Genomic DNA, 72089 nt, shown 5'->3' on the forward strand with positions numbered 1-72089 from the left:
ATGTGTGCTTGAGACGAACGTGTATCCTTCAGCTGTTGTGTAGAAGGTTCTGTGCATGTCTGTTGGGTCCTTTTGTTCTGTTGTGTTGTTCAAATTAGTTGTTTATTGATTTTCCGTCTAGATATTCTCTTTAGAATTGTAAGTGGGGTATGGATGTCAATTTCTGCCTTCAGATATGTCAATATTTCCTTTATATTTTTAGGTGCTCTGTCAGGTGTGGTCTGCATTGATAAAGACTGTGGGAGATCTTGGTGTTGAAAGTGGTGGGTTTTTACCAGTGGTATAGGCTGCTGGGGTCCTCCTGGTCCCCCACCACATACACAGGGGGATGTCACAGAGGAGGGACTACCTCTTGCCGCCGAGCTATGCTGAACTAGGGCATAGAGTGACACAGATAAAATTTTTCCTACTCCTTTCTATTTGGTTTTTGTGCACCAACGAGTGCTACAGCTCTTACTTTGTACTCCAGAGCTCTCCCAGAGCTATTTTCATCGGTAGGTAGTTGCTTATGCATTGTTTTTGTTGGGGTACAAGCATTGGGAACTGCTAGTATATCATCTTGATGATGTCACTCTGCTTAATTTTTTTGATTCAGAAATATAACTAATATATTTTAAAGAGCCATATAGTTTTTATTTAGCTTTGGTTATTAGCAAATATATATTATTGTATAATAAGTGGATAAGGTATAGATGGATGAATGAAGAATAAGTGATGAATAAGGAATTGCATCATGATAAGCTAATGTTTGCCAGCTTAAATATGTATCTGGGCCTTGAGAAGGTTTGTGAGCCAAGGTGTAATCATGAGAATAATTACCAAACCCAAAGGGTGATGCTGGAAAAATTTACCTGTAAGACTACTTACAATAGTTTCTACATTCATGAGTGTTAGTCCTCTGGGGCCACTGCCTCCTTGACTCTTTAAGGATTATGATTCAATTAGTACTTTGCCTGAAATATCTTTGGTCCTCAATATGAACCTCAATATAATCATTCTCGGGTCTATATTATGGTTAAGTGAGATTGTACAGGTTATTAGATTTCAACATTTACATCATCTAGTTTTTCATGGAGTTTGCCATGAATGACTATCACAGTAATGGAGGTGGCAGACTTCCCTGGTGGTGCAGTGGTTAAGAGTCTGCCTGCCAGTGCAGGAGACATGGGTTCAAGCCCTGGTCTGGGAGGATCCCACATGCCGCGGAGCAACTAAGCCCGTGCACCACAACTACTGAGCCTGTGCTCTAGAGTCTGGGAGCCACAACTACTGATCCTGCGTGTCACAACTACCGAAGCCCACGTGCCTAGAGCCCATGCTCCATAAGAGAGGCCACCGCAATGAGAAGCCCGTGCACCGCTACAAAGAGTAGCCCCTGCTTGCTGCAACTAGAGAGAGCCTGCTCGCAGCAACGAAGATCCAACGCGGCCTAAATAAATAAATAAATTTATTTTTAAACATTTAAAAATAAATAAATAAATAAATAATGGAAGTGGCCATACGCTTAAGACAAAAAAAAAAAAAAAAAACAGTGGTAAGAGGTAGATTTCAGAGCTCACAATTTTACTTATTACTGAACCTGTTTGATATTTGAGAAGATTTTTAGTAGTAATAGAAAAATACTGTACAAATTTGGCAAATTAAATAGAAAAAAACTCAATATTTACTGATCTTTTCAAAAATTATTACCTAACTCATTTGTCTTGATTTCAATAGACCATCTTGTAAAAACTGTTGATTCTCTAGGATTTCCCAACTATTATCTATGAGAATATATTTTATACAGCTGTAATGATAGTATAGGCACAATTTTTATATATTGAAAATATTCAACTGGATTGCTACATAAACTTCATAATGATAATATTAAGAAAGTATATTATGACACAGATTTTACTATCCATAATTTTATATTCAGTGTCATAATATTTAATCTTAGATACTGCTATATAGGTACTAGAGGCATTATTCAAAACACGTTATTAAAAGAATATTTAATAATTATTGAAACTGATAGTATATTCCAAGTTTCTAACCATAATTATTTTTATGACATCTGAAGTTAACTTTTCTTCACTCAAGCACAATCAGTCTTAATATTTTATTCACAGATGATTTTCAATGACTGTTTATATTGATCTTCATTATCAAGTGTCATTCTTGCGTTACTCTCATATATATAAAAATAACTTACTTATAGAGTTTCAATCATGTTGAACCAAAAACTTTGATTTTCTCTACACTTCTAGTCATGTGAAACATTAATATCAATAAAATTTAAATAAGTGTGGGTTCTATTTTCAGTGATGCAAAACTTAAAAGAAAGCCAGTTGTATTTTGTATCCTCCCAATAAATTTATAAAGGGAGAAGTGCCCTTGATTTAAAAAGTCAGTTTTAACAAAACTAGAATTTTGACAGGAAACACAAGTATACCCATATAGCATACACAAACGCATGTATCCCTTGTCTCACTGCACCCTCAGCAATGGAACATATGACCTAAGCACAAGTTTTTTGACATGCAATGAGGAAGAATAGCCGTAGGTAGATATCCACTTATGGATGGTTGGCAATTCAAAATTTCACTTTTCAAATTCATATTCCCCAACTAAAGTTTTCAGTTTTTAACTTTTAAAATTCAATAGATGTTTATATGATTTTTAAAACATACAATCTCCTAATAAAAAGAGAACAAAAGCCTTAAAAAGGTTTCATTTGAATTATAAAGAAGGCAGTCTCAGAACATTTAGATTTTTTCTCTGTGTTGAGTCAGATTCTTTCTGTACACCACAGAGAATCATCTTTTATATCCCTGGGATGATATGCCAAGGTAGGCTCATGTCTTCTCTAAACCATGTACAAGCTGGTGGGCTGCTTAAATATTATATTGGTTCTTAACACTAGGATGAGAGGGATGAGCCCAAGTTGAATTATTAAAGTTCAAAATCATTTATAAAATGCTATCACCCAGAGCATTTTCTTATCTATAATACCAAAAATCCATTCACATTCACAGCTCAAACATCAAAGGATAACCTATCTTTACTCCCACTAGAAAAGAGAGCTGTTAGAGATCCACATTCCTCCAGAGACATTTCATGGATTTGTGACTATCAGAGTATAAAAACTCTAAAAAATGTAATAACTAGATTAGCTAGTTATTAAAATGACAACAACAGCAAGGCATTTGTTAGATCCCAAAGCTTATATTTAAAAAATTAAACCCGTATAGTGAAGCTAGAGCAGTGTAGCAGTATTAAATTTCTGAATATATTGCTTAATCAAAATTTTCAGTTAATTTTTCTTCTATGAATCACTATTTCTTTGAGTACAATTTGTTTTATCGAAGCATGACTGTATAGGCCTGATACCAAAGCAAGTTATAATTTTATCAGCATCCATGCCTAAGAATTAAAATTAAGAAAAATTATAAATTTGTACACAAATGACATAAAAATAATGGTAATGTTATCTATGAGTTTAATCAACAAGCATTACCAACCAATGTATGTTTTCCTCACTAACTGCAAAAATATCTTAATAAGAAGGAAAGAAAATGAAAATTATTGCAGAATACAGTTGTATAAAGGGAACTTTAGACAGCAACCTGAAGTTGCACTAGATGTAGCATGCTGCAAAATTAGTTCTAGGGTTTTGAAATATGATATAAATCTGTCTCACACAGAGACTGTGGGGACTCAGTATTGCTGGCTGCGTGCTACTGTAAGAAGCTTTTAGGGCTATTTCGGCTTTCTGAAAGTTTTTCTTACCTTCCTACCAAGTTTGAGAGAAATAGCTGGAGTGATCCTGATTGAAGGCAACATGCCCCACATTTGCCAGGTTCATTCTGAAGTTTTAAAGTTTTCTGTGATAAAGTGAGATGCTTCCTGGTATTTGTCAATTCCACTTTGAAAAGCTTTTACTTCTGACCTGTAGGTTGTAAATTTACTATTGATGGGCCAGAAGAGGAACGTTTTAAAACTTGGAGGTGTTTAAAGATTTAGTAGGGGTTGAAAGGAGCCTTAAAACTCTCATATTGGGGCTTCTCTGGTGGCGCAGTGGTTGAGAACCCGCCTGCCAACACAGGGGACATGGTTCGATCCCTGGTCCGGGAAGATCCCACATGCCATTGAGCAACTAAGCCCGTGAGCCACAACTACTGAAGCCCGCGTGCCTAGAACCCATGCTCCGCAACAAGAGAAGCCACCACAATTAGAAGCCTGGGCACCAACCCGCTCGCCACAACTACAGAAAGCCCACGTGCAGCAACAAAGACCCAACGCAGCCAAAAATAAATAAATAAATTTATTAAAAAAAAAAAAAAAAAGAACTCTCATATTGTCAGCAAAAGGGGTCCAAGAAACTACAGCAGCAGGTACACAGACTGAAATGATAATTTCTTCAGTAGAGTAGTAACTGAATTCTGTTGCCACCTATTTCATGAAGCATTTCCCAGCTCCCCAGGTCAGAATGAATTGCTTCCTCTGCTCTGCTTCAGTAGCACTCTGGGCATTCTCCTATCTCTCTCTCATTTGTTTTATACTTACTTGCATGCACTTCTGTTTCCTTCAATAGAATGTGGATAACGTGTTATTCATCTCTGTTACTCTTTCATCTAGATCAATGCCTAATACTTAATAGGTACTCAGTGAACATTATCTGACTTAAAATGAATTTCAGAAGGCACTCTGAGAAGGATAAAGAAAACAGAAGCAGAAGATGTTAAAAACTAACATAGGAAAATCACACATCATGAAAAAGAGTTAAATAATATCAAATATGAGAGAATCAGTATCCCCATAGAAGTAGAGATAGTAGAAGTTTCCGAAAATTATAAAATATGCATGCTTCCAATTTTTAAAATGATTACTGATGTAATGGAAACCACAATGGAGATGCTGTTCAAAAAGAGCCAAGAAAACAACATTTAGAAACAAAACAACAGAGTTAGCTGAATTAAGCACTAATGGATAAGATAGGCATCAAGTTAAACACATTAGAAAAGAAGAAAATCAGCATCTCACCTTCAGGTAATGATGGACTAGAAAATTAACGTAAAATCTGCTACTGAGATTACCTAGAAAAAAACTACACATATATATTTTTAAAATATTTTTGCGTATTGCATAGGCAAGGTCAGGGAGATGACTGAATAGAAGAAGCTTCACCTTGTGTTTTGGGGGTGCTTTCTCCCTTGGGCTGTATGATGACTCTAGCTGAGAGTCAGCTGAGAGTATAAAGAAATTAGCCAAGTTTTAACAGACCTTTGCTTTAGTGGATTAACAAGTGGAGTTAAAGTATGCCAAGAAGCAGAGAAGGAGGCAGATTTGTTCTCGTAAAAAAACATTGGTCTTTAGGTTGGCAGTTCAAGATGAAGGAAAATGTGAATTGGAAATAGATTCTTGCCATTTCAGGAACTCAAGTCCATCTTTAAGTTATTGCAAACACTGAAACTGGATGTGCAGACGATCTGGAAATACTAACACTTCCAATCTTGCTCTTGCCCTGCAAAGAGCAAAAGTATATTGCCCCTGGAGAAAGTAGACATTATTTTAGTCATAAATGTGTAAAAGGATTCATAAAAAATCTCTAGAACACAATAAAAATAATCAAGACTCAAGGTTACAAGAAAGTTAGCTACAAACTCCAGATAATCCGTAACTATTGTAGATATTGATTTTCCAGATGCTCCATTGACAAGAGCAAAGACTGTCAGACCGGATTAAATTTCAACAATATACAGCTTATAAGAACCTTATCTTAAAAATAAGGATGCAATAAACTTAAAAGGACAGGAAGAAAAGATTTACTGTGCAAATAATCAAGAAATTTAGTGTAGCTTTATTAATGTCAATTAAAGTAAGCATTAAACGTGTACTGGGTCCCTTCAGAGAGACATGCACTGCCTATACCAATGCCTCACAGCTCTCTCAACTGCCTTTATGGGCCACAAAGGGCCTCTAAAATTCACTTTGATGACAATATCACCATGTGCCACTCACCCTTCTGGTTTAGTGCTTAGTTTGCTTTCTAAGGAGGCACTTCGACTCCCTAAAAGTCTCAGTCATCACCAAGGTTTGAATTTATGTCAAGGTACCGGTCAACTGTGGTATAAAGCATAAACTAAAAGGTCAGTAAAATGTGGTACCTTACGGGATAAAGGGCCTCAAATGGCCAAACCTAAATTTATCCTCCCTAGTCTGTTCCCATGGATAAGCTCCCTTAGCCCAACAATCTGCCTTATAAAGAGTACTAGACACAAGTTCCTGCTTGTTCCAGAGTAATAGGTTTCAGAATTAAACCACCGAATTACTCAAATAAGCCAATCAAACCCTGTCGTGGAAACCAGGGGATATCTCATCCTCTTGATATTGCAAAATCATGCCACCCACAGCCCCTGATCTTTCACTCTGTTCCTCAAGCACAACCCTGTGTGGCCTTGCATGGAGCAATGTCCTTCTCCCCCTGGCTATCACTATGTGACTAATAAACTCTATCTCATCTGTCCAGTGTCAGGTGTCCTATGTTCGTCTATCCCCTTAACTTTAGGGTGTGAATCCCTCCCTCACCAGTGGGGAGAAGAGGACATGATTAAAACAGGAAAGTAAGGGAGGGAGGTAAGGAGGAAATAAATTAGGATAATAAGCATAGGATTTAGAACATAAAATAATTGTGGCTTTTTTGTTCCCCAATGAATTAAGAACGTGTATTACCTATATTTGGTCTCAGATTATTGATCCTAGAGCAAAATTATTTTTTGTTACTCAGAAAATAAGTATTGTTTCCTAAATACTTGTTTGATTGATGTATTGATTTTCGAGATCTATTACTGTATCATTGCTACAATATATTTCTATTCTTTTGAGGATGTGGGGAAACTGTACAATGATTTCTTTTAAATGGTGTTTAAAATATAGTAAATACATTCCAGAAGAAAGTTTAGTCGGTACCACTAGCTGTAAAATAAAAGCCAAAGCTCTTTTATGAACATTAATAGCATCTTTACGGTTCCTGTCATCAGTATTTTACTGAGGATGTCAACACAGTCCTATTATTAATGTTAGAAGAAATCTAGTTTAGAATTTTTGGTTCCATAATGGAAGACCTGAAATGCTTAGATATTAAAAGTCTACTTTCTAACCTAAGAAATTATATTTAGAATTTATATATAAATAAAAATAGAAATATATATATAAGTTCTAATAGGACTCAGATAAATCTTTTCTAAAGGTAACTAGAAGTAAATCAATCATACTTGAGGCAAAACCCTGGTCACAGGTGTTCTTTAATATATCATCCCCTGCCTTGTCAAAAATATAAAGAAACCAGATATCTCTTTTTTTCTTTGGCTCTTCTAAGCACCCTAAATTTCTTCAAGTCGATCACCTTCTGAAGTGAAATGGTAGTTATAATTCTCTATATTTCTATTGATGGCAAAGAGACATACTAAATGAATAAATGAATGAACAAACTAATTACTGAAGATAGAAAATAACATTTTGACTTGCTTGTTTGCTTTTTATTGTTGTTGCTCATAAAAATCATTACAACCTCTGAACTTGTAAAGTATGGGAATTTGGTTATAATAAAGATTATAATGAGGCACATATCTGCTTATTTTTGTTCTCTTATCGAAATGTTGTCTTTGAGGTTTGAGTGGAGATCTTATAATAGTAATTATAAGTTCAAAAGCATCAAATGGTAATCATGTTTCAATAAAATAACAGAAGAAAAGCCTTGAGCACTAAGAGATAAATTCTAAATAATATGACATGTCTTTAAAATATATTGCCATCATTCTTGATCAGTAAGAATAAACAATTTTTAAGGAGAAATGATCAAATTAATCTTATACTGTTGTATAGTATAAGAGCTCTATGACAGTATAACATTTGTTTTACTGGATAAGAGGAAAGTATAATGATTGGGCCAATGAATGTATCTAAAATTAATTAAATGCACTTATACTTTAATTTTAGGTAGACTAAACATTTATACTTGATTTTATCCATCCAAACCAGGAGTGGGCAAACTATGGTTCATGGGCCAAATCTGGCCCATCATTTATTTTTATAAGTAAAGATATATTGAAGCACAGCCATGCCCATCCATTGGCATACTGTCTATGACTGCCTTTGCATTATAAGGCACACTTGAGTAGTCATAACAGATACCATATGGTCTGCAGAGCCAAATATTTCCTATCTGGCCCTTTATAGAGAAAGTTTGCTGATACCTAATCTAGATCATTAAGTTAGATGAAAACATCTTATAGTAAGTAGGATTTGAATAACTACTATACTTTTATTTATATACTGTGATCTAATATCTATGAATCATTGTCCCTATTCTCTTTATCCCATTGACATTATAGTCAAAGGATAACCTAGTGGGGTTTGGACTGGATTGGAGACACATGTCTCATTTTGCTAAACCATAATATAAACAATGGTGTTCCAAAATATACTGGTCAATGATCTTCCATAAATTTTAACAGGATGTTGTCAAATAGGGATTAATTGATCCTAATCATTGATCTCATATGGTATAGAATAGCACCTCTTTCCCTCAAGATTTCAGATCAATTCAATATAGTATGTAAGAGTAAATAAGAAGAAAAAAATTATATTGAAAAAGAGAAGTATATTAAATCAAGTTTGGAACGGAAGTTGCAAAAACACTGGGACCTTGAACTTGCATTACTGCAGTGTGGATAAAGAGACTAGGAGGGCAAGGTCAGAGGATCTTGGTTGATCTCTTAGTGTTTTCTTGAGCGAAGTCAAGTTTGAAACTATTTGTGTCCTGAAAAGATTTTGGAGGCATTTGCTGGCATATGTCTGACATGTATGTAAGTGTAGCCTTCAGTTAAGCCAGGTTACAAATAGTAATAAAACATCATTTTGATTTATATCCTTTTTCTTTTATTTAAGCTTTGGTTATAAGGGAAGAAAACATTTTTAATTGTCAGATTGTGTGCAACTAATTGCATACTGTCATTCACTTTAGTGCCCTAGAGATGATAAGCATGATATCTATGATAATCAATTCCTATTATTTTATTATTATAATTAATCTTACAACCTACAAGATAATGGGATGCATTGTTCCAGGAAGAGAATATATTATAGGAGAGAGTATTTAATTAACTAATAAATATTTAAAATGTATTTTTAAAGATAATTTTGTTAACTGTGTGGTTATATAAGTTTTGGAATTTGGGTAAAAAGAATTTAAAACATTTTTTATTAATTGACAGCAAAACACATAGAAATTTAGGAATGAAAATAGGAAGGCACAGTTCTGACATACTTTTAAACACAGTAAAGTGGGAGGAAATAAAATGGAGTCTAGCACCATTGTGCAGAGGATTAAAATCTGAGAATATATAAGGATGTTTTCAAATAGTAAATACATTTTATTTAGTAAGTAGGAGATCCCAAGACCCTCTTAAGCACTGCCTCTGTTATTTTTTCCTGCCATTATCGTGATGAAAAGCAGCAATAAACTACATCTTTCCTATCTATACAAATCACTGCATAGAATCAAACAACAGGACAAAACCTCAGGAGCTGGTGAACTTCATTTACTGGTGGCATCCCTAGGGTGGCATCACTTGAGTGGAGTTAGTTGCTGCACTAGTTGCTCCCCATCCTCTCACTTTTGTGCTGACAAATAGGGTTTAATGACCAGTGAATGTGTAATAGAAATACCTAATTGTTCATGTACCCTACGGATGAGTTCCCACTTCGAAAGCCTTTAGCTACTTGTAAAAGATAAAACTACACTAAAATATTTTAAAACATGCCAAAAACAGCTATTTTAAAGAATATTCAATAAGCTCCAGAGCCAATTCCAAAGGAATATCTCAAAAAGATAAAGTAAGAACAATAGAATGGGTAAATATTGCATAGTTCAACTAAAATGACTATTCTGAAGATAAACACACATTGAGCTGCATAAGGTCTGTTGTGTTTGCTGCAAAATCAGTCTCATTAACAGATACAAATGAATATATTTTCACACCTCATATACTTCTGAATCCAAATCATAAGACTATCTGCTTCAATTAATGAAAGGCAGATTACAAAGGGAAAGAGGAGCACCTAGAGAATTCTATTAGAACAACAAAGCTATTAGTAACACTCAGCGCAGAAGCACTGGAGTGTTTTAAGTAAGAAGCGCTGTTTATTTTTCTAGTCCCTGTTCTAAAGACAAAATGAAACCTTTAAGTACATCTGCATACATTAATACCAGAAGGAATTTTAGGAAAGATTAAAACCAATATCTATTCTAATATTTAATCATCCTCTTCCTTGGTTGTCTCTCCAATGACTTTTAAAAAAAGCAGGTATTAATAGTACCAAGAGAACTATTTATAAAGAAAATAAATACCCTTTGGCCAATGAGCTATTCACTGAAATGAGGTCATCTGACACTACCTATCTCAGATAATTATATCATTTGACATTCCAACTCATAAAGTTCCCCCATCCTTTTAAAAATAAAGTCATGGGTATGTTTCTATCTGCTGAAGCTTACATCTGGTTCACTTCTTTCTAGACTAGATATTAAGACAATCAACACTTTATTTTTCCCTAGACTCCTATTCACTGATATGAACACTGCTCCAAAAAACATGCTTCATTTACCAGGAGAAAGAACCCTGCAGTGTATCTCAAACCTGAAGGCACTGATATACAGCACTTCATTTGGAGACCCAGTTAAGGGAAATGATTCTGGGGCACACTGGTTTCTTACAGGTATTTGTTGCTGAAGAAAGCAGTTTTGGACTCAATAGTAAATCCAAGAGAAAACCAAAGCCATTTCAAGTGGTAAAATAAGAACTGAGTGATCAAAAATACATTTTAAAATCGTATGTATGCATGTATGTGTGTAGGTGTATGTGTAGTTGGGAAAAAACTAAATTAGCAAAGAATATCTAATTCCTCTTTTTTTAAGGGAATTTAATTTTCATTCCAATAACTTTTCAAAAATAGATATTGTTCAGATGGAGTCCAGAGTTGACTCTGCCTATGCATTTAAGGAGTTACGTTATTGAACAAATGACACAAAGTATAGAAAATAATTAATGCAGCTATTACTAAAGAATTATCTTATTTCTAGTAAGTGACTTTCTTGGGCAAAATTGTCAAAAACATATACATGATATGGTTATAATTTCATGATGAATCTTTTGCCTAGCATCTGATATGTTATATCCACATGTTTTCAACTGATCCTGCAGCTGTGTGTTCAGAGAATGGATGAAGAGGAAAATGGGGAAAGAAATAACACAACTGTTCTTACAAATCCAGTCTTTTCTTCTGAATGAAGCTAAAAGAGGGTACTTCCTATAGCAAATGAGCATGTTTTGGCGAACTAGAACCGCACACCCTAGGGGACCACTTCAGTATGATACTAATGCTCAGTGATTACATTTCTGCCTCTAAAAATGCAGAAAAACAAGTTTCCAACTCCACCCTGATGTACAATAATTGAATAATACCTTATCCATCCCCTAAATAATTGAATTAGCCAAGTAATCAAGGCAATTTATTTAACCTCCTTCCAAGCACAGAACTCTTAGAAATACTCAAAAATGTTTAAAATATAACTTATTTTCCATTACTTAACTGCCAGCTCTTTTTCCTGTGACACTTACTTCTATAAATCACCCCCAGTTTCAAAACTTCAAAGTATTTAACACTCTCCTATAAAAAAAAAAAAACCTGAGGATTCAAAATATTGTTTAATTTAAATTTGTTTATGCATTGAGGAATATACACATCACATAAACATAAAAATATTTAATACATTAAATATTTTAATTTAATACATTAAATATTTTAATGTTTTGGCTAATATATCACTGACTAAATGTGAAGAGAAATATGAAGTCCCAGCACCATGGGGTGATTCCTATTGTAATAAAAATTATTTGTACTAAAAATTATCTTCTACTATATATTTAACTAATGTTTTAATTTTAAAAAGCATCCAACAATGAGCATATGAAGACTGAAATTAGACATCCTTGGTGGCATAGTGGATAAGACTTGTGCTCCCAATGCAGGGGGCCCGGGTTCGACCCCTGGGCAGGGAAATGGATCCCACATGCGTGCCACAACTAAGAGTTTGCATGCTGCAACTAAGAGTTTGCATGCCACAACTAAAGAGCTGGTGAGCTGCAACTAAGGAGCCTGCCTGCCAAACTAAGAGCTGGTGCAGCTAAATAAATAAATAAAAATGCATGTCATTTACAAACTCTACAAAGGAAATTAAATAGTTATGTAAAAACTTTAAAAACATGTGGGGAATCGATATGCTACAGTTAAAAATGCTTATGAAAGAAATGAAAAGAAAATTAAATATATCAAGAGATATATGTTCATGGATTGGAAGACTCAACATAAAAGTTAATTTTCCTCAAACTGAGCTACACATTTAATGCAATTCCTATCGAAATCTTAAAGTTTTTGTAGACACGACATGCTTATTCTAAAATTCATATGGAAAGGCATAGGCCCCAAATAGCTAAAATAATCTTGAAATAAAGGAATAACATGGGAAGAATCACTCTGTCCAAGATGAATTCTTATTATACCTAAAGTATACCTAAAGTAATCAATAAAGTGTGGTATGGGCAAAAAGATAGATACATAAATCAATGGAAAATAATACAGACCCCAGAAACAGACTCACAAAATATGTCCAACTGATTTCTTTACAAAGGTGCAAAAGCAACTTATTGGAGGAAGGATAGTCTTTTCGACAAATGATGCTAAAGCAATTGGATGTCCATTAGCAGGGGGTGGGTGGTGGGAAGAAGCTTGACCTAATTCTCACACCTTGTACAACAATTAATCCAAAGTGGATCATGAGTTTAGACATTAAATGTAAAACCAAAAAAAAAAAAAACACTTGAAAATAAGAAAATATTTGGATACAAGGTGAAGTAAAGAGTTTTTGGACAAACAAAAGGAAAAATTAATCAATCAGATCTCGTCAAAATTAAAAACTTTTTGCTCTGCAGAATACTCTCTTAAGGAGATGAAAAGAAGTACAAACTGGGAAAAAATATTTGCAAACAATATATCTGACAAAGAACTGGTATCTAGAATACAGAACTCTCAAAACTACATCAAATAAATAATTCAATGAAAAAATTGGCACAAGAAATGAACAAGCATTTTATCTAAGAGGATGTAAAGATGGCAAATAGACACATGAAAAAGTATTTAACATCATTAGATAATAGGGAAATGAAAATTAAAACTACATGACATATCAATACATATATAACAAAATTGCTAATGTAAAAACAGTGACATCATCTAATGTTGGTGAGGATGAAGAAAAACAAAAAATATATTACTAGCGGGAATGTAAAATGGTTCAACTACTTGGAAAAAGTAGATTGGCAGTTTCTTCTAAAACATACAATTACCATACAACCCAGAAATTGAAATCTTGACCATTTATCCTAGAGAAATGAAAATTTATGTTCACTCAAAACCTGAACATGAATGCCCATAATAGCTTTATTTATAATAATCAAAATTGGAAAAAGCCCAGATGTCCTTCCAGAGATGAATGGTTAAACAACTAATGGTATACACATGCCATGGAATACTAGTAAAACAACAAAAAAGAATAAACTCTTGGTATACACAGTAACTTAGATGAATCACAAGGGAATTATGATGAGTGAAAAATCCCAATTCCAAAAGTTGACATACTTTAAGATGCCATGTAACTACTTACTGCATAATAATATTTTTGAAATGACAAAAATTATAGAAATGGAGAACAGACTAGCAGTTACCATGTTTTGGGGGAGAGGTGGGTGGGGTCATAAAATGGCAACAGAAAGGATCTGTGTGGTAAAAGCACTATTCCATATCTTGACTGTAGGGGTGGATATATATACACATATGATAAAATTGCATAAGACTAAATGCACTCAAAAATAAATACATAGATAACTGGGAAAATTAAGAAGATTAGTGGTTCATGTTAAAATCAATTTCCTGGTTGCAATATTATAATTTTGAAAGGTGTCATTTGTGGAAACTGGGTAAAGAGTACATGGTATCTCTTTGTATTATTTCTTACAATTGTATGTTAATCTCAATTATTTGAAAATGAAAATTTGAGTTAAAAATTATTAAATCCATTTCATCTTCTAACAGTGAAACTGCAGTAAGGATAAACTTGTGCACTGTATTCAAGTTCTATAAATTTCGAACTCTTAGTAGTCAATCTGCTTTTTCCATACCAGGTAAGAGAATACTTCTTGGGATAAAATGAAAAATCTAAATCCTTATGCTATTAATTTTAAATCTGTGAATTTCTGCTTCTGGTATGGAGGAGTGAGCTTCTGAAACACTGTTTCTCCCACAAATAAGTAATAAATTCTGGAAATATTTTTAGAAATAAAAACTACTCAAGGTCTCTAGATATGAAAAAGGAGGCAGATTTTGGAGTGGAAATGTAATTTGGAACAAGTTCATTTTTGTACTTAGCAGTGGCATAGGCAGCTTAAACACTGCTAGAACATCTTTATTTTTCTGGACAAAGGAAACAGAGAGAGAGGAGACCAGAAAAATCTGGGTGACTGGAGAATGAGGAAAGGAGAAAGGAGTAAGCCAGAGAAGGAGATCCCTTAAATATGTATATATAAAAAACACAAAACTCTGGCAAAACACTGAACCAAGCATGCATGGGGCCAACTGATTATAACTTGTGTAAAAGACAAAGATATGAGTTGAGATCTCAGCATTTACCCATTACAGTGTGCATTTGAGCCTAACCAAGTTAATTGCCTGCTAAAACTCTGCAATAATGTACCAAAATGCAAAATCTCTACAATTTATCACTCAAAATGTCCAGCTTACAATCCCAAACTATTTGCCATATTAAAAGCCAAAAAAAAAAAAAAGGACTGATTTTCAAGGGAAAAAACAATCAATACATGTCAACCACAAGATAACACAGATATTGGAATTATCAGATAATGACTAAAGCAGCTATTAAAATTCTGGTCAATGAAGATGTATGCTTATAATAAATAAGAAAAAGAAATAATAGCAAATTATTGGAAATACAAGAAAATAATGAGATGAAAAATTTTAAGCGAAAATACAATTTGTAACATTAAAAATACACTGAATAATTTTGATTTAATTATAGAGAGGAAAGAAAAAAGTGTCAGTGAAATAAGATGGAATAATTTAAAGTACCAACTATGTTAAAATGAAGAACAGAGTCTCAGGTACTTGTGGGACAGTTTCAAAGGGTCTTACACATGGGAATTGCAATATTATAAGGAGAGGAAAATGTGACAACACTTTTTGAGGTAAAAAAACTCCTCCTAAGTATGGTTGAAGATAAAAGTTTAAAGATTTAAGAGACTCAGCTACTATAGAGAATTTCAGATCCTCAAAAATGAATGCAGTGAATTATATTGTATATGGTATGTATACACACATGGGTAAATAAAGACAAATTTTCTTTTAATATCTTTAAAATCCATATATCTATACAAAGCAAAAACATAGAATTGCCTTTAAATATATGTTAAAAATAAAGTCTCAAAATTAGTGGCCTAAGGGTTTCTTTAAGTAGCTAGGGGAAAATAAAAGAGCAAGTTTAAGACACGCTAAGTAGAAAAAGGAAATAACAAAGGTAAGAGTAGATTAAGAAATTGATAAATTCCTACCTAGAATATTCCAGAAAAAGAGATATAAAACAAATCATCAATATTAGGCGTTAAATTTATAATACCAAATCCTGCAGCCTTGAAAGGCAAATAAGATTATTTTTGAGCAACTTTATGATGATACATCTGATGACAGATGAAATGGACAAACTTGCTAAAAGATAAAAGCTAACAAAGTTTACTCAAGAAGAAATAAACACCATGAATAGTCTTATTGAATTTTTAATTACACTTCTTTGCATACAACCCCCTCCCACAGTTCCATATGCCTTCATTTCCAAATCCACCAAACACATAAGGAAAAAGTAATATCAACTCTACACAAACTATTTTTTAGTATAAAATTTATCCCTTGAAAATACTTTAATTATAAAATAAATGCATATAACTGTATTGTAAATTTGAAAGTTGCTAAGAATACGTCTTGAAAGTTCTCATCACAAGAAGAAAAATTTGTAGCTATGTGTGGTGATGGATGTTAACTTATAGTGGTGATCATTTCATAATATATACTATATCATCATTATGTTATACACCTAAAGCTAATACAAAGTTATACGTCAATTATGTCTCAATTAAAACTTTTTTTAAAAATTGTGGTAAGAACACAACATGAGACCTACCTTCTTAACAATTTTTAAGTGCACAATATAGTAATATCAACTATAGGCACAATGTTGTACAGCAGATCTCTAGAACTTATCTTGCATAACTGAAACTTTATATCTGTAGAACAGTGCTCCCTGTTTCCCCCTCCACACCCAGCCTGTCAACCACCATTCTGTTTCTATGAGTTTGACTATTTTAGAACCTCATGTAAGTCAAATCACACATATCTTGGCTATTGTGAATAATACCACAGTGAACATGGGCAAATGGTCAACAGGAATATGAGAAGATGCTCAACATCACTAATCATCAGAAAAATTAAATCAAAACCAAAATAAGATATCATCTCACACCTGTTAGCATGGATATCGTCAAAAAATCAAAAGATAGAAAGTACTGACGAGGATGCAAAGAAATTGGAACCCTTATACACTGTGGATGGAAATATAAAATGGTGCAGCCACTTATGGAAAACAGTATGGTGGCTCCTCAAAAAATAACAAAAAAAGAATTACCATATGATCCAACAATCCCATTTGTGGGTATATATCTCTACTAACTCTTTAAGAAAGTAGAAGATGTTGGAGTAATTCCAAATCACTTTATGAGTCCACCATTAACTTGATACCCAAATGATACAATGATACTCCAAAAATAAAATATATTCATAGACCAATATTCCTCATGAACACAGACACAAAAATCCTCAACAAAATATTAAGTTAAACCAGCAGCTTATACAAAAGATAATGGATTTTAACCATTTGGGGTTTATACAAGGAATTCAAAGCTAATTGAACATTCAAAAATCCATTAATGTGCTTTATCATATTAAGAGAACAAAGGAGGAAAAACTTATATTTCTATAGACACAGAAAAAACATGTGACAAAGTAAGCAATAATTCAAGTAAATATCTGTAGCAACCTAGAAATAAATATGAACTTCTTCAATCTGAAGAAATATACCTACTAAAATCTTACAACTAACATCATATTTAATGGTTAAATATTGATAACTTTACCCAGTATTAAAATAAAAAGGCAAGAATACACACTGTGAACATTTCATTTAACATTATACTAGAGGTCCTAGACTTTACAGTAAAGTAAGTAGAAGAAAAGTCATAAAAATTAGATAAAAAAGTAAAACTTTCTATTTGCAGATTACCTAATGATTTACATAGAAAATCCCAGGGATTAAAAAAAAAAAAAAAACTTGAATAAGAGAATTTATCAAGTTTGTAGGTACAAGGTTAATATATAGAGATCAATAATATTTCTATATACTAGCCACCAAAAACATTAGAAAATGAATTTAGAAAAATAGTTCTACTATCAGAAACCATCAAATTTTAATGACTAAATTCAGCAAAATATGTGCAATGTCTCTATGCTGAAAACTACAGAACATGAACAAAAGAAATTAAAGGAGACCTGAATAAATTACTTGGTTAGACATAATACTGCATCTTCTAATCAATGTTCATGGTATATAACAGGGACTGTCAAGCTATAGCCCATGGGCCAAATCCGGAACCACAGCTTGTTTTTGTAAATAAATGTTATAGAGCACAGCCACTCTCATTCATTCATACACTATGTCCACTTTCATGCTACAACTTCAGAGCTGAGTATGTGACATAAGGCCTGCTAAGCCTAAAGTATATGCCATATGGTCCTTTGTAGGAAAAGTTTACTGACCCTCTGTGTATTAGATTGTAATTATTTTTTGCATATTAACTGTATCCTGTGACCTTGCTAAATTCACTTATTAATTCTAGTAGCTGTTTTCCAGATTCCCTGGGGAAATATTGGCTCTCCTGAAGAAAGAAAGGTATCAGACAATGAAGTAGCTGCTGGACCTACTGAACACATTTCCACAGTTACCAGGAGAGTAAAGGTGGAATTAGATCCTGGGTGTATTGAATAAAGGGGAGTGGAACATAAAGTCTCGGAGTGGAAAATGTATCGATACAGGGATACTATCCAATTATATGGGAGTTAAGTCCATGATAAAGAGTTCAAGAGACAGCCTTAGGGTGCTAGGCAAGATATAATGCTCTTGGCATCAGTAAGTGTATCAGTTCCCTTTGCCCCCAAGACCCACTGTGATGATGCCTGCAGGCCCAGAAGGATGTTGCACATGGAATGGTTCTGCGTTGCAACTGAGGGACATGAAGTTTGGGGGACCTGCTACTGCACAGCAAAGGATAAACAAGCCTGTTCTTTGTCCCAGAAGAAAAATCATCTCTCAAGTTTGCTTGTTGCAAACAGAACACTGACAAAGGTCCAGAGAAGAGTGGTCAGGGCTGTGCACTGTTGTCAAGAACATGCAGGGGCACTCAAGGCCATGACAAAATGCCATAGACTGAGTAGCTTAAACAATAGAAATTTGTCTTCTCACGATTCTGGAGGCTGAAACTCTGAGATCAGGGCATAAGCATGGTTGGGTTTGGTGAGGCCTCTCTTCCTGAACTGCAGACAGCTGCCTTTCTTGTTGTGTTCTCATATGGGGCTAGGCAGGCAGGCAGGGAGGGTGTGGCGGTGTTGGTGGAGAGAGAGAAGGAAAGAAATGGCAAGGGAGGGAGGGAGGGAGGGAGGGAGAGGGAACAAGTTCTCTAGCGTCTCTTCTTTTAAGGACTTTAATCTCATCACGTGGGCTCCACTTTCATGACTCTTCTGAATCTGATTACCTCCCAAAGGCTTCATATCCAAATACCATCATGTTGGGATTAGGGCATAAGCATATTAATCTCGAGGGGACTGCAAATGAGTCCATAGCAAGGCCTATGACAGACTGTCACTCTCAACATTCAGAGATCAGATAACAGTAGCGAAAATATTCCCTGGAATTAGGAACTCTGCAGTTAGTAAACTTGGAATTTTGGTTCGGTGGTGCTTTGTAGGCAGAAGGCAGATTAGAAGGGAGTAAAATGTGAATAGGGGGCGGAGAAAGTAGAGATGGAATGTGAGTTTAGAAAACTACTCCAAGCCCAATGAGCTCATAGTGTAATTATACAATTAATTCTATGTTTCTAAGATTATTTCAAAGTTACAGTGAATCTTTGAGTCATTGTCGCAATTCTAAAAGCTTTGATGTGAACATTATTTCCGTTAAATAAAGCATTCCACATGTTGCAGCAAGCCCTAGAGTCAAAGGAAAATCTTTTGCCCTTTGTTGTTCTTCTGTCTGTTGTGTTTGATAAACATAGAATCCTTTTGTAATGACTCCTTGATAATTAAGCCTACTTAATTAAGCAAGAAAATGATCACTTATTTAATGTCTCCTATATGCTAGGTTCAACATTTTTCTCTCTTTTAATCCTCATAGCAATCCTGTGACATGGATTTTTTTAAATTACCATTTTATATACCCCATTAATATGTGGCAGAGTCTAACTTTGAAGCCCATCATCCTCATTCCTAGCCTAACGTTCTTCCCACTACTACATACTGTTTTGGAGAAATACGCCATGGCTTTTACCCTGTGCATTAAGAAAACCAATGAACTGAGGATTCAAGGAAGTAGAGGTGGAGAAAAATGGAGCTCAAAGATTCCTGTAACGGCATTGTGAGATGCCTGTCACAGTGATCATTGAGAAAAAGAGAAAAACTCATAGGCTATGTTATTTTTATTTTTCATAAAAATAAAATGCATAACTTTAGAACTAGTAAGAAACTATCTAGAACTGAAATTTGGGATTCCAGCCAAAATGCCTCACAAATGCTGCTCCTGGAAACTCACCATCTCTATTCTTAAGAATGAAATATTGTTAACTGACTAGCATATAAAGATTGTATGTGACACATTAATCATTATGAAAAGTCCTGAATTTGAAATACTTGGGCCTCAATTTTAATTAAAGAAATCTTTGCTAGAGCTTTGAAGGAATAATTAGCAAAGCTGATTAGCCAATACTTTAACAGGAAGAAAGGCTTTTTCTTTTTTAAGATATGGAAAATAGCATAGCTTATAACACTACTGAGACCTATAATGCAGTATTTAAAAATGGAATTGTTGAACAATTCTGCCAATATCACTTCTAGGGTCTCCATCAGGAGATATACTTGAAAGGACTAATTTCACCCTTATGCATTGTTCTCTCTCTCAGTCATTCTCTCATATATTGAGAGATAACATAACTTCTCATACACTGAGATAGTGAAAATTTGTTGTATCGGGAAATTGAAGATTCCGTGATGTAGAACAATTACTTTGGATTCAAACCCAGCAGTGTTCAAATTGCAGATCTTCAACGTAAATGGTATGTGACATTTGAAAAATTATTTAACCCCTCTCTAAATGTTAGTTTCCTCATCTATGCAATGTGTATAATAAACACTAACGTATTTCATTAGGATGATAAAATTATCATTAGCATGTTTTAAGCACAATACTTTATCTTTTATCATTAAGAGTGAGTCAAGTATTTTATCTTAATGTAGATCAGGAAGCTCAGAGACTCACTTGAAATCTCTCTCTAAACCAGCCTTGCCTCCTCCTGAGTGATAGATTGAAAAAATAAAACTCCCTAAAATAAAGAAAATATTAAATATGAAACAGCAAGACACCTGTCAATAGGAGATACTATCACCTTTCAACTATTTTTTGGCATGGTAAAAAAAAGGAATCAGGATGTGTTTAAGAGAAACAGAATTCTTTTAGAAGCCTCTATTTTAAAAAAACACAGGTCAACCTAAGTGAATTTTTTATGACTTGAATAATGATTTTTCTTATACCTGCTCTGAGTTGTGTCTGAAGGAAATTAGGACTTGACTACATCATTTCTTGTTAAATTAGACATATGGAGGAAACAAAATGTGGGACTCTGTTAGAATAATTTTATCTCCTTTTCTTTCCTAAACTTGTTTTTTTACCAAGAGAGCTTGAAAATGGAAAATATTTTATAATTGACTATGACTTTAAAAATACCTCACATATCTTCAAAAACAGGCCAGCATTTGTGAAATAGTGTCTCTCCTGAACTATTCCCAGACTGGATGTATTATTCTGCCTTAATATAAAACTCCTTAGATCTACAAGTCCATTACTTCAGAGGACTGATACACAGCTATATATGCCACTAGTAAAATTCTATAGCCAGCTAATACATGAAAAAGAATACATTGCCAGGTACTTTCTTAATTCAATGATTTAGTTAGTGTCCTTTATCCCCCCTTAGGGTGTATTAGCTTACAAAGAACTTATACTTTGTACTTGTGTATAGAATTTTCTCCCTTAGACTACCTTGAAGGCTTAAAATGTAACCAGTTAACCATTAAACAAGTACTGGGCTTCCAGGTCAAACTGCAGGCAGAGTCTATGGATTGGTGTCCTCTACACCTTAAAGATCCATAAAGAGAAGGATGACAAAAAACAAAACAAAACAAAACAAAAACAAACACACACACACATACACACACAGCAAGGAGAATAGGAGAAAAGTGAGTAGCAAAATAGAGAGGATGGTGAGTTTCCGGTAACAACAACAAACAGAAGCCACAGTCTCAGCAGGGACTTGAAGCAGAGATGGGAGTTGTCCTTTCTGCAGAGAAATGAAATGGCTACAAACTAGGAATCGGTGAGGACAGAGGGTAGGTTAAGAGTGTGGGACAGGAACCTGTAGCAATTTGTCTCTAAGGAATGTCTGTGGATTAGCTCTGCTGCTTGACATCTGTCTACCCATGCATGGAACTTACTTCCAGGCAAAATCAGTTGTTCTGTTTGGCCTTGATGACTGCAGAAGATGCCTGGAGAGATCAGGGGCATTTTTTGGGATAATGATACTCCATAGAGTTCCTCTCCATGTTCTTACACAGGGGATGAGGATGCCTGATTACTGGCCATTCATTTATTCAGTCTTTCTATAAATATCTGTTCAGAAAATCTTCTAGGTAATGTGGATACAGAAGTGCATCAACCAGACAAAAATCCCAGGAATCCATATACATGCTAGAGGAGGATGGGAGGGAAAGCCAATAAGCGCACAAAGAGACAGATAGAGTATATTGTATGAGTAAGTGGTATGGAGGACACAAAGCACAGAAGAAGGAATGGGAAGTGTGTTTGTGTGTGCGTGTGCGTGTGCGTGTGTGTGGTGGGGTGGGCAGGTCGGGGGAGACCAGTAGAAGCACCTCAACTACAAGTGGACATCAGACTTTCCATTCAGGAGTAAGGCCTAGTTTAAGTACTCATACCAGCTACCTATCTTATAAAAGAAGCAAAAACCAGTAGATATTTAAAACACATACACAACATAAAAATGGACTACCAAAAGAAACAATTAGTATTACTGAAACTAAAACAAAAAGTGATAATTTGGGAAAAAGTGTAGAATGTTTTAAATTCTTATTAACAATCTTAAAACAATACAGAAGTATATAGATGCTCAGAAACCTTGAGCACAATTATTGAAAGAATTAAACAAAGACGTACATGACTATGATCCCTGTATGTGGTATGAGAGACAAATGCACTTCACCCTCAAAAGGATACATATCAAATTTATCTCTAATGTTACAGAATGCTAGAAGAAAATTGAACACTGCCTTTAAAGTTATGCGGAAAAATAATTCTGAACATGGAATTTTATATATAGCCAAACTCCATTGAGAAATTTTTCAGACAAGCTAGCATTCAAAAATTTCCTTAACATATGCGGTTTCTGATAGATAAAATATTTTTGAAAAGAGGATTTATTTCAGCCAAATAAAAATGATACAACGAAAAAAAGAAAAAATCTTGAATTTTAAGAAACCTTGACAGTAATGCAAGAGGGCAGGGTACAGAGGCCTCATTTACAATAATATTTGTGCTCAGGCTGGAGCAGAAAGTCAGAGGGTTTGAATCTACACCTGGGCAAACTCATCATCTGATGCCTTTCCCACCTGATCGCTCAGCCCCCTTTGCTTACTGTCACTCTGAGAATTGAGGCAATATTCCCACTTATCAGCTCCCTAGGTGTGCAAAGAGGTACAAGCTATAAACCAAAGGGATGTGTCTCAATGAGCAGGAAACTGATGTTAAGTGGCCCAGTTGCTAGAACTGAAGATATTTTCAGAAATATTTATGGAGTCATGCAAACAGTAAAGCTGCAAGGAGGGCAGGGCTGTTTAGTTGAACATGCTTTATTTTAACTCATGTGCCTATTTTTTTTCCTGGAGGAGATGTCACTTTAGAAACAAGGCTTATGGGTTAATAGAACATTAGCAAATTTTTAAAACCTATGTAAAAACAGATGTATTTTCAAAATTGCAATAATCTCCATTGCCATCTTATTAACTGGTTGTTCTATACCAGGCTATTGTGTGTGAGGTTAGATTAACTAGGTCACATGAAGACCTAATAATAATTTATGTACATTTTCCTCAACATGTGGGAAATGAAATATGTTACTATCAGTACGCCTTAAATAACACTTAAATCATTTTAAATAAAATGTATTTTTTAAAATCAAATGCAATGCAATCTTATCTCTTTAAAATCTTTTTCTCTTGGAAATTTAAATGAACTTTTCTTTTTAATATAACAAGAACAATCTACTTAAATACAAAATTAAGTTCAATATGCTTAAATTGAATAAAACACATTCAATTTATTATGGCAAAATTAATTTTCCATGGTATGAAATAAAAAAGGAATCAAGCATAAAACTAGGGCTATAAAACTCCAGCATTCTGATCACTTATTTTCTATAATTGTTTGAATTCCTCCAATATCTTTATGTCCCAAATTATTATTTTAGATGCCATTTATAGAAAACAAAGAAACAAACAAAAAACAATACTTGAAATATAACCAGAAAAGAAAAAAAAATTGTTCACTAAAGTTACATGCATTTCATATATGGATCATTATGAAGAATATTTTGAAGTTCTCTGAGAATATCAACTTTTTAAAGTGATTAAATATGTATACTATTTAAATAAAAAAGAAACTGATAGAAGCCTTGGCTTTAAACACAAATTTAAACAGAAAAATACTCATATATCTAATTCTAAAAATGTACTTTAGTTATGACATATGTAAACAAAATTTGGTGGGAATAAATCATAAAAGAATACACAATATTCAAAGTTCTGTGTTGTATAAAAGAAAAGTGATGCCCGTCCTTGAACTTCTACGTACTACAAAGTATCCCAGGATTTTTTTTGTCAGTTTGGTTTGACTTATTAAAATATAAATCCCTTTTCCCTCAACCTAATTCCTGACTTCTCCTCCTGAAAGCTGGAGCAAATTGCTCCCTTCCTGTAAGTCCTACCTCCAGACTTTAGGATGAATCTAAGCGTATAATTAGTGTGAAATCCACATTCCGTGACTCAGCATCCTATCATATCAAAATCTGCACACCTTTTTGAGAAACGGGTTTTGCATGTTCTGAGGACCAGATGCTTTATATAGCCTTGACACTATTATTTTGGTCAATGGCTTTATAAGTGGCCTGTTAAACTGTCTAGTCTCCCCATTCCTAGGACTTGGCCTTGCTCTTGTCAGTTTCTCTTAAGTGGATTAGGACCCTCTTCTTAAGTATTCCTCTTGGGTTTAATGCTTTTTACACTGACAAGCCTCTTTAACACAGATTATTTGCCTCATGATTTCCAAATATTGCACCTTGTAGAGTCCTGGTCTGTTGATAGCTTAGCTATTGGAACACACTATGAAATCATCTTAGACCATGTGTCGCCTACTTACTTGTACTACAGTCTGTTTTTGTCATTTTCCATAGATATAATTCTTGTTTGACTAACTGGATTCTAAGGCAGGAAGCTGCTTTTTTTTTTCCTGAAAGCAAAGATCATTCATAATACCTGAACTCTAAATGACACCAGCTTGGGTTTTATCCTTCAGAAAGTTAATTGAACAAAGTCTATTTAAGACTTTGATATGCCAGTCCCTGACTATGCATATGCATGCATTCAGACATTCACGAAACATAAAAACAACTGCTTCTCTTAAAATGGCTTTTCCAGACGTCACAGAGAGCATTTTTTATACAGGATTATGAGTTTTAGAGTATATACTGTGAGTTTATCATACAAGTAAAAAACACTCATATGGGCATATTCTTTGAAGTATTACTCTTTCTAATGAAATTCTGCTTGTGGTATAAAAATAAGTTTGATGTTTTTAAAGGTAATGAACCCGGACCAAATAGCAGTGAAATAAAAACAAACAAACAAACAAAAAACAAACACTAGGGACAATTCTTTCTTCTTACAACTCACTATTTTGCTGACTTTTAATTGTATTATCCTATCAGGTAATAGGGAAGCATTCAGGGAAACAGAAATCATGATAGGTATTTCAAAGGGAATTGAATAGAGAGAGGTGATTACACAGATGTTGGAAGCAGAAAGAACCAACAGAGGAAGTGGAGGAATCTCAGGTTTAACAACAAGAAACAGCTAAAATCACCAGCGCTGGAGAAGTAAGAAAAGGTGAGAGGTTCTTACACGTTTGCATGAGGCATGCGGGCTAGTATTTGGACACCAACTGGAACCGCTGTGAGGCTGGTGCACGGACCCCTGGAAAGTCAGGCGTTGCATGGATGCTTCTCAGACCACTGAGATGACCACCGAAGGCCTGGCTCGCTGGACCGGTGCTGGGACAGCAGAAAGAAGCTGCAGCCTGAGAACGGTGAAACAGCCCCCTCTTCCCCTTCCCACTGCCTCCGTGGTCAGATTCCAAGAGGAAGCCCACTTAAAAGGGAGTCTGGGGTCCGCGCTAGAGAGAGAGAGTGGCATGGACATATAAACACTACCAAACATAAAATAGATAGCTAGTGGGAAGCAACTGCATAGCACAGGGAGATCAACTCTGTGCTTTGTGACCACCTAGAGGGGTGGGGTAGGGAGGGTGGGAGGGAGACGCAAGAGGGAGGAGATATGGGGATATATGTATATGTATAGCTGATTCACTTTGTTATAAAGCAGAAACTAACACACCATTGTAAAGCAATTATACTCCAATAAAGATGTTAAAAAAAGAAAAAAAAAAAAAAAGGAGTCTGGAGAAGTGGTTTTCAGACTCTCAGGTACCATATCAGCAGATCCAGATGGGTGAGGAAAGGGCTGAGAGATGATGTATAAATAACTGATACACAACCAATGTGTACAGACAATATGTAGATAATGGATATATACACCTTAAAAACATAATCTGGCTCTCTATAATATGAGATTGTGAGGCATGCAAGTTCAAATCCCATAGTTTGGTGTATAGGAATTTTCATCATATGGTTCTTACTTATTTCTTCCTAATGTACTTTCACTATTATAATATCTTGTCAAGATCAAATTTTCTTTATGCTCAGGTGTAGTTCACTGATAGCATATTAAATACCATTACAAAAGAGACTCAAAAATAGATCAATTGAAAATAACAAATTTAGAAACAAAAAATTATTTGTGATGACCTCAGAACGCCATTTTTTTCTATTTTTTAATTCAGAAAGTAAAATATGTATTTTTTTTTACTTGTTCTTCAGTTATTGGGCCTCATTTCACATACAAATATGTTTGCATACTTTCAAATGAACTTGTCTTTAAAAGAATCTACATTGCAGTAATTTTTTAAAGCACTTCTCTAAGAAAATAAAAAACAACTTTAAAATGGTATACACCCATTTCCACTTATTTAAAGGATCAAATAAATTGTTTATCTTTGCCGAAGAGTTGTTCAAATTATAAAGTGTCTCTCATCCCACTGCCTTCAAAAATCAGTGTGCTGTTGCATTATTCATACCAAACAGCATTTCAACAGATTAGCAGTTTAAGTAAGAATAAAATTTTATAAATATTCCAAAAAATTTGATTACACTGTTGGAAAAGACTTGTAAACATTATGGGTTATGAGATTTTACTGCCATCTTCTGATGAAAGCACTTTATGAAAAAAGAAAAATGTTTAGAAACTATTCAAAGGAAATGTTCTCAAATTTACGTGTGTTTGGGGATGGGATGCTGGAGGAACATATGGAAATGAGTTATGTTAGTAACACACATATCATTTCCTTACTGCTCCATTTTCTCAAACATGTTACTACCGTAGTGCCAATTTCCTTTTTGGTCATTTTTAAAACAAGAGATTCAATATTCCTTGTGATGAGTTGGAATACAAGCAATTGGAAATATTTAGTGATGCTCCCTTTTAAATTGGTAAATTTAAATATTACAGCTAATGATTTAGCTAATTGCAAAAGTTATCAGTAGGGTTTAAATCTGGATGATCATTAAATATTACATTTAACATAAATACAAAGACCTTCACATTTACTGCCCTCTTTCTGAACCAAAGTACTGTTTAAATTCTGTTCTTTTTACTTTCTTTCTTTAATCTTAAACTCTGAAGGAAAAATTAATGAGATATTATCATCCCATTTTACAGATGATTAAATTGGAATACAGTGCTTCGTTCTACCATGAGCTTGAAGTATAATTTTATGCTAGTCACACTTGAGTCCTTAACTCAAGACGAAGTCAATGTTTCCTAATGACCAGCTCCAGAACATCATGCCTGTACACTATTTTATAAACTTCTGAGGTGACAAAATGCTGGATTCCCTTCTTATTTCCCAACTTTTCCCCTTAGTTTTGCAGTTATAGGTTGAGGTATAAGAAAGCTCATTTGCCTATAGTATAATTTGGGTTAGAAAACATTGGATAAAATGATCATAAACTTCAAGCTCTGATATACAAGACCTGTGACTGTTTTAGTGGCTGGACAATGCCCGAAGAATGGAATAGACCTTGATGGAATGCTCATCAAAAATGTTGAAAATTCCTTTTTTAGGCACCCTTTCTTCTTTTTCAGCTTTACCGTTAGCCTTTTCCCCTGTGTCCTATAATCTCCCCAATTCTCCCATATTTACTGAATATTGCTTTAGAAGAATATCTGATATGTTAATTTAAATTTAACTGTGAAACATGGACAAAACTCACATACTTTTCCCAGGTATATTTTCATTTTAATAATTGTGGTATTTTAAATAGTTAACTCGAATAGTAGGAATTAGCTGCCTGTCCCACTTGTGTATGTGTGTGTGTGTGTGTGTGTGTATATATATATATATATATATATATATATATATAGCACAGCCTTTTCTTAGCCTTGAGAAAGCAAAACTAGACCCAATGATGGTGACAAGCACATACTGCATCTTTGTATAAATGACAGTAAGTGCTCCCTATAGACATATGGCAAAAAACTCATTTCTTTGGCTGACAGACCCCCTGACCAGGGACCTGGGCTTGAGCTGGAGGCCACTGTGCAATGCTTAAACAGTACAGTCATATGCAGTGACTCTGATTAATGTAGGATCCCCAGAGTTCTCTTGGGTTTCTCAATTTAACTGCTGCCTAAGGTAGATCTTTATGGTATCTTTGCCTACTACTTCCCTGCCTATCAGCAAATGGGTGGATGTGAGGAATTATCAGGGATATGTCCTAGACCACTTCTGTGCTCACTCTACATTCTTTCTCTTGGCAATCTCATAATCTCTTTTACACCCATGTTTTCTATGCTCCCAGATACACCCACTGTTATATTCCTTCCTGGTGTGTGCAGTACTCCAGATTGAAATGTTTCCTTACCTTCTTGAAATCTGCACTTGCACGTTTCACATTCATCTCAAACCCTAAGTACTCAAAACTCAACTTATGATCTTCTTTCCAAGTCTATTTCTTCTACAATAGTTCTAATTTCAATAAATTGTCACTTTACCCACCTAGAAAATTCAAAGTAATCTTTGCTTCCTTATCTTCTTTCTCCCAAAACCGCACATTTATCTCCATCTCTACTGCTACCATCTTCATACATTATCCTCGTTTGTCACCAGAACTATAACTTAAGTTGTCTGAATCTCCCCATGAACTTTTGTCCATCTCCATTCTCCCCTCCTCATTTCTGTCAGAGGGTCTTTTAAACACACGGGTCTGGTCACGTCATTTCCCTGCCTAGAATCCTTCCAAGCTTTCCTTTGCTTGGGGCATGTATGATTGCCTCCTGTCCATCACTCCTACTCCGGGCACATCTCTCTCTGTTGCCCTTTATGCTGGATTTCCTGCATTTCCCTGAACACAGCACACTCTCTCACTGGAGGACATACGATTACACATAGTTTTCTCTACCCATAACATCCTATCCTTACATCTAATTAGTGCTGACTTTTCTTCAGCTCTCAGCTGAAAAGTTACTCTTCTGAGCCTGAGATTAAGTAGTTGCTACCCCAACTACTTACCCCTCAGTAATATAAAATCCTCCAGTACCTTGATATTGTTTGTTTGTTTTTACCTTTACCATTTGAAATTATTTGATTACTATGTCTATCTGGACAGATTGTAAACCTCATGAGGACAGGGACCTTGTCTGGCACATTAATGACAACATCGTAACCATCTGACATTGTGTCTGACAAAACCGAGACACTGAATATGGTTGATTAACTATGACACTCATTCACTTGCTCATCCTACAGGTGTTTATTTTAAAACTACTGTAAACAAGGCAATGTGCTGTTACTTTTATAAACAAATTTTACTGAATGTAATACTTTGTATTATACTTTGTATTATATAATACTTTGTATTATAAACTTTTATAAACTATGAAAGCAAACAAGTAGGACCACATTCTATCTTTTATGCTGACTTTATTAAAAATCATTGTCATGTGATTATTACAGCCCTACATTGAACTTCCCATATTTTGTGATACATTCAGTTGACAAAATGTACCATAACCCATGGAAATTCTGTATTATTTCTATAGTGAGCATAGTTAAAGTACTCTCTCAGAAAGTTACCTTCTGGTTTACATTCATCTGGTTTATTAAGTTTCAAGATTTAACTATGTCATTTACTAACTGACACATAGTTTCACAGGTTTGTGTTGAACCTTGAACTTCCCCCATTTCCTCATCTAAAGTGTCTGCCATGTTTTAAATACTTTCCAAAGATTGTGAACTTCCAATTATATTTAATGCAGGCAATTTCTTTATAATTCTTAGTTAAAACTTTTAAAAAGATGCTGGCACTGTCTTATCACCTGTGATACTGATAAAATGAATCATGTTCTCCACAAAGTTATATTTCTAAATACCTTCTGAGTAATACTTCTCATCTTTTATCCTATGCTGGAAATAGTTTCATCACTTAGTTGATATATTCACAGTTTTCATTTCCTTTCTACAGATATTTCCCAAATTATTTGTGGAGTGCAAAAAATTAGCTATATCTGCTGGTATTAATAAAAATTATAATAATAAGTAGTTTGTATGGTTTTATGAGAACGACTAAAGGCTTTTTTTACTAATTAAAATGTTAGGCTGCTTAAATCAGTTTATAACTAGATATCATTATACACACAGGATGCGAGATATCCCCTAATTTAAGAAAATTCTTGAGAGTGCAAATCAGTGAACCATCCACTTTTCAGTAATGAGCTTCACAAAATTAGACTAAAATTCAGATGACAGAAATGGCAGAATAACCATAATATCCTGTGATTATAGCTGAAATGTGTTTATTTGGGAAAATCTATTACCGGCAGATTAATTTTTTTAATGTTTACTTATTATAATATGAGCTTGTTCAAACATTTGAAAACGAGGTTGAGTCCTAAACAGATGATAAACTTATGCAAATCAGTCATATCTTATAAGGTAGCCGATTGCACTGTTTAGTAAGAACTAAAAGCCTTAAACATATCAATGATCAAAGTGGCATCATGCCACAGTGAAGACAGTTACCAACAAGAGTTTTAAATACATAAACATGCACACACAGATGGTCACAGTTATATGTATATATTTCCTATTTGTATCCGATGAGCTTATTATGATGGTATTCTGAAGTATCCAAGGCAAAGCTGCTAAGGTCTTAGCCTTGCTACTGTTAGAATCACAGAGACCAGCCTTGAGTCCCTGAGCAGACAAAAACAGTTTAGTCATGCAAACACAGCTTAAATTTAGCTTATTTTGCAAGGTTAACTTGACTTGGGTCATTTCTTGCGTATGCCTCTGAAAATCATAAACAAAACTTAAAACTATTTCCCAAGGTTGATATGGGGTAACCACTGACCAATTCCCTATCATTTAAGAAAATGTTCCTATAATATAACCAATCGCTGTGATGAAAAAACAGTCACTGCTGGGACTTCCCTGGCAGTCCAGTGGTTAAGACTTCATCTTCCAATGCAGCGGGTGTGGGTTTGATCTCTGGTCAGGGAGCTAAGATCACATGTGCCTCGCGGCCAAAAAACCAAAACATAAAGCAGAAGCAATATTGTAACAAATTCAATAAAGACTTTAAACTGGTCCACGTCAAAAAAATCTTAAAAAAAAAAAAAAAAAAAGTCACTGCTTTCTCACCATATAAGCTGCTTTATAACAGTATACCTTGAGCCTCATTCCATGTTTTGGTCTGAGTGTTCCCAGTTCACAAACTGTCTTTGTGATGTGTGCACAATGAACTTTTAGCAGTTACTACTTTGGTGATCACTGGTTTTATTTCTGTTATTTCTGAACTTCTGATATTACCAAAAAATGTGTTATTTGGGGGGACTCATGTATTTAGTGTTTTCAGCAGAATAATGAATCTTGTCACAGTTCCTTATTGTTATTTTAAAAATTTCCTATAAGGCTTTAAGCTCTATAAGAACAAAATCAGTGCATTATTTATCTTTGTACTTCTAACTGTCCTAGCCAAGTTCGTGGCACACCATGGGTAACACACAGGTGGCATGTTGAACGATCTTGCTACTCTAAGTGTGGTTCATGAGGTGGCAGCAGCAGTATCTGGGAGCTCATAGGAAATGCACACTCGCAGACCCCACTCCGGCCCAGGTAAATTGGAATCTGAGTTGTAACAAGATCCCCAAATCATTCAACTCACACTGCAATTCAAGAAAGAGGGGTGTGATGTATAATTTGAAGATAGGGATTTGAAACTCAGCTTTGCCACTTACTGTCTCTATAACCCTGAAAAGTCCTTAAACATCTTCGAATCTTATTTCCTTATCTGAAAAATGAGATGAAATTAACTGCTTTGACAAATTTCTCAATTATTGTGAATATCTGACGTTTTATGAAAATCTGAATATTTGTGAAAAGGTACAACCTTTTCCAGGTTGTATTAATTTATATTACACAGTGCTAAGAAAATCAGTCATGTGTCATATGTGTTGCATATGTTTTGCATATTTTCATATAAATGGTTTGCATTTTAACTTTATAAAAATTTAATGTTCATGTAGCCAAACATATTGTTTTCTTCTTTATGACTATTACTTAGAACAGCCTTTCTTACTCAAATATAAGAAATACATTCCCTATTTTTCTACTAAGTTCACATTTTGATTTATTTTGACTATTTTTGAAATAAAAACATACAGAACAATGCACAAAGCATAAGTCTCCAGTCCCATGAATTATTCCAAAATGAACAAACCCATGCAACCATCACTTACAACAAGAAATAGATCTTTCTAGCACCTGAGAACTCTATTCCCTAATCGTGCTCCTTTTCAATTGTTACAGCAGGCAGGTAGCTAGATATGAGCAGAGAAAGGGGTCATGGGCCAGGTGGCAGGAAACCACGCATTTTGTAAACAGTGGGGGTCCATGGGCAGATAAAGAAAAGCAGGAACCTTCAGACTGACAGGAAACCACACATTTTGGGGTAAGTGTCCTGGAGGTAGACAAAGAAAGGTGGGGAAAGGCCAGAATCTTCTGTGTCCGAATGTAACCTGTTGCTCATTATACTCTCATTACAATAAAATAGTCTTGCAGGTAAGAAGTACCCATCATGCACTGATGCCATGACACTTCTGATCTAAGCTAAATAAGGACAAAAATCCCTCCTCCCGTCGGGAAAATGGAGCTGGGATGAAAATCAGGGGATATGACCCCCAAACCCCTCCTTCCCCAAATAATATTCCACCCCTTCATTTGTATGCCCCTCATAACTTGCTTGCCAAAGAAACCCAGGGCAGCTAGCTATTCACCTGTCTGCCCGCTCTCTCTCTGAGAGCATATTCTTGCTTAAATAAATCCTCACTTTACTTTCTTGATCTCCATGTCTTGTTTCTGAATTCTTTCTGTGATGGGACAAGAACCTTGCCTCCCCGAGAACACAATCACTATCCTATCCTTCCACTCCAATGGTGACCACTACACTGATCTCAAAAACCACAGATTAGTCCTGTCTGTATTTAAACTTTATACAAATAAAATCAAATACCATGTATTCTATTGTATCATGTTCCTTTAATGCAACACGTTGAGAGATCCATGTTGCTGCCTGTAGCAGCAGTTCGTGCATGTATATTATTCTAAGGTATTTTATCTTACAGATAGGCCATTTTTCTGTTGATGTTTTGGTTATTTCAATTTACAGCTATTACAATGTTGCTATGAATATTCTTGTACATGTACTTTGGTACAAATGTTCATCCATTTCTTTTGGGTATCACCTAGGAGTACAGTTTCTGTCTCACAAGGAGTGCATATGTTCATTTGTGTTCCAAAGTGGTTGTACATTACATCAGCAGTATGTGAGAGTTTCAGTTTCCCTATAGCTTCTCCACTACTTGGTGTTGCCTGGGGGTTCCTTAATGAATGGATAGTATCCCTTTGTTGGTTATATTTGTATATTACAAATATCATAAGACTAACTACATCTTGTCTTTTCATTCTCTAAATAGTGTCTATTGATGAACAAAAGTTCTTATTTTAATGGAGTCCTAAATATTGGTTCTTTCCTTCTTGATTAGTTTTCTTGGGGGATATCCTATTTAAGAATTTCCTAACTAGGTATCAGGAAGATATTGTTCTTTTATCTTTCAAAAGCTTTGTGATTTAGTCTTTTATATTTAGATTCACAATTCACCCAGATTTGATTTTTATATACGGCTGAGATATTTTAAATTCATAATACATTTAAAAATATGTATTGAATATACCTAGGTGACTCAATTTCATTTTTTAAAAGTCTATTTTTAAAAGTCATTTTAAAAAAATCTATTATGCCATTTTGGTCATTCAAATATCTATACATGAACGCTTATGAACTCTACTCCATTCTATTGATATATCAGTCAATCTTTGCACCAATGCCATACATTCCTTTAATTACTGTAGCTTTATAACACATCTTGTTTCCTGACAAGTTAAATCCTCTTAACTCTCTCTTCAAGAGTGTCTTGGCTCTCTTGAGTTTCAAATTATACTCACATGTTAGAAGTTTCTATCTCATCCTCTGTGACTCTTAAAGCCCTTTGCTTTATTTCTCATTTACTGTATCTCTTTATTTCTCATTATCCATGCTGGTATTATTTTCCTGTCCTGTTTTTTAGCTTAATAATTCTGTTTTAAGTTTTGTCTAATTTGCTATTAAATCCATACATTTGATTCTTAATATCCATTATTATATTTTCAATCCCAGAATTTGCTTTGTTTCTTTTTATTGTTTCCAGTTTTGTGCTGAAATTACCAATTTTATTTTCTAGTCCCTGGTAACCATCCAGCCTAATTATTTAAAAGAATGGTTTGGAGTGACATCAGCAACATGAGGGCATAAGACATTTCTCCTTTTTATCCCCCTTTTTAATCAACAAATTAGACACTCATACACAAACAAGAGAGCTTCTGTGGGGGGTTTTGGACTTTGCACCTTGCTCCAAGGGACTCAGAAGAAATCTCACCTACTGGTCAGCAGGCAGGAGATAGACAAATTTCCATATGGGCTGTAAAGCCAGTGAAGCCAGCAAGACTGCCTGGACTCTCCTCACTGCTGTCAGGCAAGAATCAGATTAGTACCGAATCAGGTAGCACTCACCCTTGAGAAAGAACTTGCAGAAGTCCAGTCCTTCTGAAGGGAGGCTCATACACAGCACTGAAGAAAAAAAAAAAAAAAAGAGAAAGGAAGAGAGAAAGGAAGGAAGAAAGAAAGCAAAATACAAGCTTGGTTGAAGCATAGGAGATAAGAGAAAATTTCCTATGCTGCCCCACCCCCAAGGAGGGGATGACTGGCCTGATTTATCTGACAAAGATGATTTCTCCCACCAGGAAATAAGATGGCATTGAGGGAGGGCTTGACTACCCTAACTGGGCAGGATGTGGCTGGAGAAACCCATTTCTCTCCACCAGTACCTGGAGTACTAAGCTAGGAACTCTAAGACTTGTGGGAGGAAAGACATAGGGAAAGAGGCAGATGAGAATTTCAAACAGCCTTGAAGACACTGTACTCAGTAGAAAGTCCACCCACGAGCTTCTGGAAGTGCCACCCATAGGGATTTCCTGACTGGATTTTCATGTATCCCCACCACACTGAGTGCTAGATCCATATCTCTCCCACTGGGCTGCTGGCCCCTTGTGCACGGACAGCATGCTCAGAAAGGCAGCGATCTGTGGGCAAGGGAGAAACCACAAACTTAAGCTATAGCACCGCCTTCCAGAAAACCAATGAGAGCTTTCTAATAGCCAGGCTGGTGAACTGTAAGAACCAGAGAAAGCATAAAATCTAAGTTAAGGAGGTGCCTGTTATGTCAAATGCAAAAGCAGAAATGTATAACTAAAAGCAATATGAAAAATCAAAGAAATAATGTATCACAAAAAGAAAATGATAATTCTCTAGCAGCTGAGCTCAAAGACCTGGAATATTGTGATCTGACTAATAAAGAATTCAAAGTAGCTGTTATGAAGAAGCTCAATCAACTACAAGAAAACTCAGAAAGATAATTCAGTGAAATCAGGAATAAAATTTATGAATAGAGGGATATATTTACCAGAGATTGAAATTATTTAAAAACAAAAACAGAAATTCTAGAAGTGAAGAATTCAAGGAATGAGATGAAGTATGCAAAAGAAAGCATATGAAGCATGGCAGACCTGATGGAGGAAAGCACAAATGACTTGGAGGATAGGAATACAGAAATAACAGAAAAGAGAGAGAACTAAGATTTAAAAAGAATGAAAAAATCCCATAAGAACTATTGGATACTATCAAAAAGGCAAGTATCAGAATAAATAGGATTCCAAAAGGAGAAAGTAGGGAGAGGTAATAGAGAGGTTATTTAAAGAAATAAAAGTGAGAACTTCCCAAGCCTGGGTAAAAATCTGGACATAGAAGTCCACTGGCTAATACAATTCCCTACTATCTCAGTGGAACAATATCTTCTCCAAGACACATTATAATGAAACTGTAAACAATTAATGACAAAGAATCTGAAAGGCAGGCAGTGGAAAAAATAACGTACCCTATTCTATAGGCCAGAGAGAATGGAATGACATTCAAAATGTTGAAAGATAAAAATTGTCAGCAAAGAATAGTTTATCTGGCAAGTTATCCTTTGGATATGAAGAGAAATACAGGTTTTCCCAGACAAACACAAACTGAGGGAATTCACCACACTAGACCTGCCTTGCAAGAAATGCTGAAAGGAGTTCTTCAGGGTGAAATTAAAGACACTATTCAGCTTCATGAAAATATATTAAAGTAACAACACACTGGTAAAGGTGGAAAATATATAGTCAGTCTTAGAAAACTGTACCTCTGTATTAGGATAGTGTGTTAACCACTCAATTATAATATAGAAGTTAAAGGAAAATAATAGTAAAAATAATTATAGTGACTATAAATTGTTAATGAACATACAACATAAAAAGAGGTAAATTGTGACATCAATAACAGATGTTTTATGTGAATCACAAGGTAATCACAAAGCAAAAACTTAGAGTAGATCCATTAAAGACAAGGAAAGGAGAAACAGAATATACCACCATGGAAAATAACCAATTAATGAAAGTATGCAGAGACAGAAAAAGAAACAATGAAAATACAAAACAACCAGAAAGCAATTAAGATGTTATTAGTATGCCCTTATATACCAATAAGTACTCTAAATGTAAACGGATTGAAATCATGAATCAAAAAGTACAGAGTCTTTTGAGGATGGATTAAAAAAATAAAATTCTACTATATCCTGCCTATTCTGGATATAGAGACCAATTTCAGATTTAAGGACATGCATTGACTCAAAATAAAGGGATGGAAAAAGATACTCCACACAAGTGGAAACCAAAAGAAAGCAGGGCTTGCTATACTTATATCAGACAAAATAGATTTTAGCCAAAAACAACAAACCCACAGTTAACCTTATACTCAGAGATAAACAAAGCTTTTCCTTTAACATCAGGAACAATACAAGGGTGCCTACTCTCACTACTCTTGTTCAGCATAGTACTGGAAGTCCTAGCTAGAACAATTAGGCAAGACAAAAGAATAAAAGGACTCCAAACTGGAAAGGAAGAAGTAAAATTGTTGCTGTTTGATGGTAATAGATCTTATATATTAAGAATCCCAAAGACACAACTAAAAAACTATTGGATTTAATCAATGCATTCAGTAAAGTTGCAGGCTATAAAATCAATACACAGAATTCAGTTGCATTTCTATACACTAACACTAAGGGGTCTATAAAATATATAATAAAAAAATTTACTCTATAAATATTTATAAAAAGCTCATGCAACTCAGTAACAAAAACCACAACCAATACAATTAAAAAATGGGTAGAGGAAATAAATACATATTTTTCCAGAGAAGACATCCAAATGACCAAAAGGTACAGGAGAAGATGTTCAACATCACTAATACTCAGGGAAATGAAAATCAAAGCCACAATGAGATATCTCCTACCTGTAAGAATGCCTATCATCAAGAAGACAAGAGCTAACCAGTGTTGACAAAGATATGGGGAAAATGGAACCCTTGTGTACTGTTGGTGGGAATGTAAACTAGTTCAGTTACTACAGACAACAGTATTGGTTACCTTTGTAACCAGGTATCCATTTATTCTCTGTTTACGAATTTTGCATATCAGGAACAATATAAAAATTGTGTCTTTTCCTATGATCATTCCCACTGCTATCACTGCCAACACTTAATTTTGGTTGGTTATATTAATATTTGTTTTTTTTACTGTTGCCTTTAAATCTTAGGTACTCTTAAATATATTACATGATTGATCATATTTTACAACTATATTTTTGGTCTTCTGTTTTGAAATATAGGGAAATCAATATTACACAATCTCCCAGATTCTCTTATTCCTGACTCTTGCAGTTATTAGCATAACACTGTCTTCATAGTTTATAGCATAAAAGTTCTGTTTAGAAGCCATATTTTCCACAAGTTTAGTTCTTCAATTAAATAGATGCATTGCCAGTTATTTTATCACTATACTTCTACTGCTTTGTAAGTTGGTGCCAAATTTATCATTTGTAGTATTTTTGAAAAAACTTCATAGGAATTATATACCCTAAATTCTTACAGTTGAAAATATCTTCTGTGGCCTTTATGTTTGAAGAAAAGTTTGAAAAGTATAAGCTTCCTAGAACATACTTTTGCTGAGAATGTTATAGACAAAGCTATAGTATTATATAGCATTAAATGTTGCTATAGTGTACTATGAACCTAAACAGTATCTAATCATAAGTCACCTGTTTTTATTCCAATTGTGATTATTCCTTGGGTTTCTATGGAATTCTCTCTTTAGTTTACAGTCAATTTCATTAAGATATTTCTTTATATTAGTGAATCTGCATCTATTTTTCTTAGACATAGAATAGCTTATTAATACAAATATTCATATTTATTTCAGGATAGTTTTCTAGTATATCGCTTTGAATATTTTATGTATTCTATCTTATTCATGGAAAAAAATGCATCTATACTGTTTCTTTTTTGTCTGTCTTATACATGATTTGTAATATAACTTACTACAGGTGAAGATATAGATTCATCTCTTTCTCTCTGAATAATGTGTTTCTAATATATTACCAATTAAATTAAATCAAGCTGATAGATCAGACACACATATTTTTATTGCTTATGCTGTATTTTCGGAAGGGCTGCCTGTATTACACAAATCTTACTTCATCCTCATGCTTTCAATTAGAAACCAAGAATGAAGGTAAACGAATTGTAATAAGAATAAAACCTAATCAACTAAATAAGATTTTACACATATAATTACAAAATCTAATTAGCATAACTAATAAGAATAAAATTTTAAATTGCTCTATTCTATATTTATGTGTGTAATTATTATTTTTTTAAATAGTACATGGCTCTTGTGAATTTTGCTGTGTGGATCTGTCCTACCTGGATAAATAACCAAGGTACGTGAGTACTGAGACCTGGCCACCAATTAGTTCCTTAGTTTTTCATGAGATTTTATTCAATTACTTAATGTAAAATAAAGTGCAGCGATCATACGATGTCAAAAAAACCTATATAAAAGAGATTATTTTCATTTTAAAATCACCTAAAACATTCTTGATAACAATGCTTCATTCTCAAAGAAAAATATAACTCTTATTAAAATAGTTTATAAAGGTCCATAACACACTAATTAAGTGTTGAATGACCATGAGAAACCAATTCAGTCTATACAAACCTAAAAGAAATGTTTGTAATCTTGTTTCTGTAGTAAACTTAATTACTCTATAAAGAAAAGTGAGGTATGAGTTATGATTCCTACTTAAATAGCAATAAAATATTTGTACCATCCTTCTTCACCCAAATCTTCTAAAGAGAAGCCTAAATTAGGGAACAGAAGTACAGGCAGTCTTCATTTTGCTCTGTGATCTGTAAATTTTTTTTAAACACTAAAAACTTTCTTATATTTGGTTATAAATGCATAAGGAAATGAAAAACAATAGTAACTCTAAACCTATTTAGCACACTGTAATTTAAAACATTAGAAAAATTGAGAATTAGTTGTATTTCTTTGTAAAATGTTTATTAAGAATATTTTGAACAGTGCTTGACTTCCTCTTATTATCATATAATTCACAATACCAGAGAAGTATCTCCTCAAAGCCTTAAAGAATTTTCATACTCCTTTTCAAAAGTTTGGATCAGTTTCCACCATTTTATTCTTTGAGCTTTCAAATGTCATGAAATATCTCCCTGAGTTTCTTTAACGTGAAGTTAATTGCTGATGTCACTTCCCCTAGGATATCTTTATCCTCTTAATCACAACTACTTTCCTCATTTATGTCAATTAGTTCACCTTCATTAATTTCTTCTGGCTGCAAATCCAGAGTCTTTCCATTGGTGGCAGTGCAAACATGTCCAAGGTCAGCTATTTCTTGTACAACTTCATCTACATTCTATTTGTATTTCACTTTCAGCATCACCACTTTTCTTCTTCGCCCCTCGCTCCTCCCCCTTCCCCTTCTCCTCCTCCTCTTCCTCTTCTCCTCACCCTTCTTCTGGCTGCATTTTTACCTTTGTTAGTCAATTCTCTTTTGATCATCCAGTTTTGTAAAATGTCACATAAGTTTATCACTGGGAGCAAGAAAGCAACACAAATGCATGCTTTGTTCTCTATATGTGAAAACTGAGTAATAGATGCACAGTGGTTAATCACCAATTACCAACAGACTCTGAAAGAAATGAAATGATTGGTCACTGATCAGATGTACACCTGTTATTTATATAGAGACTTGTGGGCTGAAGTGCTAACAAAGAAATTTGAACTTTATGCAACAACTCGCAGTTAATACACACCATGGTAAATGAAATTTAGACCATGTTTTTGGAGGACTGGTGTTATTTAACTAAACTGTGAAAACTATAATTTGTACAACTCTGAACCACACAAAGTGAGAACTGGCTTCATTTCATAGTGCTTACACAGTTCAATAGCTAAATAAGGGGAACTATTGATATGTTAATGTAACTCATCACATAAATAATATAAGGAAGATTACCTCAATCAATGAAGTAATAACATTTGCTGGGCTTCCCTGGTGGCGCAGTGGTTGAGAATCTGCCTGCTAATGCAGAGGACACGAGTTCGAGCCCTGGTCTGGGAAGATCCCACATGCCGCAGAGCAACTAGGCCCGTGAGCCACAACTACTGAGCCTGCGCATCTGGAGCCTGTGCTCCGCAACAAGAGAGACCACGATAGTGAGAGGCCCGTGCACCGCAATGAAGAGTGGCCCCTGCTTGCCACAACTAGAGAAAGCCCTCTCACAGAAACGAAGACCCAACACAGCCAAAATAAATAAATAAATAATAAAAATAAGTAAAAAAATTAAAAAAAAATAATAACATTTGCTAAAGTTCAATATTTACAAGTGGTTTTAAAAAAACTCAACAAATGCAGAAAAAAATAACTATCTTAACACGGTAAATAAAACATATATAAATGGTAATGGATCTATAGTTTATATGGAAAGACAAAAGGCCCACAATAGCCCATTTAATATTAAAGGAGAAGAACAAAGTCACAGGACTGACGTTACCCATTTTCAAGATTTACTATAAAGCTACAGTAATCAAGACAGTATGGTATTGGCAAAAGATTAGACAAACAGATCAATGGAACAGAGCTCATAAATACACCCACATAAATATAGTCAAGTGATCATTGACAAAGGAGTAAAGGCAATACAATGGAGCAAAATAGCCCTTTCAACATATGGTACTGGAACAAGTAGATATCCACATTAAATAAAAAGAATTTAGACAAAGATGATACCATTCACTAAAATTAACTCAAAATGACCATAGACTTAAATGTAAAATGTAAAACTATAAGATTTCTAAAAGATATCATAGGAGAATACCTAGATGACTTTGAGTATGGTGACATTTTAGATAGGCATGATACATTTAAGAAATAATAGACAAGCTGTACTTCATTAAAATTTGAACTTATGTTCTACAAAAGACAATGTCAAGAGAATAAGATGACAAGTCACACAGACTTGGAGAAAATATTTGCAAGAGACCTATCAGATAAAGCACTATTGTCCAAAATATACAAAGAATTCTTAAAACTCATCAATAAGAGAAGCTGCCCAATTAAAAAGTGAGCAAAAGAAAAGATATCTCACCAAAGAAGATATATAGATGACAAATAAGTGTATGAAAAGATGTTCAACATCTTATGTCATAAGAAACTTCAAATTAAGATATCAACTAGATATCACTACACACCACTTAGATTGGCCAAAATCCAGAACACTGACAACACATCACCACACACTGGCAAGGATGTGGAGCAACAGGAACTCTCATTCACTGCTAATAGGAATGGAAAACAGAATAGCCACTTAGAAGACAGTTTGACAGTTATTTTTCAAAATTAAACATTCTCCTACTATAATATCCAGCACTTGTGTTCCTTAATATGATTCAACTTATTATTTTTGTACTTTACAATGGTGCAAAAGTGATAGACATTCAGTAGAAACCATACTTTCAATTTTGACTTTTGATCTTTTCCTGGGCTAGCGATATTCAGTATAATACCCTCTCACGATGCTGGGCAGCAGTAATGAGCTGCAGCTCCCATCAGCCACATGATCAGGAGGGCAAACAACCAAGACACGGACAATCATTTTATTTTTCACTTTCAGTACAGTATTCAATAAATTACATGAGCTATTCAATACTTTATTTAAAAATAGGCTTTCTGTTAGATTATTTTGCCCAACTGCAGGTTAATGTAAGTGTCCTATGCATGTTTAAGGTAGGCTAGCTAAGCTATGATGTCCATAGGTTCGGTGTATTAAATGCATTTCAACTTACCATATTGTCAATTTATGATGGGTTTATTAGAATGTAACCCCACTGTAAGTCAAGGAAGATCTGCATTTAGCCAAAGGAGCTGAAAATTTATGTCCATGCAAAAAAAGGCAGTTAGATATCCATGGAAGCTTTATTCATAATTGCCAAAACTGGGAAGTAACTAAGGTGTCATTCAGTAGAGAATGGATAAACAAACTATGGTACATCCAGACAAGGGAATATTATCAATGCTAAAAAAAAGAAGTCAATCTGAAAAGGTTACATATTTTATGACTCCAACAATATGACATTCTGGAAAGGTGATACTAGGTAGACAGTAAAAATATCAGTGATTGCCAGAGGTTGGGGGAAGGGAGGGATGAATTGGCAGAGCACAGAGGAATTCTGGGCTGTGAAAGTATTCTGTGTGATACTATAATGGCAGACACATGTCATTATGCATTTCTCAAAGCCTATAGAATGTGTGACACCAAGAGTAAACCCTAAGGAAAACTACGGACTGTGGGTGGTTCATGGTTTATACCAGTGTACCCTCTGATGTGGGATGTTGCTGGTGGAGGATGTTGTATGTAGTGGAGATGGGGTACATAGGAAATCTCTGTTCTTTCTACTCAGTCTGCTGTGATCCTAAAACTACTACAAAAATGTTTTATTAATTTAACAAAAATTTTAAATGGTATTAGAGAAACTTCATGTGTTTTTGCTTTGAGTTAAAAAAAGAAACAAGTGAAAAATAAAACAAAACATAAAGCAACAATAAATATAACAAAAGAAAGCCCACTCTTTCATTACTGTCTAGCACTACACCAGAATTACTGGCGAGGTATACTTACCTTGAGAAGAATTAAAACTGTCACTATTTGCAGACAGTATGATCATTTACCTAGAGAACTATTACAACTAACAAGAGAATTCAATGAGTTCATCAGGTACAGAATCAGCTTACAAATTCAACAGTATTTCTCTATATAATTATGAATTATGGTATATAATGAAAAGATGCTAAGAGCAAAAACTACAGGCCACCTAAGAGTTAACACAACAATGAATGTATAAAATATGTATGGAAAAAGCCTTAAAACTAGTAAAACTCAAGGAAAATTCAAGGTTAATCTTACTTAAAACAATCAAAATTCCATTTTGATTTTTTAAGGGTATCTACACAACACATTCTAAAATGCAATAGAAAAATAAATGTCCATATACAAATTAGTTAACCTTGAATAAAAAAATAAGTGAAGGACCAGAGGGAGGGCATATATGTATACATATAGCTGATTCACTTCACTGTACAGCAGAAACTAACACAACATTGTGAATCAATTATCCTCCAATAAAAAAAAATTTTTTTAAATAACCAAAAACAAACAAACAAAAATAAGCAAAGGAATAAGAGGGAGGGGGAGGAATTTCTTTACCGCAACAACAAAAACAGATACATAGACCAATAGAACAAATAAGCAGCCATCTAAGAAATAGACCCATACATACAAAAATGCACAATATGTGATAAAGGTGATTAAATTATTGGCAAAAGTACAGATAATTTAATAAGTTGTATTGGAAAAACTGGAAAGAATTAAAACCTCCAATCTAATAGCACATGCAAGGTGAGTTGAATCATAAAGGAAGTAACAACCTAAATGCAATCTAAATATAAATGTAATTATATTATTTTTAAAAGAGAGGATATTTTGTTAAAGGCAAAGAAGGACATTCAGTTTTAAACACAAACTCAGAAAAAAATAATTGATAATAATTATATAAAACTGAACATATCCTTCAATAAGTTACATTATGTACAAAGTTTACAGACTTAGCACACATTGTGGGAAAATATTTGCAATTTCTAAAACTAACCAGCAATTATTTGTAGAAAATGCAAGAGACTTTTGTAATCCAATAAGCATAAAATAATACTTTCCACTAGAACTCTATGGACAAATATACACAAAATTCTAGTCATGGAAGAGAGAATCCAAAAGGCTAAGGGGAATATGAAGAGATTCTCCAAATCATTGGTAATCAGAGTAAAGCAAATTAAAACAATGAGATATTTTATGTCTATTAAGTTGGCTAAATATTGAAAGTTGGATATTCTAAGTGCTAGTAGGGATTTGGGTGGAAACCCTTGTTTATTGCTGATGAGAATATAATGCACACGGCCATTCTGAAGAGTACCTGTTAGTATTTGGTCAAATTAAGTATTCTTATATATTACCAGCTAATAATACTAATGGCAGTTTATATCCCCAAGCAATTCTCACACAGATAAATAAAGGAATATACATAGAAAAGGATGTTTCTCACAGCATTCTTTGTGTGGTGATGAGGAATAGGCAACACCCTGGGCTTCTATAACTGGGTTGGCGGATAGGCAAAATATGATACATGCACATCACAGATTACCATGCAGTAGTTAGAAGAATAATTATATACATGTAGCAACCCAAATGGAACTTTAAATTATAGCGTTGAGTTAAAAAAAAAAAAAAAGGAATAATATTATACATTCATACATATATATAATATATATTTCATATATATAATATGAAATTTCATATATATGTAAATATATATATAAATTATATACAAATTTATATAAATTAAAAATACATGATGGAAAACAATATACATTTTAAAAGAACACATGCAAGTAAATATACACATCTGAATAATTGTCTATAAATAAAACAAGCAAGGAGCCTCGTATAGAAAAATATAACTTCAGACAAATAATTAATTCAACATTCTGCACCCAAACAACCCTATCTTACTAATCTATACAAGTGTTATACATATTTAACACCTAAACCAAAAAAAACCTTTGTATTTATAACACTGAAAATCAAAGTTATTTTAAATAAAGTTATTATCTGCCACAGACTTTTAAAAATATTATTGGAGTCTGAGTAGGAACATAGCATTTCTCATTTCATCTTTTCTCAAAAACTACCTTGGTTACAACAGTTTCTCATTCAGTTAGATCTAAATTATTTTGGAAGACACAACCAAATTTTCTACTGAGACTCTCAGGGCTGAACCCATCAGCATTTAGAAGTTAAGACTAAAACCAAGAGTCAATAGCTTAATAAAGAAAAGAGTAAATCCTAACTTGTATTATTGTAATACTCCTATACATCTGGTTGAAAAACCCAACAAGTGATGATATATTGTTTTAGAATCTCAGATCTATAAAGGTCATTTCTAGCTCTCCACTAGTAGCAGAATCAAATACTGTTTTATCTTTTGTACCACCTAATGTTACATATCTTACAGTTCCACTTTCTTTAAGTGACTCTTTATATAAAGATAGTCAAAAATAAACAGTTGTTTACTGTGGGATCCTCCTAAATTTCCCAAGTCCTAAATAAGGACACTAAGGACTTCAAAGTTCCCTGTGATTATATTTAAATCTAATACAGGGATGAACTTTGATAAGTCTTAAAAATGAGGTGATCTTTAACACACATATATATTAATACATGTATGCATATATACACACACATATATAAATACATAAATATATATAAATAAATGTAGTCAAGTCCAGCTCATCATTATGGGCATCATTGGAGATCAGTAGCTTACCACAGCCTTCCTCTTGATCTAGGGACCAAAAACTTATCCATCTTTCAAGATCAGGAGCAACTAAAAAGACTTCTCAGCAGATAAGCTTTTCTCCTATTTATTTTCTTCCTCACAATTTTTATTTTTAATTGCAATACTTTAAATTCAGTTACAGATTTTTCATTACCTTAAGACAATAAAACTTACATCTACATAGTCTTGGTCTGAGAAATCTTTATGTCTCACATATATTTATTAGAAAGATTTATAGAAAATCTAGATTTAATCTTGGTTGTTGATGAGTCATAAAATAATTATAATGGGAAACTATCAGACAGCATATACCATGACATATCTCAATTTGACCTAAAGGTATGTTCCCTTACCAGAGGCAAAATATTTCCTGATGGTAGAATTTGTCAAACTCAGCTGCACATGTTGATTTGCTGGGGCCAAGGAAAGTAGTTCATGATCTTTTATAACACTTTTTACAAAAATTGGGGTTCTTAAACTTAGTAAGTACTTTATTAGAAATCATCAAATATTAGAGAAAATTTTGTGTTGAAATTCTTCCTAAGGAGATTGTAGGTGCTTCCAGTTTTCACTTAGGATGAAGAAACCTGAAAAGAAGGCTGCTCCCACTCACATACATGCCCCCATAATAACTCAAGAGACCAAGTTTTTGGAAACTTTCAAAAATGCAATTAGAGATTTCCAGTGATTAGAAAGAGATACTGGGAAGAATCTGTTTTCAAATTACGCAAGTGTAATTGTTGGCACTTTCAAGATGACCACTTAATAGAGGTAAAGAAGTTTCAAAGAAAACTTGCAAAAATCTTATACGATTATGTGATACTAGGAGAAAAAATTGGTTATTCTGCTCAATCAACACTGTGCATGAAACGTCACTAAAATTGCTGATGATGTTTTTGGTCCTACTAATTTTGGTAAAATTATAAATTTGAGACATGGGCAAGATCACAAACCTCATGTTTCCTTTGGACATCCCCTCATGGTTACATGTAACTACACCTCTATGTGCTGGCTAATGGTGCATAACCACAGGATGGACTGAAGTTTTTCCTCGCTGAAGAGCTTTGGCTCTGACAGTGTTGGGTAATCCCAATTTACCTCTGCAGTGACAGAGACATCCATTTTCATGCAGCTGTCATTAAATAGCTTTATAAATACTTGCCACTTTTTGAAAAGATCCACAGTCTGTTCCACCCACAATACTCAATATAGGTAGACTAAATGAATGCAATTCTAAAACTAAAATTAGCAAAGCCCTCAGAGATCCTCAAACTCATATGGCTTAAGATATTTTCACTGACTTTAATAACAATGACTTCAACTCATTTAGGAGGATATCAGCTCTCTGATGCCATCTCATGGATCTACAAATATCAACTCTATTTCTAGACTGTACCCTATTCTAATGAGAGAAGGCCAAATACTACAAGAGACTCATATAACACATCTAATTTTATTATCGGCATGAATTGGCAGCCTTTCCTTAAGATCCTTCTAAGAACCTTTGCATGAACTTAAAGCCTGAATACAGGTTTCCCTCACTCTCTGAAAGTAAAGTCTTCCTATGAAAACTTTCAAAGGCAAAATGGCATACAGCAGGGAAGCAATTATCTTAGGACACACATTGCTAAGGATGCACAAAACAAATCAAGATAAAGCACAGATGTTCAGACACAGTTCAACGTTATTACAGCTTGATGCTGAGATACTAAATGTAGTTCCCAGGAAAGGGGCTTGGTGGCGCTAGTCTGGCTGCTCCTCCGAGTGGCTGCGGCCTCTATAAAGGCTCACCGCAAAACAAACGCTGAATGCTATGTTCGCTCTTTGCTTTTTTTCCCTAAAAGCGAATATTCTCTTCGCATTTCTTCCAGTTAGTGAAAATGGGCACTAATGTAGGTCTCTCATAAAAGCAAAGTGAATTTTCAAAAAGCGGGGAATCCTGTACTTGGTCTTTTGGAAGAGATATCAGAGACATTCAGCCCTTGAACTCTAAATAGGAAAGACCTTACTGAAACGATAAGAATCAGTAATTAAATGTAAATGCTTCCCAAAGTGAGCGAATAATAGGTGCCCCCTAAAATTTCAAGTCTGTTATGAATAGCAGCAGATGTGTTACTCAGTTATGCTTGCTCTCTTTCTCCCATATTCTTCATACAAAGTAGTCTGCACCCACATCTGCTTATTTTTAGTAACTTTAAAAAAATGAGGTAACATTCTGTTCCATATTTAGGGTGCTTTTTTTGATCTTCTGATTTTTAAAATATTTCCTATTAGTATGCTTGCCAACTTTTAGAGACTCTCTGATAGATGAAAGTTTGTATCTTGTAATAGATAGTCCCTTTGTAAAAGAGTAATCAGACAGTATTTGGTAGGAAAATCTATTAAATTAATTTGAAATTCTTTCCATAGAAGGTAAAAAATTAAGTACAGAGATTTTGCCTAGATCCTCTGGACTTGAAACATATGTGGCTATTTTCTACTTGAAAAGTGACTCCTTGAGTTACTAATTACCTTTGAATGCTAGAAGTCATGGAACCAGTTATTGTTTTCAAAAATGTGTGAAATTTACCTTAGGTTAAAAATGTATGCAGAAATAAAAGGCTACGAATGAGTGATCTTATTGGCTGTTTTCCCTTAAGAGTACCAATAGTATCCTCTCATCATGTATTTGAATCCAATGTAAGCTATTTAAATACTGTGCCATTAGTTCCCTTCTTACCATCCCACCACCCAAATACCAACAGAGTATTGAAATCAAGGCTTGCCTGGTGAATACATCCAATAAATACTTAAGAAATTCTGGGACTGTTACCAATGATAACTTACAGTAGTCAAGCAGGCACATGTCTCCAAAATAGTTGAGAGGAGGCAAAGACATATAAATAGGCTTAAACATGAGGAAATTAGTATCTTGAACAAGATAACAGAATTATCACCTAAGTTTTATCTGAGCAGGTAAGGTGCCCTTGTGACAATGTAAGGTTCGAAAACTTTCCTCTGATACAGAGTGCCACTCTGTTCCCGCCTCCAGTGAAACTTCTGTCTGTGTTAAACAAACATGCTTCCTTGACTCTTCTCCTACCGTGCCTGTCAGCCAAGTCGCTGTCACTGTTGTGACAGTGGTATATGCAAATATGAAAACCAAGGTAACATTGAATTATTAAACAGAAAAATATCTCATTATGTAATACTTTCTTTTTATACTTTTTTAATGCAATATTTACTCAGTGGTATTGTCTGTATGTATCTTTTGGATTTAAATAATATTATAGTTTTAACTGCCACATACTGTTCTTATGAACAGTTAAAACTTACTATATTCTTATTTACCTACTATTAATAAAGAATTGCCAGAACACTTTTCATTTTGCAAATGTAGACTTCTCAATTTCTTTCAAGAACTGGGAACAAAAATATTGTGTACGGTTTTCTTAAAATTATATTTTTAGTTTTTCAAAGATGAACATTTCTCTTGACTTTTAACCATAACTTAACTCACATCAAGGTAGGGAATGTAAAGAGGTACATACTGTAAAGTAACCAAACCAGTTATACAGGAAACTTCCATAGTACCATGCCCACATGCTCATTGACTACATGCAAATAAATAAAGATGATCTCTGTAAATTAACCAGAAGCAATATTGCTGCATGTCCATTTAACAGGGCAGGAATAATTCAAAGTAATGTTATCATTTGTTTTCCGGAAAGCCTCTTTAGAGTACATTAGCTAACATCATGCTGTTCGTTTGCTTTTTTTTTTTTTTAACTTCTTTATTGGAGTATAATTGCTTTACAATGGTATGTTGGTTTCTGCTGTATCACAAAGTGAATCAGCTATACGTATACATATATCCCCATATCTCCTCCCTCTTGCGTCTCCCTCCCACCCTCCCTATCCCACCCCTCTAGGTGGTCACAAAGCACCGAGCTGATCTCCCTGTGTTATGCGCTGCTTCCCACAAGCTATCTATTTTACATTTGGTAGTGTATATATGTCCCTGCCACTTTCTCACTTCTTCCCAGCTTACCCTTCCCTCTGCCCGTGTCCTCAAGTCCATTCTCTATGTCTGCGTCTTTATTCCTGTACTGCCCCTAGGTTCTTCAGAACTTTTTTTTTTTTTTTTTTTTTTTTTTTTTAGATTCCATATATATGTGTTAGCATACGGTATTTGTTTTTCTCTTTCTGACTTACTTCACTCTGCATGACAGACTCTAGGTCCATCCACCTCACTACAAATAACTCAATTTCGTTACTTTTTATGGCTGAGTAATATTCCACTGTATATATGTGCCACATCTTCTTTATCCATTCATCTGTCAATGGACGCTTAGGTTACTTCCATGTCCTGGCTATTGTAAATAGAGCTGCAATGAACATTGTGGAACATGACTCTTTTTGAATTATGGTTTTCTCAGGGTATATGCCCAGTAGTGGGATTGCTGGGTTGTATGGTAATTCTATTTTTAGTTTTTTAAGGAACCTCCATACTGTTCTCCATAGTGGCTGTATCAATTTACATTCCCACCAACAGTGCAAGAGGGTTCCCTTTTCTCCACACCCTCTCCAGCATTTACTGTTTCTAGATTTTTTGATGATGGCCATTCTGACCAGTGTGAGATGATATCTCATTGCAGTTTTGATTTGCATTTCTCTAATGATTAATGATGTTGAGCATTCTTTCATGTGTTTGTTGGCAATCTGTATATCTTCTTTGGATAAAGACACAGACCTACTAGAGAATGGACTTGAGGATATGGGGAGGGGGAAGGGTAAGCTGTGACAAAGTGAGAGAGTGGCATGGACATATATACACTACCAAACGTAAAATAGATAGCTAGTGGGAAGCAGCCGCACAGCACAGGGAGATCAGCTCGGTGCTTTGTGACCACCTAGAGGGGTGAGATAGGGAGGGTGGGAGGGAGGGAGATGCAAGAGGGAAGAGATATGGGAACATATGTATATGTATAACTGATTCACTTTGTTATAAAGCAGAAACTAACACACCATTGTAAAGCAATTATACTCCAATAAAGATGTTAAAAAAAAAAAAAAAAAAAGAGACTCCTGTACCTCAGGCAAGCACAAAATCAGCCACATTGAAGCTGGTAGGAAATTGACAGCATTCACCAGAGTCCCTCTGTGTCATCAATGACAAAGTGGGAAGAGGACAGAAATGTAAGAGTATGGTTTTTATACGACATTGAAGTTGTTCAGTTTAAAAATAGATTGCTATAAATTCAGGGTGTTTTATATAATTGTAATAATAACTACAAATATAATTATAGAGTACACACAAAAGGAAATGAGAAGAGAATCAAAGCATGCCACTACAAACAATCAGCAAAACACAAAAGAGGCAACAAGAGAGTAAAGAAGGGGAAAAAATGCTGCAAGACATACAGAGAACAACAAAATAACAATAGTATGTCTTTTACAGTCAGTAACTACTCTAAACCTACATGGATTACAAGTACAGGTTAGAAAACACAGATTAGCTGAATGGATAAATAAGCAGGATTTTATTATATATTGTTTAAGAGATTCAGTTTAGATCTATGGACATACATAGGCTAAAGTAAAAGAATGGAAAAACAGTAACAGCGGGAGATTTCAAAAGCTCACTGTCAATAATGGATACACCAGTGAGACAGAAGATCAACAAAGAAACAGAGGACTTGAGCAATAGTATAGACCAAATGGATCTAACAGACACATCAAAACATTTCATTCTAGAAGAGAATTCACATTCTTCTCAAATATACACAGAACATTCTCCAGAATCAAACATATGTTAGGTCACAAAACAAGTCTTGACAAATTTAAGAGGACTGAAATCATACCAAGTATCTCTTACAACCACAGTGAAATGAAACTAGCAATCAATAGCAGAGGGGAAATTCAAAAATTTACAAATATGTGGAAATTAAACATCACACTTTGAACGACCAATGAGTCAAAGACAAAACCAAAAAAGAAATTAGAAAATATTTTGAGAAACAAAAACATAACCCACCAAATATTATGGGATGCAGCAAAAGAAGTATTAAGAAGAAAGATTATTGCAATAAACACCAACATTTAAAAAAGAGGAAAGATCTCAAATAATTTAATTTTACACCTCAAGGAAAAAAGAACTAAGCCCAAACTTAGCAGAAGGAAGGAAATAATAAAGATTAGAGCAGAAATAGATGAAGTAGAAAAATTTAAAAAATTTTAAAATCCATGAAGCTGAGTTGATTTTTCAAAGTATCAACAAAATTAACTAAACCTTAGCCAGACTAATGAAGAATAAAATATTTAAAAAATAAAATCAGAAATAAAATATGAGACATTGCAAGTAATGCCATAGAGATAAAAAGGATCATAAGTGACAACTATGAACAATTATGTGCCAGCAAATTGAAAAACCCAGAAGCAATAAATTCCTAGAAACATACCATTTCCTAAAGATGAATCATGAAGAAATAGAACATCTGAACAGACCTATAACTAGTAAGAAAATTGAATCAGTATTTAAAACCTTCCAACAAAAAACAGCCCAGGACCAGATGTCTTCACTGGAGAATTCTATCAAACACTTAAAGAATTAATGCCAATCCTTTTCAAACTCTTAAAAAAAAAATTGAGGTCAAGGGTATACTTGCAAACTCATGTTATGTGACCAATATTACCCTGATACCAAAGCCAAATAAGAAACTATAAGAGAAAAACAACAATGACAACAACTATAGACCAATATCTCTGATAAATATTGATGCAACAACCCTCAGCAAATACTAACAAACTGAATTCAACCACTCATCAAAAGGACAATACACCATGACCATATTGAGATGCAAAGGGAGTTCAACATACAAAAAAAAAAAAAAGAAAAAACTAATGAATGTGATACACCACAACAAAAGAATGAAGGACAAAAACCATACAACCGAATTTTTTTTTTTCTTTTTAAACTCTGCTAGGCATTTTATTCAGAAGAAAGAATTGTTCTAATTACTCATGATTGCTACACACTTCCAGGATATTAAAACAGGTTTACTACCAGTGATAGCAGTACAAGAAAAACAAATCTAAAAAAAGATACCCTAACCTTCCATGGATTTTCCTTCACATAACACTCTTTTTCTTTGCTCAATATTTAGTTTCTTTTGTGGGGGGAGGTGAAGAATCTAAAAATGATTGGATATATATGTATAACTGATTCACTTTGCTGTACAGCAGAAACTAACACAACATTGTAAATAAACTATACTCCTATAAAACTTAAAGAAAATGAAAAAAAACAAAAACCACACAACTATTTTAATGCAGAAAAGCATATGACAACATTCAATGTCCTTTTATGATCAAAATATTCAACAAAGTAGGACTATAAGGAAATTATCTCATAAAGGTCACATATGAAATGCCCACAGCTAACATCATACTTAATAGTGAAAAACTAAAAGCTTTTCCACTAAAATCAGGAACAAAACAAGGATGCCTATTCCTATTACTTATATTTAGCATAGTACTGGTATTTGTAACTAGAGCAATTAGGCAAGAAAAAGAAATAAAAGGCATTCAAATCTGAAAAGAGGTAGTACAATTATCTCTGTTCTCAAATAACATGATCTTACACTTTAAAAAACCTAAAGATTCCACAATAAAAGTCTTAGTGCTAACAAAATCAACATACAAAAATCAGTTACATTTCTATACGCTAACAATGAACAATCCAAAAAGGAAATTATGAAAACAATCCTATTTACGATAGCATTTAAAAAAAGAAACAAACAAAAATAACCTTAGGAATTAACTTAATCAAGGGGGTGAGAGACTTGTACAATAAAAACTACAAAATATTGATGAAAGAAATGTAAAAATACACAAATGGAAAGACACATGTATTCATGGATTGCAAGACTAAATATTTTTTAAATGTCCGAACTTCACAAAGTGCTCAATAGATTCAAGACAATCCCTATTAAGATCTCAATGTCATTTTTTGCAGAAATAGATAAAACTTCCATAAAATTCATATGGAAACACAAAGGACCCCAAATAGACAAAACAATCTTGAAAAAAAGAACAAAACTTGAGGCTTCACCCTTCCTGACTTCAAAACTTATTACAAAGCTGGAATAAAAACAGATATATAGAAAAATAAACTGAATAGAATGACCAGAAGTAGACACACACACATATATGGTCAAATGATCTTCCAGAAGGGTGCCAAGACTATACAATGGAGCAAGGTTCATCTCTTCAAGGAATGGTGCTGAGAAAACTAGATTGTCACATGTGAAAGAATGAGATTGAACCCTTATGTTGTACTTTACGCAAAAAGCAACTTAAAATGGATTAAAGATTTAAATTAGGACCTGAGGCTTTAAGTCCTAGAAAAAAACAAAGGGAAAAGCTTCATAACATGGTATGATTATTAATTTTATGTATCAACTTAGAGTAGCCATGGATATTCATATTTTTTTCTTGGGCCTATGATGATGTTTCCTGATGAGATTAACAGTTGAATTTGATGAAATCAGTAAAGTAGATTGCCTTACCCTGTGTGGGTTGAGCATTATGCAATCTCTTGAGGGTCTGATAGAACAAAAGGCAGAGGGAGGAAGAATTTTTTCCTGCCTTACTGAATAAGCTAGAGAATCACATCATTTTCAACTGTCCTTGGACTGAGATTTACATCATCAGCTCCCCATGTCTCAGGCCCTTGGACTCAGTTTGTATTATACCCTGAGTTTTCCCAGCTCTTCATCTTACAGAAAGCAAATTGTGGGAATTCTCAGCCTTCATAACTGCATGAGCTAATATCTCAGAAATCTATATCCACCTATCCATCCATCTATCTCTCCATCCATCCACCTATTCATCGTATTTGTTCTGTTTCTCTAGAGAATCCCAACTAATACATATTGGTCTTAACAATGATTTCCTGGATATGACACCAAACATAGGCAATAAAAGTAATAATAGTCATGTGGGAATACATGAAACTAAAAAGCTTTTGCACAGCAAAGGAAACAATCAACAGAGTGAAAAGGCAACGGGAGAAAATATTTGCAAATCATAATTATAATAAGGGGTTAATTTCCAAAATATATAATGAACTCCTATAACTCAATGACAAAACCAAATAACTCATTAAAAAATAAGAAAGAATGCTTGAATAGACATTTCCCCAGAGAAGGCATACAAAAAACCAACAGGTACATGAAAAACTGCTCAACATCACTAACCATCAGGTAAATACAAAACCAAAACAACACCTCACACCCTTTAGGATTGCATTATCACAAATAACCAAAAAACCTCCAAAACAGAAAATAACAAGTGTTCGCAAGGATATGGAGCAATTGGAACTCTTGTGCACTGTTGGTGGCAATGTCAAATGGTGCAGCTGCTATGGAAAATATTACAGAGGTTCTGCAACTAATAGTCTGCATGTCACAACTAAAAAGCCCGCATGCTGCAACAAAGATCCCGTGTGCTGCAACTAAGGTGCAGCACAGCCAAAATAAATAAACAATAAAATTTTTAAAAAACTAAAACAGAAATATTATGTGATTCAGAAATCCAACTTCTGGGTATTTATTTTTAAAAATACAGGTTTTGAAGAGATATTTACACCTCCATTTTCATTACAGCATAATTTACAATATCCAAGAGGTGAAAATAACCTAAATATCCATCTACAGATGACCAGATAAGGAAAATGTGGTAGATACATAAAATGGAATACTATTCTGCTTTAAAGAAGGAGGAAATCCTGTCATATACTACAACAAGGATGAACCATTATGCTATGTGAAATAAGCCAATCACAGAAGGATAAATACTGAATGACTCCACTTATACAAGGTATCTTACAGTAGTCAAACTTATAGAAGCAGAGAATAGAATGGTGGTTGCCAGGGGCTTGGAGGAGGGGAAAATGGGGAGTTGCTATGCATTGGGTATACAGTGTCAGTCATGTAAGGTGAAAAAGTTCTAGAGATCTGTTGTACAACAATGCACATACAGTTAACTAATACTGTACTGTACACTTAAAAATGTGTTAACTGGGTGGATTTCATGTTATGTGTTTTTTTCACCACAATAAAAACAATGTCAGTAACACTAACCCTAACTTATATTTTCAAATACCTGCATGTGGTCTATGTTATGAATATTCATGTACACCTGCCATGACTTTTCTGTGTTCCCTGCCATAGGGGAGACAGCTGTGAGACAGACAAAAATCTATGCCTTCATGGAGTCTACTTTCTGGTGTTTCACAGATAATGTTTCAATAAACATTTTTAGACATGCCTGCTTGGCCCTATGTATGAGTTTTTCTCTATGGAGTATAACAAGGAGAGGAATTGCTAAGTCATATACTGGGGGCTTCAGGATTAATTTACTTTCTCAATCAACTGTGCCTATTTTAATTGATTTATAAAATCTCCGGTTGCGTATACAAGTTACTTCGGCATTTTAACATATATTTATATTACCTTTGATAATATTTAAATATCAAAGCTATTTTTAGAGGATAACAGTATACCTTTCCCATCATCACAGTAGACTGATGAGATAAAGGATACAATTTTACTAGGGTTCTTGATATTTATCTGTAAACTTCTTTCCAAAATGATCATTTAGTATTACAGGAGTATGTCCTCCTCATTTCATCCTTCGTTTTAAAAGAATTCCCTCCTAAAATATGAATGAATGAAAACAAAACATCTTTTTGAGGGTTCTAAGGAGCTGAGTTCTTTTAAAAGAAACTGATACAGATTCTTATGCTGTAAGAGATTTTCATACAATATATTCGTATTAAACTACTTTGGGCATGAGTCTAATTACTGTAATATTCTCCCGGTCTTAGTTCACAAAAATTATAATAACATGTATTTTGAAGGGCCAAAGGTAAATTAACATTGATAACATCTTAGGTTGGTAGAGATTTTTACTCTTCTACAGGGTTTTATGAATCTTAATTATTTTGTGGTGCTCTTGTGAGCATCCCCTGACAGCTTGGTATATATTTTACAGTAAATAAAAAAAGTAATGGTGTACAGTAATGCATACCAATGCAGAGAGCACCATGGAGAATGCATTATTCAAAATTAGTTACTAATGTCACTTGGCTCAGAGTGCAACTTTGCTCAAAGCTTGTTAGGAAAAAAAATAACTTTGGTATTAGCAATTAAACTTTGTTTTAAGTATGTGGCTAAAAGTGGATATAATGGTTTTCCAACACGGAGGATTTAGCTAAATTGTTACTATGTTTTAATTACTGTATTAGTCTGTGTTCTCCAGAGAAACTAACATATTCACAAAAAACAAAAACCACACAGAGAAAATACTCATGGCAACTATAGTCCATGTTTCTATAATTGATCACATGATCCTAACTGGTATTTATAACGGTCTTCTACTACCTATTCTTTACTCCATTTGCCCAGCAAGCACCTCATCTTGTTGTGGTTCTTTACCTGAGAGACCAAAATGTTCACTGCTGAAGGGCTTGGACCATTCCTGCCTGTTTGGGTTGTAGTTTTCTAGTGACCGTAATCACAAGGCACGGTGATACCAAGAGACACCCTAAGTACTCTCTTGTTCGCCAGACATATTCTTTATTACCTCCAGTGTGGAGAAGCAGTTCAATTTCCCCTTTGTAGCCAGGATCAATCACCCCAGCCAGTACAGTAACTCCCTTCTTTGCTATTGATTCAGAGGCACAAAGAACCTAGAGTGGCTGGGCAGAAATGTTAGCTTCTGGTTCAAAGAGATCATTGCTGTCTCCTTTTAAAAGCAATTCTCCTTTTGAAACTAAGACCTCTAGGCTAGCAGAGCATCAGGTTGTGGGAACGGGAAGCAAAATTTTTGCTAGTGGGTCATTAGGGGTAATAGTGAGTCGTGCCACTTCCATTTCCATCCCTTGCTTCTTGGATCCATGAATTCTGTCTATAGGACACTGATTCAGACCATATCTGGATTTCTGAAGAACCTTGCCCCAGCCCTATGAGGTGCTGCTACCTGGATCACACCGTAACTGAGTCTTCAAAAGGCCAGTCCACTCTTCTATCAAACAGCTGCTTCAAGATGGTGGAGGACATGGTAGGACAAGTGAATTCCATGAACATGAGCCCCCTGCTGAACTTCTTTTGCTGTGAAGTGAGTTCTCTGATCAGAAGCAATGCTATGAGGAATTCCATGAGGGTGGATAAGGTTTTCAGTTAATCTATGGATGGTAGTTTTGGCAGAAGCATTGTAAACAGGGAAATTCTTATTCAGAATAAGCATCTATTCTTGTAGGGATAAACTCCTGCCCCTCCTTTCCCTGATGGAAGTGGTCCAATGTTACCAATATTTACTAAAGAGCCAGTTAATAACCCTGGTGAATGATGCTATACTGGGGACTCAGTGTTTCTATCTGCAGCTGGTAGACTGGGCACTGAGCAATAGCCATAGCCAGGGCATATTTGGTGCATGGAAGTCCATGTTGTTGGGCCCATGCATAACTTCCATCTATGCCAGCAGGGCCACTTTGTTCATAAGCACATTGGGTGATGACAGGAGTGATTTGAGAAAGAGGTTGTCTGGTATTTACAGAAAATGTCATCTCAGCCATTTGGTAATTAAAGTCGACACTTTGGTGAGCATTTACATGGAACAAAAATATCTTTGTTTTTTTGTCCATTCAGGGCCAGCCATATACCTCTTCTCCAAATTTCCTTGTCACCATATTTTTCAATTATGTTCCTTCCAAGTCACCGACCAACCAAACCATTTGCCACAGCTCTGAATTGGTATATAATCACATGGCTGGCCATTTCTCCTTATAAGCAAAGTGAACGGCCATGTGTGCTGCTTACAACCCTGCCCACTGGGAGGACTTCCCTTCACCAGGGTTTTTCAGGAGTGCCCCAGAAAGGGGCTGTAGAGCTGTAACTGTCCACTGTCCTGCAGTGCCCGTATATCCTGCAGAACCATCTAGAAATCAGGCCCGAGTCTTCTCTTCCTCTGTTAATTGATCGTAGGGAATTTCCCACGAGGCCATAGGTACAGGCTGGGTGAGGGAAGGCAGTGAAGCAGAAATGTGGGCCATGACATTTGAGCCACTTCTTCATGTAACTTACTTGTGCCTTCAGGGCCTGCTCAGGGCTGGTCAAGTAAAAACTACTTCCATTCGATGAGGGAATGCTGCCGTGCATGCCAAATTTTATGGCCTGGTGGGTCAGCTAACTCAATTCGTGATGAGATGCTCAGGTCACATAATAATTTGATTATCAATGGTCAAGAGTCCAGTCTCTACTAAGGCCCAGTATCAGGCCAAGAGTTCTTTTTCAAAAGGAGAGTAGTTATCTGCAGAGGATGGCAGGGCTTTGCTCCAAAATTCTGAATGTCTGCTCTGAGGTCCACGTCTAGGACCTGCCAAAAGCTACAAGCAGCATCCCTATCTGCCACTGGTACTTCAAACACCACTGGATCTGCTGGATCATGTGGCCCAAGTGTCGGAGCAGCTTGTACATCAGCCCGGACCTGTTGCAGAGCCTTTTCTTTTCTGGGATCCACTCAAAACTCGCAGCTTCTGAGGTCACTCAGCAATGGGCTGGAGTTCATACCCAGGTAAGGAATATATTGCCTCCAAAATCCAAAGATGTCCACTAGGCATTGCGCCTCTTTTTTGGTTATAGAAGGAGCCAGATACAACAACTTATACTTTACCTTAGAGTGGATAGTCTCCACGTGCTTCCCACACTACAAGCCCTTAGAAATTTCACTGAGGTACTAGGCCTCTGAATTTGTCAGATTTATTTCCCATCTTCTGATATGCAAATACCTGACCAATAAGTCAGAGTATTTGCTTTTCTCGCTCACTAAATCCAGTCAGTATAATGTCATCTATGTAATGGACCAATGTGATAGCTTGTGGAAGGGAAGGGCGATCAACTTCCCTATGAACTAAATTATGGAATCAACCTGGAGAACTGATATACTCCTGAGGTAGGTCAATGAAGGTGTACTGGTGGTCTTGCCAGTTGAAAACAAACGGATTCTGGTTGGTCTTATGGAATGGGGTGGAGAAAAAGTCATTGGCTAGATCAATAGCTGCATACCAGGTACCAGGAAATGTGTAAATTTGCTCAAGCAATGAAACAGCAACTGCAATTGGAATCACCACCTGATTAAATGTCAATAATCCACTGTCATTCTCCAAGATCCAGCTGTCTTCTTCATAGGTCAAATAAGTATGTTGAATGTAGATATGGTGGGAATTGTTACCCTTGCATGCCCTAAGTCCTTGATGGTAGCACTAATGTCTGCAACCCCCTCAGGAATGAGGTATTGCTCACTTTAACAGTAATATCCTGTGAGGCTGGGAGTTCAATTTATATTGTAAATTTAATCAGTCACAGGATGAGATTCTGCATTTGATCTTCAGCCATCTCATCCTGTGGTTACAGGAGATAAGGGTCTCCTTCATGGCACACATGGAAGACTTCAGGATATTTATCGGCACCTGAGCTGGAAATTCAATTCCCTGAGCTCATTCTTTTCTTTCACCAGGGACATTAAAAGCAACCAGTAAACCTTGTTATATTCATTAGTTTGCCAAAATGTTTTAAAATATCATACAGCTCCTTACTTCTTGTACATGGTTGATTAGGTTATCCACTAGAGATATTCTGTATATCTTTATTATCAGATAATGCCAGGGATTATCAGTGCTCTTTTTTTGTTTTTTTTTTATACTGCAGGTTCTTATTAGTCATCAATTTTATACACATCAGTGTACACATGTCAATCCCAATCGCCCAATTCAGCACACCACCATCCGCACCCCACCGCAGTATTCCCGCCTTGGTGTCCATACGTTTGTTCTCTACATCTGTGTCTCAACTTCTGCCCTGCAAACTGGCTCATCTGTACCAATTTTCTAGGTTCCACATACATGTGTTAATATACGATATTTGTTTTTCTCTTTCTGAATTACTTCACTCTGTATGACAGTCTCTAGATCTATCCACATCTCAACAAATGACTCAATTTCGTTCCTTTTTATGGCTGAGTAATATTCCATTGTATATATGTACCACAACTTCTTTATCCATTCGTCTGTCGATGGGCATTTAGGTTGCTTCCATGACCTGGCTATTGTAAATAGTGCCGCAATGAACATTGGGGTGCATGTGTCCTTTTGAATTATGGTTTTCTCAGGGTATATGCCCAGTAGTGGGATTGCTGGATCATATGGTAATTCTATTTTTAGTTTTTTAAGGAACCTCCATATTGTTCTCCATAGTGGCTGTATCAATTTACATTCCCACCAACAGTGCAAGAGGGTTCCCTTTTCTCCACACCCTCTCCAGCATTTGTTGTTTGTAGATTTTCTGATGATGTCCATTCTAACTAGTGTGAGGTGATACCTCATTGCACTTTTGATTTGCATTTCTCTAATAATTAGTGATGTTGAGCAGCTTTTCATGTGCTTCTTAGCCATCTGTATGTCTTCTTTGGAGAAATGTCTATTTAGGTCTTCTGCCCATTTTTGGATTGGGGTGTTTGTTTCTTTAATATTGAGCTGCATGAGCTGTTTATATATTTTGGAGATTAATCCTTTGTCCGTTGATTCATTTACAAATATTTTCTCCCATTCTGAGGGTTGTCTTTTCGTCTTGTTTATGGTTTCCTTTGCTGTGCAAAAGCTTTGAAGTTTCATTAGGTCCCATTTGTTTATTTTTGTTTTTATTTCCATTACTCTAGGAGGTGGATCAAAAAAGATCTTGCTGTGATTTATGTCAAAGACTGTTCTTCCTATGTTTTCCTCTAAGAGTTTTATAGTGTCCAGTCTTATATTTAGGTCTCTAATCCATTTTGAGTTTATTTTTGTGTATGGTGTTGGGGAGTATTCTAATTTCATTCTTTTACATGTAGCTGTCCAGTTTTCCCAGCACCACTTATTGAAGAGACTGTCTTTTCTCCATTGTATATCTTTGCCTCCTTTGTCATAGATTAGTCAACCATACGTGCGTAGGTTTATCTCTGGGCTTTCTATCTTGTTCCATTGATCTATGTTTCTGTTTTTGTGCCAGTACCATACTGTCTTGATTACTGTAACTTTGTAGTATAGTCTGAAGTCAGGGAGTCTGATTCCTCCAGCTCCGTTTTTTTCCTTCAAGACTGCTTTGGCTATTCGGGGTCTTTTGTGTCTCCATACAAATTTTAAGATGATTTGTTCTAGTTCCGTAAAAAATGCCAATGGTAGTTTGATAGGGATTGCATTGAATCTGTAGATTGCTTTGGGTAGTAGAGTCATTTTCACAATGTTGATTCTTACAATCCAAGAACATGGTATATCTCTCCATCTGTTTGTATCATCTTTAATGTCTTTCATCAGTGTCTTATAACTGTCTGCATACAGGTCTTTTGTCTCCTTAGGTAGGTTTATTCCTAGATATTTTATTCTTTTTGCTGCAATGGTAAATAGGAGTGTTTCCATAATTTCTCTTTCAGATTTTTCATCATTAGTGTATAGGAATGCAAGAGATTTCTATGCATTCAGTTTGTATCCTGCTACTTTACCAAATTCATTGATTAGCTCTAATAGTTTTCCGGTGGCATTTTAAGGATTCTCTATGTATAATATCATGTCATCTGCCAACAGTGACAGTTTTACTTCTCTTTTCCAATTTGTGTTCCTTTTATTTCTTTTTCTTCTCTGATTGCCATGGCTAGGACTTCCAAAACTATGTTGAATAATAGTGGTGAGAGTGGACATCCTTGTCTTGTTCCTGATCTTAGAGGAAATGCTTTCAGTTTTTCACCATTGAGAATGATGTTTGCTGTGGGTTTGTCATATATGGCCTTTATTATGTTGAGGTAGGTTCCCTCTATGCCCACTTTCTGGAGGGTTTTTATCATAAATGGGTGTTGAATTTTGTCAAAAGCTTTTTCTGCATCTATTGAGATGATCATATGGTTTTTCTTCTTCAATTTGTTAATACGGTGTATCACATTGATTGATTTGCGTATTTTGAAGAATCCTTGCGTCCCTGGGATAAATCCCACTTGATCATGGTGTATGATCCTTTTAATGTGTTGTTGGGTCTGTTTTCCAGTATTTTGTTGAGGATTTTTGCATCTATATTCATCAGTGATATTGGTCTGTAATTTTCTTTTTTTGTAGTATCTTTGTCTGGTTTTGGTATCAGGGTGATGGTGGCCTCATAGAATGAGTTTGGGACTGTTCCTTCCTCTGCAATTTTTGGAAGAGTTTGAGAAGGATGGGTGTTAGCTCTTCTCTAAATGTTTGATAGAATTCACCTGTGAAGACATCTGGTCCTGGACGTTTGTTGGAAGATTTTTAATCAGTTTCAATTTCATTACTTGTGATAGGTCTGTTCATATTTTCTGTTTCTTCCTGCTTCAGTCTTGGAAGGTTATACATTTCTAAGAATTTGTCCATTTCTTCCAGGTTGTCCATTTTATTGGCATATAGTTGCTTGTAGTAGTCTCTTGGAATGCTTTGTATTTCTGCAGTGTCTGTTGTAACTTCTCCTTTTTCATTTCTAATTTTATTGATTTAAGCCCTTTCTCTCTTTTTCTTGATGAGTCTGGTTAACAGTTTATCAATTTTGTTTATCTTCTCAAAGTACCAGCTTTTAGTTTTATTGGTCTTTGCTATTGTTTTCTTTGTTTCTATTTCATTTATTTCTGCTCTGATCTTTATGATTTCTTTTCTTCTGCTAACTTTGGGTTTTCTTTGTTCTTCTTTCTCTAGTTCCTTTAGGTGTAAGGTTAGATTGTTTACTTGAGATTTTTCTTGTTTCTTGAGGTAGGCTTGTATAGCTATAAACTTCCCTCTTAGAACTGCTTTTGCTGTGTCCCATAGGTTTTGGTTCGTCATGTTTTGTCATCTCTGTCTAGGTATTTTTTGATTTCCACTTTGATTTCTTCAGTGATCTCTTGGTTATTTAGTAACGTATTATTTAGCCTCCATGTGTTTGTGTTTTTTACATTTTTTTCCCTGTAATTCATTTCTAATCTCATAGTGTTGTGGTCAGAAAAGATGCTTGATATGATTTCAATTTTCTTAAATTTACTGAGGCTTGATTTGTGACCCAAGATGTGATCTATCCTGGAGAATGTTCCATGCCCACTTGAGAAGAAAGTGTAATCTGCTGTTTTGGGATGGAATGTCCTATAAATATCAATTAAATCTATCTGGTCTATGGTGTCATTTAAAGCTTCTGTTTTCTTATTTATTTTCATTTTGGATGATCTGTCCATTGGTGTAAGTGAGGTGTTAAAGTCCCCCACTATTATTGTGTTACTGTCGATTTCCTCTTTTATAGCTGTTAGCAGTTGCCTTATGTATTGAGGTGCTCCTATGTTGGGTGCATATATATTTATAATTGTTATGTCTTCTTCTGGGATTGATCCCTTGATCATTATGTAGTGTCCTTCCTTGTCTCTTGTGACATTCTTTATTTGAAAGTTTATTTTATCTGATATGAGTATTGCTACTCCAGCTTTCTTTTGATTTCCATTTGCATGGAATATCTTTTTCCATTCCCTCACTTTCAGTCTGTATGTGTCCCTAGGTCTGAAGTGGGTCTCTTGTAGACAGCGTATATATGGGTCTCGTTTTTGTATCCATTCAGCAAGCCTGTGTCTTTTGGTTTGAGCACTTAATCCATTCATGTTTAAGGTAATTATCAATATGTATGTTCCTATGACCATTTTCTTAATTGTTTTGGGTTTGTTTTTGTAGGTCCTTTTCTTCTCTTGTGTTTCCCACTTAAAGAAGTTCCTTTAGCATTTGTTGTAGAGCTGGTTTGGTGGTGCTGAATTCTCTTAGCTTTTGCTTGTCTGTAAAGCTTTTGATTTCTCCATCGAATCTGAATGAGATCCTTGCTGGGTAGAGTCATCTTGTTTGTAGGTTCTTCCCTTTCATCACTTTAAGTATATCCTGCCACTCCATTCTGGCCTGTAGAGTTTCTGATGAGAAATCAGCTGTTAACCTTTTGGGAGTTCCCTTGTATGTTATTTTTCATTTTTCCCTTGCTGCTTTCAGTAAATTTTCTTTGTCTTTAATTTTTGCCAATTTGATTACTGTGTGTCTCGGCATGTTTCTCCTTGGGTTTATCCTGTATGGGACTCGCTGTACTTCCTGGACTTGGGTGGCTATTACCTTTCCCATGTTAGGGAAGTTTTCGACTATAATCTCTTCAAATATATTCTCTGGTCTTTTCTCTCTCTCTTCTCCTTCTGGGACCCTTATAATGCAAATGTTGTTGCATTTAATGTTGTCCCAGAGGTCTCTTAGGTTGTCTTCATTTCTTTTCATTCTTTTTTCTTTATTCTGTTCTGCAGCAGTGAATTCCACCATTCTGTCTTCCAGGTCACTTATCCATTCTTCTGCCTCAGTTATCTGCTATTGATTCTTCTAGTGTAGTTTTCATTTCAGTTATTGTATTGTTCATCTCTGTTTGTTTGTTCTTTAATTCTTGTAGGTCTTTGTTAAATATTTCTTGCATCTTCTCGATCTTTGCCTCCATTCTTTTTCCGAGGTCCTGGATCATCTTCACTATCATTATTCTGAATTCTTTTTCTGGAAGGTTGCCTATCTCCACTTCACTTAGTTGTTTTTCTGGGGTTTTATCTTGTTCCTTCATCTGGTACATAGCCCTCTCCCTTTTCATCTTGTCTGTCTTTCTGTGAATGTGGTTTTTGTTCCACAGGCTGCAGGATTGTAGTTTTTCTTGCTTCTGCTGTCTGCCCTCTGGTGGATGAGGCTATCTAAGAGGCTTGATCTATTGGTGCTCTTTTTACTACTGGAAATAGAGTCATAAATATCTTTAAATCTAATAATATTACAGAATCCCAAACCAATTCTGAAAATTCCTTCTTAAAATTCTAATCTTCTAGAACTAATGTTAGAGCCAGTCTCTGTTAGTACTGGTTCTCTTGAGGAAAAGACCAACAGGATATGGATATAAATATATATTATTAAATATTTTTTTGATGTGGACCATTTTTAAATTCTTTATTGAACTTTTTATAATATTGCTTCTGTTCTATGCTTTGGATTTTTGGCCATTAGGCATGTGGCATCTTAGCTCCCTGACCAGGGATCGAACCCACACCCCCTGAATTGGAAGATGAAGTCTTAACCACTGCACCACCAGGGAAGTCCCAGATATAAATATATATTATTATAAGGAACTGGAGTACATGCTAATGGAAGCTGAAAAATCTCAGTAGCTACAGTCAGCAAACTGGGGACTCAGGAGCACTGATGGTATAAATTCCAACCTGAGGATAGAAGACCAGAATTCCAGCTCACTCAGTCAGCCACGTGAAATACCCTCCTTCCTCAGCCTTTTTGTTTCATTCAGGTCTTCAAGTAATTGAGTGAGATCTATCCACCTTAAGAGAACAATCTGCTTTACTCAGTATACTTATTCAAACTTTAATCTCATCCAGAAACACTCTCACTGACACACCCAGAATGAAGGGCACCCTGTGGCTGTATAGTTAACACATAAAATTACCATCACAATTACCAACATAAGCAATAAAAGTTGTCAGAAAAATGACCCAAATCTACACAAATCATTATACCAAATATCCCAAAGAGATCAGTAATGACTCCTGAACAGTTACTTAAAAGTTTACTTTAGTATTATAGACTACAAGCAATGAAATCTTTCATGATGAAAATTATGAATAATCTCTAAAATGAAAAGTTAGGCTAGTATAAAATTTCACAATTATGTTGATTACATTGTTTTTCCGTGTTTAAATTTAAAAATATGTAAGTTGTTGTTTGCTCTGGGTATATTTATTAAAGTCACATGTGATATTCTATTAAAATTTATTGAACATAGTCATGCCTATAGTACCATTAAAGTTCCTTTTACTTTTTTGGTACTTTAATAAACTGCAATGTCACATTTTAAATCTAAAAGGTAATCAAAAGGATATTATGTGATGTAACTTGGACATCTTTAAATACATTAACTAATCTTGAAAAGTGAACACCACAACTGATAAATGAAAAAGATTAAGTAAGCCATTGAAAATATTATTTGAAAAATAAATCTAAAAAAACCCCCAAGTTTGATACAAATATTGTTTGTCAAATATAAATGTGACTATTGTAAAACATTTTCATGAGTAAAAACACTTAATGAAAAAAATCACTTTGTAAGTATGCTCTTTAATTTTATTAAGAAGTTCCTGCTCTCTTTGCAGGATAAAGTGATTTGAGAACTATTATAAAACCAAAAGGAAAAGCTAGAAATTAACAAAAAGTTAGACTTTCATGTATAACTGTCCTTAAATGAATACTTAAAGTTTAGAGCACAAAAAGCCAGAGTCTCTAACTTTGTTTCTTAACATTTTATATGCTCTTTAGACTTTGCCCACTTTACTACATATTTGCGACTGATATGCTGACTCTCAGGTGTTTGTTACACCTCTTATTATCTGCACCCTCAATTGTACGCAAGTCCCTTGTAGCCAATGAGACAATACTACTTGTTTAAAAGGCCATCTCATTTTCCTGCTGAACGTAGAAGACAACATTACCCTGTATCCTTGCATTCAGATAGGGCATATAAATAGTTGTAGTCAATGTAATACAGGAGGAATACAACATACAATTATATATGCCTTCTCCGGATATGATACTTTTTGAAAAAAGTAAATCTCCCAAGCAGGATTTTTACTCTTCCCCTTCATGGTGACCCTGAAGGTCATGTATTGAGGGACAGTATCCCCCAATAGAAGGATTTTAGATAGCTTGGTCACTCCCTGCAAGAGGGTCATCTTAACCAGGAATATCTGGATTGAAATTTGCATAAATGAAAAAAGCTTTTTACTGTATTAATGTAATGAGATTTTGGAGTTGTTACAGAAGATAGCATCAATTATGCTAACTAATATATTTCACTTGTAAAGCTAAGCTGGCTTGAATATTTAAAAAAAGAAAGTACAAAAACCAAAGTAGTGTAGAAGTGTTAGAGTGAATGTGATGCATAATATCTGTCCTGTTTGAAACCTTGAGATTTCTGCTCTTCCGTCTCATGTAACCTGTCCTATTCAGACTAACCTAAGAAGTCTTCAATATAGTCACAAAAAGGCTGATGTTTTTACATGCAAGCATCTTGGTTCTTTAGTTCCTGATAATGGGACCTCTTTCATAAGCTATGGATCAGCTTCTCCCAACTACTCAGAACTTCCATCTATATATATATACACTGATGCCATCTAGGTACAGAGACAATGAGCTAGTCTCATACAGTTTGTAGGCTTCACCCTCTCCATTTCCATGTCAGCTCTCTTCCCAGACAGGTGAAACCATGTATTTCACCCTTTAGATAAGGCTATTAACAGTTATCCTTATAAGAATTAAGTAGAATGAGAATACCTTGCTAATAACATCCATTTTCCAAGAGTCATAAATATACTAAAATGAGTCATTCAATCATAGATCATCCTATAAGGTAACTTCAAATCTTATAAGGAAATACATAGCACCAAACAGTTATCTTACACATAGCTAGCCAGAAAAGTTGAGTAATTTGGTGCTTTGTGTGCATCATAAGACATTGTAGTAACTCAGACTCTAAAACATAGTATCTGAAAAGGGCTGATTAAAAAACAGAATAAAATATAGTACTGAGTATGTAAAATATTTACTGTGTTTCACAGCACAGATTCAAGACTGAGACAGATATATTTTATTATATTTCAATCACAGTATCAATCAGAAGTTAAATGGAATGTCATTAATGGTTTCCTATTTCAATTTTAAAAGTAACAAAAGCGCCCTTTAATTTGTATATTTAAACTTCAAATATCAGAAAAATATTACTTTAGCTAAAAATAACCTGGAAGTTTAGATTCTTGTAATCTTGTCACATGCATCTATGGTTTCAATACAATGAATCATTATTTTTGCTTCCTGCATGTACAAAAGAGGCGAATATAAGCAAACCAGCTACAAAGTGTCAACATAATTTACATAGAGATAGTTGAGACATTCTTTCTATAGTTATGTTCAGTGTAATTTCTTTTTATTATTTTGCTAAAAATAATCACTCTGATACCTTTTCACTTTCTATTTTCCCCAAGTGCTCTTTAGAAGTAACCCTCTAAATTCCCTTGTAAGAATTTCAATTGGAAGGGAAATTGATTCTGAAGGGTGATAAAATATGGAAGTTATTTCAATAAAATCTTTGCAAAGATATTTTTAATAATTTCCATTTGCTGAATGTTCGCATTCTGTAAAGTAGCATCCTTAGCCTAGAGAATTTAATGGCTTTCTAATGGCTTTCCCTAATCCAAGAAGTCTGAAAAAGGCCTCTACCAATGCAATAGAGAGAAACTGAGCCGATGATAACCAAATATCAGAAGAGAATAAATAAATAATTGAATTTCATTGTTTACCCATGTTTGACCCTTTCTAGGAGATAGCCCCAGTAAATTTTGAAAAAATAAAGTAGGACCCATGCCTATATGGTAGTTTAAACATCTCAGCATTTAATCATCAACTTATACCTTAGATATATTTCCAAAACCGACATTTCCCTTCCCATTCCCGATGTTACCTCCTCTTTCTCAAGGTTTCGTTATCTTTTTCCTAATCCTACTTTAGAGCCTGGACTCCTTGCAGCTAATCTCTATATTCCAGTTCATCATCTCTAACACGACTTTCTGTAAAAAGAGTTATTTTCTGCAAAATATGCATAGATCATGTTATAGTCCAGACAACTGCAGAGTGCCTACTGGATAAAAGATCTCTTTAGCTTTACCTCTAAAAGTCTTCAGAATACACCCACCTCTCTAACTGTGCTTCCACTCCTCCTCCTTACAGACCTGAATTTTCAGTCAAACAACTTCAAGCATCTGCTCGAAGGGAATATTCCACACCCTTTTGAAACTCTGTGTCTTTATACATGCTCTTTGATCTTTTAATAAACATTCCCACTTTTCTGATTGTCATGCTTCAGCTGATAGTTCAAAACCACAGAAGAATACTATTTCCAATTAAAATTTTTCTCAAAATTTCCTAGAAAATTGATTTTTTTTCCTCCTGTTTCTCACATCACTTTATTCATATTCTATATTTCAGTTATCTGCTGGAGTCATGTTAAAGTTTGTTGAGATTAATATATCATTGTACTGACTCAGCAAATATTAAGTGGGAAATTCAATATCTGCATCAATATTTGGCAAATTCCTGGAGCGTCAAGGATACACAATCCCCTCTTGCTTAGCGAACAATCCCAACTGAATTGTTAAACTCATTGATATCTTTCCTCTCGTAGCATTTTCTTCTATTTTATGGAAAAATCAACTTGGAATACATTCACCTTGACTTCCATCTCACCAAAACATCACTAAAATAAGCTATTTGAACTTATAATAAAGTGGATCAAACTTCTTAGTTGATTTAGCTCCTATGTGATTTTTGTTCTTCTGTCCTTGAAATTACCAGTTGTTTTTTTTTTTAATATGGAGAAGTTTAGCAAGTAATCTCATCATAAATTATTCCCTTGATGAAGGATAATATTTGTCTTTTGCTCTAAATTTCAATTCAGCTTATTGTGTTATGTATTTTAAATCAAAAACACTTACATTAAAAATATAAAGTGCCCAAAGACCAACTTACTTGGAAACTGTACTCTAATAAATCTTAGGTTTCTTTTTAAAAATTTTCCAAACATTTTCTCCACTTTAAAAACCCGTTATAAAAGTGGAACTTTCACAATGTTGAAATATTTGGATATAGTAACTTCTTTTCTCCTCAAATTAATGCCAAGATTTTCTTGTACAATGATTAATAAATGGAAGTTATCCAGAGAAACCATACACACACACACACAAAACCAAAACCAAAACCAACCAACCAAACAAACAAAAAAACACTTATGATGGAGAAAGATTATGATACTTTACTGGGGGTGGAGCTTTTGGATGTCAACTCTAGTTTTGAAGAATAAGTTTTTTCTACAGATATTCTTCTAGGAAAGGCTTTTATTTGTGGTCATGCAACTGATATTTAATTGGAGCACCTCAGGTATTTAGACCATACTGTATTTGAAAACCTAGGAAGAAGCAAAATGTCTTGCATATATTAGGCATAAAAAAAGATATAGTTATTGAGTCAATTAATGAATAGAAAGAACTAAATCAATTACATCATTTGAATTTTTATTTCCTTTCTAGATAATTAATTGGTAGTGTTAACTAAATATTCTTGAAAAAATATGAAAACCAATAATGGTTTTCTTTCTATCTGAACTGGGAAAAAGAAATGGTGGTGAACAGTAAACTTGAATTATTTCAAAATTAATTTTTTTTCTTGAGACCTATAACATGCAGAATTCTGTAAGGACCTCACTAAGAGTAACAGTTTAGTATGAAGATGGATCTACCTTCCTGGTGCCAAAATTGTGGTATCTGAACATCAAAATTCTCATTCATTTTCTGTAATAAATGATTTATAATGATTTATTAAAGCTTGATGAAATAGGTATTTT

The 72089-nt window shown here is 34.7% G+C and overlaps 1 long non-coding RNA gene across 1 annotated transcript; it reads left to right on the forward strand.

Moving 5' to 3' along the window:
- Nucleotides 1-26189: 26189 nt before the first annotated feature.
- Nucleotides 26190-36954, forward strand: LOC309629815. The gene is made up of 2 exons (XR_014245235.1): nt 26190-28370; nt 28423-36954. It is a non-coding gene; the product is annotated as an uncharacterized lncRNA (long non-coding RNA).
- The last annotated feature ends 35135 nt before the right edge of the window (nt 36955-72089 follow it).

Source organism: Balaenoptera borealis, assembly GCF_965194805.1.
Source record: "Balaenoptera borealis genome assembly, chromosome: 5".
Lineage (NCBI taxonomy): Eukaryota > Metazoa > Chordata > Mammalia > Artiodactyla > Balaenopteridae > Balaenoptera > Balaenoptera borealis.